Source organism: Crocodylus siamensis, chromosome 1 (genome assembly GCF_052110815.1).
Source record: "Crocodylus siamensis isolate JL-2025a chromosome 1, ASM5211081v1, whole genome shotgun sequence".
In the NCBI taxonomy this organism is placed as follows: domain Eukaryota; kingdom Metazoa; phylum Chordata; order Crocodylia; family Crocodylidae; genus Crocodylus; species Crocodylus siamensis.
The window spans coordinates 289,082,384-289,154,472 of record NC_143395.1 but is presented as its reverse complement, the minus strand read 5'-3'; the positions used below and the strand labels follow the sequence as shown (position 1 = coordinate 289,154,472).

The 72,089-nt window shown below is 44.1% G+C and overlaps 1 pseudogene across 1 annotated transcript; it reads right to left on the bottom strand.

Annotated features, from left to right (window-relative positions):
* Window positions 1–40,019: 40,019 nt before the first annotated feature.
* On the bottom strand, window positions 40,020–70,725 carry LOC149874582 (arylsulfatase D-like; annotated as a pseudogene). The gene is made up of 9 exons (XR_016444382.1): window positions 70,301–70,725; window positions 69,281–69,402; window positions 68,005–68,127; window positions 64,202–64,626; window positions 62,151–62,287; window positions 60,220–60,354; window positions 55,051–55,213; window positions 53,591–53,712; window positions 40,020–41,457 (listed from the first exon to the last, which is right to left on the bottom strand). The product of XR_016444382.1 is annotated as an arylsulfatase D-like (transcript).
* Window positions 70,726–72,089: the final 1,364 nt, after the last annotated feature.

Here is a 72,089-nt window from a genome sequence, read left to right as displayed (position 1 = left end):
TGCCTCTTGGCCTAGCATCTCATATTACCTCAGTGAAGTTATTTAATGTCCTGGAAAAAAATATTTGTTTTGACATGCTTTTCTCCTTCAGGTAATATGGTAAATTTAGATTTAAAATGATGGACAAATCATTTCCATAATTGCCTTATTTCACATCTTTTGCATACTTTTTTCTTTTCCTGACTTTGACCTTCCAGATATAGTGTCTTTATCTATAGAAACAAAGGAACATTTTTATGTATTGCATATATACTTATATAATTTACAGTTGTGTCAAATGTGATTAAAACAGGATTCACATTTTGCTATTATTGAGTGTGTAGATTCTAAACTATATTATGTGTATGATATTGAATAAAAGAATTTATTTCAAGTGAATATGAATTGTGTTTTCTCCCCTTCACAGAAGTATCCCCTTGCCATTGATTATTTACCACTGTTCTGCAGAAATGAGCATTTACTATTTCAGAATAGAAAATTAGAAGTAATTTTAGATATCCCCATCAGTAGATTCCATACTTGGGATCCAACTCATCTGGCTGTGGGAAATTAGCACTGACTTCAGTTGGACATGGGTTTTGCTCAACAGAACTACTTGCATAAGTTAATGTGAAAAACTGATCCTTAGCTTTCAGCTTTAAAAATAAACTGTTCTCCATAATTATAGTAACAACCTTGAAGATATTTCAAAGACATGTAAATTATAAGAACATAAATTTAAAAAAAAGCTTTTTCAGTGAAAAGAAATGGAGAATGTTTTATTACTGCTTCTAAAGAATCTCTTTCTTCTGTTTTTAAACCCCATATGGTCCCTTCATGGATTAATGATGCTTCTGTATGATTTTGGTGTAGCAGGCATATGCTTCTTTCTTTGAACCACTAATATTTTAAGAATTGTATGGTTTTATATGGTAGTTTGATTACTTCTGTAATTGTTTGCTACATTTAGATAGGCATAACATATGTATTCCAAAATTTAATTAGCACAAAAGAAAATGAGTGTCTTTTTACTAAGTGTTTAAAAAATAGTGACTTTCCTATTTATAAGGTAGTTGATTCCCTTGCAGTTATTACCACATCCTTGCTCTGGGATATAGAGGACATGAAAATATAATGTCCTAAAATATAGGACATTATAATTTGCCATCACAATTTGCTGAGCTACTTGATGAGCAGCCCATCTGTTTTTCAGATGTATTATTTATATGTAAATATTCTGTTCTGGCAGGCAATAAGAAAATTATGTGTTTAGCTTTAGTTATTATTTAAAATAGTATTGTAAGATGTAAACTCCCACTCATTTTATGGTTAGTTTCTATATTTAAAAAGCATGCTTCAATTTAGTCTTAATTCTTCTAGTGTTTGTTTTATTGTTTTTGGTCAGGGTGCTGTTGGCAAATATCTACCATAATATGAAGAAAAAAAATCCTCTCTTAAGTGTTTTCTTTTTGAAAACTTTGGCTATTTGTCTGAAATAGCCTTCCCAGCCATCGCTTTCTTCTTCTGTTAGCAAATGTCTGACCTATGTGCATTGCATCTTGATTTGCAAACATGTTTTGAAAATCACTGTAAGGCTAGTTTGGGCTACTCAGTAATGTATCTGAACAGTCTGAATCTGGTTTACATATAAGGTACACCTTTCCTGAAGTTCCAAATTGTCTTTGAATATTGGTTGAAAGAAAACATTTAATAATTTGATTGCTAATATACTGACTATTAATATTCTTAATAAGGATTTAGTTATCACCAGGGATCCTGATAAAAAAATCCCCAATTTTCGGGTAAAAAAAAGTAACTCCACATGCACATTTTTCCATGATTAAAATGAAATGTCACTCATGTGGATGTGGGGTTACTTTTTTAACCCCCAAACTGGGGATTTATTTTTACCAGGGAAAACCAGGATCCCTGGTTATCACCATTATTCAGACCCATTCTTTAGAGTACCAGTACTTTGTTTGGAAGATGGCAATGTAATGTTGGTAGGTCCATAGCCATCCATGCTTAAAGGTCCTTTGTTATTAATTTGTTTCCTCAGGGATTAGAAAGAGATGTCCTTGATCTATTAGCAATGTCCTTGATAGGCTGTGTTTCTCTAGGACATTAAAGATTCACTAACATTATGTCTTAAAGTTTGTTTCATCTTGTTTTACTAACAATCTGATGCTGCTAGATCAAGGCTCCTGTGCATAAGGCTTGTATGATTCTGATACTGCCTAGAGGGTATTGGGATATGGCTCCCCATTCTGATCCACAGCTTCATAGCAGACAGGGGGTGAGCAGAGTACCAGCCTCAGGCACAAGGGAGAGGCACAAAAATAGCAGCAGCTGCGCTGCTGTGGGGCTGGCAGTGCAGCCCCAACAATGCCGCCCCATGTGCTGCTGCTCCACAGCACTCAGGTATCCTATTTTTCCTCTGCTGACTCATATGAATCATGAGTCATATGAATCATATGACTCATATGAATCCTCTCGCTGCACTAGACAGAGCAAGTGATATGTCTGAGGAATTCTGACTAAATCCATCTGATTTACTTGCCTCTGGTTACTGTTAAAGTGAAAGAGAGAAGGAAGTACTCAGTAGGACTGGATCCCTAATGAAGTCATGGCTGACCTTCACAGAAAGTCACTAGCAGAGGTGTCCAACTTCTTTCTGAACTCATGAAGGGTGAACTCTGAATTGGACCGCCAGATCCATTAAAGGACTTGGACACTGGAGCAACTTTTTTTTAGGTGCCTGGCTCCTGTAGTAAAATCCAGAGTCCTGTGTTAGGTGCATATGTTCCTATATAGTGCATTAAACAGTTCTGTGCCTCCTCAGAATATGTTTCAAACAGTGAACCAGTTGAGTGGCTACCATTAGGAAATGTCGAGCATGGAAGTATTTCTGAAATCTTGCCCTGCTCTAAGGCTTTGGAATCTCATTCAGGATTCAAGGGAGACTCCTCCATTCATGTGGAATTCACATCCTAGAACCATTGCATGAGAGGAAGTACTTGCAACCTTTCTTTGAAAGAGGAAGTAGTGTTCATTATCTTTTCAAACAGAACTGGAATATGATGAGATGGAAGTGCATCTAGGTAATAGCCTAGTAAACAAAGCACTTGCCCAAGAAATGGGAGGACCTGGGTTAATTCCCTCCATGCTTGAGTAGGTTCAAATACACATTTTCCACTTCCTCAAGCATGCCTTGAAAGGCTTTCTAGGGAGGGGCATATTCCAACCCTTCTGTTTACCATGCAAAGAACTCAGCATGCACTATATCTGGGCACAAGAGGGAGTCTGACTTTGTAGTCTAGTACTTAGGGCACTGTCTTAAGAAAGGGGAGGGGGGATAGGAAGGGGAAGGGAAAAGTTTGGGATGTTGGTTCCTGTGCCAAAAAATGTTTTTGTACGCTATATCTTTACATAAATTGAATGTTCTAACCACTAGTACTGTCTCTCAGGTCCACACAGGCCTCAGACCCAATAAATATGTTATGAAAAGGATAAAGAAAAGAACAGTATATCTTGAGCTGGTTGTAAATTTCTAAAAGGTAGATGGATTTAGCAATTTCTTGCCCTTCTAGCTGAACAGTATGCAACAGCTGGGGCAGTGCTATTAATGTGATAAGAGAATTCCTAATCAGTTGGATTATATCATATACAAGATTCACTGAATGCAAAACTAAGCATTTATTTAAAGGTAAGCTAACACGATTTGGCAGTAGGTTCATGCAGTGGCACTTGTAAGTTGCTTTGTTTATGAATTAATTTAAGATTAGTCTGAAAACTGGGAGCAGATACACACCTATACAGAGGTAAAAATAAAGAAACCCACAAATGTGTTTGGCAAACATGTGCATTGAATTTTTATATTCAGTGTTGTCTTCTGGGAGCATTTGAGAAAAGGAAGAGCTTATCACAAGGACTGCAGACTCTTTAAACTAGAGTCTGTTGGTTAACTGGAGGAGGGAGAAGGTGGAAAACTGTCAAAAAAGCTCACATGACCTCAGTAAGATGGCCATCCTGAATAGCTGCTCACAGTAACACACCGGGTGTTTATGATGCTGGGTACTAATAATGTTTATTGCAAGGAGTGCTGCATGATCACTGAGGAACTATGTGACATCTCAAAAGTTGGCAATTCTAATTACACAACAGTTCTCCAGCATTATGTGGTAAGAATCTATAAATTCTCAAATAATTAATGTGGAAAATTAACCAGGAACTTTTGTTGCAATTTCTTTTCAGCAGAATTGCAAATAGTATTAGCAAATACAGTGTGTTCAACTTGGCTTTTTGTTACACAAAAAGAAATTAAAACTATGATTTTCAAAGTGATCAGTAGTTTTTGGGTGCCTCAGTTTTCTGATTTATCAAAAGGTCCAGTACACCGACCCTCCTGAAATGTGCACCTGTTTTCAGTGGTATAAATTGGACACTTAACATTTCTAATCAGTTGCATATATTGGCCTAAATCTTTCTGTATGGTAAAGCAGACAGCCATTCTTAAACATATTTTACCAGAGCCCTGATTTTATGGTCATATTATTTACAGAGCCCTTTCAATTTAAAATTAGTTTAAATGTGCCTGAAGAGCACTATAATGGGAAACCCAGTTATTGGTATGCACAGGTTTGTATAATCAGCAGGCTGGGATCTTCTCTCTCAATACTGAACCAATTAAGCTGTGGAGAGTGCCATCTGTTGAATGGGATGCAACACAGAACATTAATTCTGCAATGTTAGCAGCTCTGTGCAGAGTCTGTGCTGTTTGGGAACTATGCACATTCTTGTGTTTCCATCTGATGTGGAGGGGCTTGTAATGAAACTGGGCCAAGAAGCAATTTTTTTTCCTATTGTACTGCTGGTTAAATATAAGGGTAAATCAGTGCTTCCAAAATCAGCACAGATATATTACACCTGCAAGAAATTCTAAGAAACTGATCACATGAATTTTAGTGCTAGTGGAATTTTTTTCATTTAATAGAGGGGAGGGTGATTTTGGTTGACATTTGTAATGTTTTGTTTTCATTTACTGACCAGAGATAAGATTTTCAAAAGCACTTGATTTAGAATATTAAATTGCATTGCAAGTCTTAGGTGTTTCTAAAGACTTCTATTCCTCTCTTATTTTATTCCCTCAAGTAACAAAGCAAAATAAAACATGAAGTCATATTTTGTAACTTGATGACATATCATGAGAATCAGCTAGTCTTGAAATGTAAAGTCCTGGGGACTGCAGGCATTGAATCTTTCTCTGTTTGGGCAACACCTGGGACACCATAGGAATACTATGCTACAAATAAAGCAATACATCATCTTTAACATTTTTTTCTATGTTCCAGGCTTGAATATGTTCATGATAATCAGCAACATAAGTATTGTCTAGACCAGGGGTGCTCAATTCCCAGTCCATAGGCCAGATCTGGTCTGCAGCAGCATGTCAGCTTTTTCACAGGCCTCCCCATGCATCTGAAAATTTGGGAGCAGGGAAATAGTTGCATTGCTTTCCTGCTGCCAAATTTCCAGACTATGGAGAGCCCTGGGCCCTGTGTGTTGGATGGGGTACGTGATCCCAGCATGCAAGGCTGGTGTTAGTGGTGCTGGGTCCCCAGGACCCAATCATGGTATCTGGTGAATGGGGCCATTATGAGCTCCTGGCCCCAATCTCAGTGTTTGGGTATGAGAGGGGTCAGTGGCTCACAAGACCCAATCCCAGCACACCGGGGGCAGGAGAAGGCAATGCCATGTCCCAAGGACTGATGTAGCCTGCAGAGTTGCCCCATACTTATCTGGCCCACAGTGTCAAACAGTTGAGCACCACTGGTCTAGACAACTTCCAGGGCTTTCAGTACTACTAAAACTACTATTACTGCTTTTATTACTACTAAAATGTGTTTGCATGTACCTATCATAGCATTACAAAGTACTGCCTGTGAGGCTGGATTTATTCAGATAGCTACAAGGAGGTATAAATGGCTGTACCAGTGAGCTCTGGCCTTGGAAGGCATGCCATGCACTGGAGGTGTGGCCGAAGGTAACTTTAGTTTCTGTCTGGATCTCCATAGAAAAACAGATGGCAAAGGGGGGCACTGAAAATGCACATTTTCCCTGGCCTGCACAATCACTGCTTGAGATGCACTGCATCTTTTTGCAAGAAAGATAGTGCTTTCTGCTCTTGTATTGCACCCTGTGGCAGGCTTTCTACTTCATGTGCCCTGAACCTTGATTTTGCTCTAGCTTGTTATTGTTTATTTTCATTACTAGAAATGGGTCATTCTGGTTCAACTATTTTCATGCTAGAAATGTTGTACTGGGGTTGTGCTGGAGGAATATTTCTGAATTATTTCTGTGTATTGCTTGCTTTGTGAGGGCTGTCCTCTGTGGGGCTTTTGATGAAATAATTGACGTGGATTTAAGTGACAATGCTGAAATGGTGCATTTAGCTTTACTGAAGAGGCTGGAGCTGGATGTAACCATGAAAAAACTTCATTGTTAGATACTAAATCAGTACAGCAAATGTGTCTCTGGATGCTGATGTTCTGGTGAACAGAGAGCAATAGCCATATGACTATGATGCTAGCTGATATCAAAGATGGCTATCTATTAAGCAGGTCCAGGGAGGTGATCCTCCCCTCTATGCGACACTGGTCAGGCCACAGCTGGAGTACTGGATCCAGCTCTGGGAGCCGCACTTCAAGAGGGATGTGGCTAACCTTGAGAGGGTCCAGAAGAGGGCCACTCGCATGGTCAGAGGGCACCAGGGCAGGCCCTACAAAGATAGACTAAAGGGCCTGAATCTATTCAGCCTCCACAACAGAAGACAGAGAGGGGATTTGGTGGCTGTCTATAAACTCACCTGGGGGGACCAGTGGAAAATAGGTGAGGCTTTGTTTCCACAGGCATCACCTGGGATAACAAGGAATAATGGCCACAAAGTGACTGAGAGCAGGTTCAGGCTTGATATCAGGAAGCATTACTTTACAGTTAGGGCTGCCAGGCTCTGGAATGGGCTCCCAAGGGAGGTGGTACTCTCTCCTACCTTGGGGGTCTTCAAGAGGAGGTTGGATAGATATCTGGCTGGGGTATTATGATCCCAGCACTCATTCCTGCCCAGGGCAGGGGGTCTGACTTGATGATCTGTTCAGGTCCCTTCTGACCCTACTAACTATGAAACTATTTTGTATATGTGGAGGGTTGGGCCCCAAACCTAGGAACAGAAGTTACACATAAACTGGTTTAAATGATCAGAAACCAGTTTAAACCTGTAACAAAACAAACATTCAGTACATGTAAACCAGGTGTCAAAACGGTTGAACCCAGTTTAAGATAAACCTGGATGGAAGTTGTATTAGATTTAGGTTCAACCAGTGTATAGAACTTCTGCCCCAGATCCCTTTCTGACTCAAGTTACCTCACAGTCCCCCAGCATGCCAGGATGAGTTGCAGCCCTGGGCTGTGCTGTCTGCTCCAGAAGGGCCAGCTCCACCCCCAGCTATCACAGAGCTGAGGCATTAAGCCTCTCTTCCCTAGCCTGCTTCTCACCTGCACCTGCCATCCCAGCCCTTAGCCCGGGTCCGGAAAGTGCACCCTCCCACAGACTGGCATGGCTTTCCCAGCAGGGGTTGACATAGGATCCCGGGCGGGGGGGGCGCTTTTCCCTCACCCACAGCCCAGAGAGCCAGGGGGAGATGGGTGGGGCTGGTGCTGGGCTGCAGGTGCAGGGAAAAGTCCCCCTGAAGGGGCTGCCTGTGCAGACCCCTGCTAGGGGTGCTGTTGCCAACCCAGGGGTGCATTCCTCCCACCTGCCCCCTGCCTCTCAGAGAGGCCGCCGGCTGGTGATGGGGGAGGATGGGGAGTGATTGTCTGTTGGGTCTCTCCTCTCTGCGGCTGACAGTAGGGGGTGGAGGGGTGAGTCCAGCAGCCAGTCATCCATGGGCTGCCTATCACCAGGGTTTGGCAGCCTTCAGTGTGAATAACCCTGAGGCTTCTGGCTTGGGCCAGTAAAGGCTTCTTCCTGAAGAATGTCAGTTCAGTTAATTATCGGTCCAGTCTACACTGCCTAGAAGATCCTGCAAAGATTGAATTAATTCAACCTTGGGCTTTTTGAACCTCCTTACTTAGCCCAGTAGACAAATCCAGACAAGCTCCCTTCAGGATAAGCTGGTTTAGTGATCAGCAGGAATCCTGGTTTTCTCTGGTAAAAAAAAAATAATTCCCAATTTTTGGGTTAAAAAGAGTAACCCAAAACCCATATTTTTCAGTGATCAAAATGAAACACCACTATGCATGCATGTATTAGTAGTGTTTCATTTTAATTGCCAAAAAATGTGGACTTTGGAATACTTTTTTAAAACCAAAAATTGGGCATTTTTTTAAATCAGAGAAAACCAGAATCCCTGGTGATCAAACTAGATCATTCTGAAGAAAGTTACCTAATTGACTGGATCTCCAGGAAAAATCATGGTCAAATTTATGTAAAGAATGTACCCCATATGTGGGCAGGTCAGTTTGGAGGATCAGTTTGTTTGGGTCAGTTTGCATTTATTACAAATACAGCTAAAAATTTAATAGTTTTCTTTGGGTCACAAAAATGCTACTTATGAATTATGATTCCATGGTGCATGTTTTATTTAACAAGGATGAAAATATAGAAGGAAAGTGGTTATTTTCATACAAAGACTAGCACCTATGCTATCCAATAGGTTCTTTTTACAGCCATTTAACATCTGGGCATGATGACATTTCCCTATTGTCTTCAAAGGATCTAAGCACACTTTAACCGATGGAGGATCTGATGCTCTTTTTAGTACTAAAGATTGATTTCAGCCCTCTTTAAAGTTAAAACAATGAAATAAATAGTCAGCCAAGCAGTTCCTTTCATATCTGGTCAGATGCAGACTTCCAGAGTGTTTTTAACCCTTAATTCTGTTAATGCTTATTCATTCTGCTAACAGATGGTATGAGAATGTGTAACATTTAGATTGGTTAGGAAAATCTAAATGCCCAGGTGTGCAAGAGATCACAGAGCTTAAGTCAACCTAAAAAGGGTGCACCTGATCTAAAGTTAGTTTACCTCGGTGGTAAACTAACTTTAGATTGGCCTGGGGTTAATCTGATTTAGCAATGATGAATCCTGGCTAGTGAATGCCTGCATGCCTGCATGCATTCATAGCACAGCCCCGGAAAAGGGAAAGCCTTTTTTTTTTAAATATCACCAAAAAAATGTGGCCACCTAAATCTGAGCCAGGCCTTGCAAACACTTGTCAGGTGCTGCTTACATGACTTATTTACTTTGGGCTGCCCACACCTCCTCCACTCTTGCTTCAGAATGATCTATTTTGATCACCAGGGATCCTGGTTTTCTCTGATTTAAAAAAATCCCCAATTTTTGGGTTAAAAAAAGTATCCTAAAATCCACATTTTTTGGCGATATTAAAAAAAAAAAATGTGGCAAATAAAAGGCCACATTTTTTGGTGATATATATTGACCACAGCCCCAGGGCTGTGCTGCTTTAATTCCACCATCCCTGACCAGACTACTGTTCCCCACCGCCCAACTATTCCTCTCGCCCAGACCAGGCAGCACCCCCTCCACTACCCCTACAAATCTGTCATTCCCTGCTCACATGACTTATTTACTTTGGGGAGCTGTGACAGGAGTCCTACTTTCAGAGCCCCTCTGGACGTGTGTCTCCGCCCTCCTGCAATGGGCCAACCGCCTGCTTACTCTCCTGCCACGCCTTGACCTTACTTGTGAATAATAGATGATTGGAATCAGCAGGAGGCTGCCCATTTTTATGCACCCCGATGACAGGGGGCGCTGTCTGCGGCTCCTTTTCCTCCCCTACACCACAGCCCAAGCCTCGCAGATGGTGCTGGTATGATCTAACTTGGGCCGTTTAGGCTCTTCATTTGCTCTCGGGGCTCCTCGTCACCCCTCCTCACTCTCGGGGCTCCTCGTCGCCCCCTAGCTCAGAGGCTCCCTACTGCCCCTCCTCACTCTCAGGCTTCTCGCTGCCCCCTTTAGCTCTGGGGCTTCTCGCTGCCCCCTAGTCGGGGCTCTTCACTGCCCCCCTAGCTCTGGGCTGGGCCAATGCGCCCCCAAACAAAGCTGCACCCCCTCCGGTGCCAGGAGACCCCACGCTATCATGGAGCTCCTATGAGGCCTCCTTCAACCCCTTATAGCCTCACCCAGTCCTCCGGTAAAACAGAAAACAGAAAACGCGAAGCCCCCGGACTACAACATAAAAGCTAGATGTTCTGGTCAAACTACGAATCTCTTCCTACCAGAGAGAGAGAGAGAGAGCGAGAACATCAACCCCTAGCAGGAACCAGGGGATGTTCCAACCATCAGAGTTCTCCCCTTTGTTCTGGCTGAGTTCCTCCTCCCTCGGCTGCCAGAGGGGAACTGCCCTCCTGGCCTTCTGCCTGGGCTTAAGAAGGGCTAAGCTCTGCCCCTTCCCGGCTCTAGGTTTCCCTGGTTGCTGGGCCAACCAGCACCTGCGCAGTCCTGGTGACTGGCAGCTGCTCTTCCCCCTTCCCGCCACTAAGGGTCTCTCCCGAGCCGTTTCTGCTCTCAGTCACAGGGCACCTGAGAGCTCTGTGATAGGTGCCCACACCTCCTCCCAGAAAACAGCAAATGCTTGCATATACAGGACCCAGCTCACTTTTAGTCAGCTTACTCTAAGCCACCTAAATTTGAGCCAGGTTTTGCAAACACTTGTTTACACTCAAAAGTATGAAATTCCTCTGCTGATTTCTTCTGGGGTTATCACAAGGTTAGAGTAGTGGAATGTTCTATAAGCAAAACTAGTGTAGATAGTTAAATTCCCTCTTTTTTGGTAGGTTGGGGGAGGATGGTTAGAGGAGAGGGACAACATTGTTTTTAAAAGGATTCAATGAACGTTTGCTAGAAGTGGATTGGGAATTTAATGCTCTATGGGCTTGCTGTGCATCTTTAACTGCCATGTTAAACACTGGAACTACAGAAATATTTAGTTTTGCCTCTGTGAATGACTTCTACTAGTTTAGAACTAGAATGTCCAAGAGGAGCAGGGAATGACGGTGTCCAAAGGGGTTCTGTGTTCTTCTGCTTTACTCAGCATTGGTAAAACCGCAGCTGGTGTACTGTGTCCAGTTCTGGGCACCACACTTCAACAAGGACTTCCAGCCCTTCACAATCTATGAATCTATGAATCAATGAAGGAAATTGAAAGGCACCCCCCTTCTAAGTTCAACTACTTTCCCAAGGATTCTCCAAAACTGGCACTTAAAACCTTCACACACTACTACACTTTCCGTTGGGAATGAGCTGTAGAAAACAATTGTTAATGATGTCTTTTTTCCCTCCCAAACCAGAGCAAGTCAAAAGTGTCAGATAAAAATGTTAATGCAATACAGTTTTCAATTATGATATGTAGCCACTTCCTATCAGGTGGTATTTCATTGATTTGTTGCTAATCTATCATAGATTGTGGTGGTTGTGGGAAGTGTAAACACCGATACTAAGGAACATTATTTTCAACGTATTCATTTCTATAGGTAGAATTGTATTTCTCAACACCACAGATTTGGCAGAAATCAATAGTAATTAATTTTTTTAGGGTCAGCAATGCCCAGGCACTTCAAACACAATCCTCAGACAAGAACAATAATGCAGGATGATGCCACCTCAAGATCTCCTCATCAGCTGTCATTTCTTGTATGCTAGTAGAAGATATACAGAACCAGCAATATTGCCCTTGTTAATATAAACTCCAAGACATGGAAAATTCTGAAATCAAAGGAACTACAGGTAAGTGGTTTCTTGGAAAGAAGTCAGGGAATATGCTGAGACTGGAAAAAGAAAAGCCTGTAAATTAAAAATAATATGCTGGATTTTTTGTATTGGAGAGACCAATCACCTGGGAAAGCACAAGTGCTCTATATTGACAATGAAATTGCAGTGACTATTTTTAAATGCATAAGTTATGCAAAGATGGAGCTGATAATTATAGCAATTTAGGAAGTATTACAAGTTCTCCAAAGCTTTTTCTTCTGTAGCAAAGTTGAGAGAGGAATGAATGCTCATGAAATCTGAGATTTAAGAACAAACAAACAAACAAACTTGAAGTTCTCTATATACAGATCATCACTTGGTATAAATTAATGTAGTTCCACTGACTTTGACAAAGCTTAGGTGATTTATAGCACCTGGAAAACTTGCTCTTTGAATGTACTACATTTTACTATTTCAGAACTGTAACTTTTTTTATGTGGGTCATAGCAAATTGTTACGTACCAGTGATAGAAAGGGATTATAATTTATACTTAAGATATAGTTTATTTTAAATATCTTAAGTATCTATATCTATAAGAATTTCTTGGGTTCTCTAAAATAGCAATCTCCTTCTTATGACTTATCAAAGACTTTTAATTTTTAAAGTAGCTAGAGTTGTTGCTGATAATTAATCTTTTTTTCAAACCTTAAGCTAAAGTCATAACTAGAAGTAGGAGGAAGAAATACTTTGACTTTGAAAGAAATGCATTACTATTGGGATCTCCTTCAAACACATACATGGATTTTTATAGCAGTGTTTAGAATTAGATTATGGTGATTAGCATAAAAATTTCAGCAGGTTCATAAAATCAATTGGCTTGTTGTTATTGAGCTGGACAGGATGAGAATCAAGAGAAACACTACCAAGAAATAGAAGTAGAGAAGGATGGCTGGATCCTTATGGTTAGTTTTGGGTATTCACAGTATTTAAGTCCAGTATTTACCCCTAGATACTTGATACAATAAGTAAACATTAGAACTAAACTAGCATGGAAATTGAACAACATATTATTAGTTATATCACTTCTCCATTTAATTCTCATTGGGTGCATGTACATGTGCAAATGCTCTGAGGTGGGGTTACTCTAGAGTAATTTACTCTGGAGTAAACCTACCCTGGGCAGGCATCTACATGTGCAGGGATGCAGAAGCACCTTTGCTGCTCATGGTAGCATCCCTGCTCCCATCCCTGCTGGCCATGCACCAGCCCCCTGCAGCTGCCAGGGGCAGCTCTAAGCTCCCCTGCATGACAGCTCAGAACTCAGGTTGGGAGATAAGAATCTCCCAGTCTCTGCTCCCCAGTCATCATTGTGAAGCCGGGGCTGGGAGCAGGGAGACACTGGCCCTGCCCAGGCTCTGGTGGTGGAGTCAGCCCAAGCAGCAGGCAGCTCCTGGGGGCAGGGAGCAAGCTCTAGTCTCCTGCTGCCCAGCTGGCTGGGAGCACATGTGCTGTACTATGTAGTAAGTAATTGGGAGTATATTTGCCCCTTGTATTTACAAACTCTGCTTACTGCACAGTCATTTAGTACTGCATCAAGTACTAAATGATTGCACTGTAACAACTGCGCGGTCAGCATCTCATGTAGATGCTGCCAGTGAATGCTAAATAAAGTATCAAGGGAATTCCACACCAAGGAATCCTATTGAATATCAATATTATTATAATTGCATACATTTAAAACCAGAATCCTTTTTATCATTGCTCTTCATAAACATTAATGTGATTTCAGAAGACTGCTTTTTATTCTGAATTTCTCTGATGTAGAGACCATATTCCATAAGGCAGTTTGTGTTCTGCTTTCACAAAAAGGATCCTCCTGTCTCCTGCCTTAAGTTTATCCAACTGGAATTGCTTATTTTACACCAGAGTGAAAGCGGACTTAGTTGCAGTATAGTGGACATGTCTACATGAGACTGTTAACTGCACAGTAGCGTAGTTTATTACATAATAAGCATGTGCACCTATACGTGCACATGCTTACTATACAGTAAACATTACTAATCATGCCCCAGCAGAAGGGAGCTCTAAGCCTTCCCAATCCAAGTTTGAGACAGGTGTCTCCTAGCTTGAGCCCTGTGACTATGGAGCTTGTGATGGGAGATAACATCTCCCAGCACTGGCCCCATGGCGTGAAGCTGGTGCTGGGACCTCCTCTGCTGTTGGGGCTTGAGATCCTGTTCCCTGCCCAGCCTTGTGAGCACACAGCTGGGTGGGGGAATAGGCTGAGGAGCTTGTTCCCTACCCAGCTGCATGCATCCAGAGCTGAATGAGGAACAAGCTCCCCAGCTTGTTTCCCACCCAACCCTGCACTCACAGAGCTGAGCAGGGAACCGGCTCCCCAGCCTCCACCCCACAATCAATGAGTGGGGGCTGGGAACTGTTCTGGTCGGGGCAGATCCCAGCCCCGTGCCCTGACTGGTGATCAAGGCATGGCACTTGGAAAGCACTGCAGGGGGTGGGGTAGGTTCCTGCCCCACTGGCAGATCATGGCAGGAGGCTGGGACCTGCCTCTCCCCGGCAGTTCTTTCCAAGTCTTCTGCCCCAACTGGGGAGCCAGGGCCAGGAGCTCCCTGATTCTGGGGCAGGGAGACATTGTTCGGGACACAGCAGCAGGCCCCATGGCAAGGTGTAATGTCCCAGCTCTGGCCAGGAGACAGCTGTCTCCTGGCTCCCTGCTCCCTCCTCCCTGCCAGGCCCTGGTCTAGCACCCAGAGGGACCCTAGAGCTCCCCCTGGTGGCAGCATGGGCCCATTGCAGGGCCCCAGGAAGTGGGACAAGTTTGCTGCCATCAGCAGCATACTACACTAAATTTATCCAACTGGAATTGTTTATTTTAGACCAGAATGAAATTGGACTTAGTCACAGTATAGTGGGCATGTCTACATGAGACTCTTAACTGCACAGTAGCTTTACTGCATAGTACTCAGTACTAGAGCATAGTAGTAAAGCATAGTAGTACTAAGCAAGTACTAAACAACTGTGCATTACTGTGTGGTCCTGGTGGCGCACAAGTCATTTCTGTCCTTACTGCACAGTAGCAATGAGCTCATTGCTACTGCACAGTAGCATCAGTGTCATGGTTTATGCCCACCAATGCTATGTTGCTGCAGTGATGAGATGTTATCATAACTCATTGCTATGGCAACGTAGTGTCTCATGTAGATGTAACAACTTGCAAGAAGTTTACTCGCAAGTAAACTGATCCCACATCAAATGCATGTGCAGTCTGTACATGTTCTCACCTTTTAAATCGTATAGAGATAAAGGCATTTTTTTTTTTGTATATTATGCTACCATAAAATTTCAGAAGACAGAAAGTAAAACTAATTGTGGCAGGTGCAGTCATCTGCTGTTTGTTTTACTGATTACACTCTGGTAAAATGCCTGAGTGATTTTAACTGTAGCTAAACTTTTTTCTCATTTTTAAACAGTTACATCTATGTTAGCATGTTATCATTTAGTTATACCACTAAAACCCAATATTATGAATATTTCACTATTTTTTGAGTCAGTTATTTAGAACATTTTGGTATTTTAATATGAGAGAAGAGGAACTATCAAATGAATTATTTGATAAAAATAACTAAATTAATTTTAAGACAAAGGATTTTAAGGCCAGGTACAGACATTACATTTTTACCAGTAAAAGTGATTGGAATCTGATCCGTATCCATAACAGGACACAAGTTCAGCATACAAAACCAGTATATACCCATAACAAAATAACATAATCATAGAAAGTTAGGGTTCATAGTATCATAGTACCTAGGGTCGGAAGGGACCCAAGCAGATCACCAGGTCTGACCCCTTGCCCCAGGCAGGAATGGGTGCCAGGATCATATCACCCCAGCCAAATATCTGTCCAGCCTCCTCTTGAAGACCCCCAAAGTAGGAGAGAGTACCACCTCACTTGGGAGCCCTTTCCAGAGCCTGGCAGCCCTAACTGTAAGGTAATGTCTCCTGATATCCAGCCTGAACCTTCTCTCTAACAATTGGAAAGGACCTCAGGAGGTCATTTAGTCCAACACCCATCCCCAACTAGATCATCCCAGCCAAAGCTTTGTCTAGCTGGGTCTTAAAAATCTCCAAGGATGGAGATTTCACAAATTCCCTGGATAACCTCTTCCAGTGTTTTATTACCCTTCCAGTGAGAGTTTTTCCTAATAGCTAACCTAAACGTCCCTTGTTGCAACTTGAGAACATTGCTCCTTGTTCTGTCATTTGCCATCACTAGGTGTGTGTAGACAAAACAAGGGCCCTACATTGAAGTGGTAGGCTTTTAAAAATACCGCTTCAATTTAGGGCCAAGTAAACCCTTGTGTCATGCACACACACATGCACTTACTTGCCTCTCCAGCAGTGGGGAGGGGAGGGCAGCTGCAACTCCCCCCCACACAGGTGGCACCTGCCTGCTAGCACCTGGCTTGGGTGGTCCCAAGGGGGTGGCGAAGCCATGGCGGTAATATTGGGCCCCTGTACAGTGCAGGCAGGCTCTGGGGGGGGGGGGAAAGATCAGGCTCACCACTTTTTTTTTTCTTGGGCAGAGCCTGCCTTCTTGGGCTGCTGCCAGGCTGCCTGCATGGGCTTCATGCAGAGCCCCTGAGATCCATGGAGCCTGGTGCTTCACTCCGCCGCTGTAGGGCAGCAAACTAAAACTCCTCCGAGGAGTTTTAGTCTGCTGTGCCCCAAGTCATTTAAGGGACATTACACCACCAAATTTGCTACAGCAGCTGGAATTACTATCCAATACACTACTGACGTGTACAAACACCAACACCATTAAAGCAGTGCAAAAGCATTTAACTCATTTTAAAGTGTTGTGTACACATGTCCCTCATTTTGTCTACACGTGGCCATTGAGAACAGTATAGCTCCATCCTGTTTGGAGCCACCCTTCAGGTAGTTGAACGCTGCTAGTAAGCCCCTACCCCGCCTTAGTCTTTTCTTCTTCAGACTAAATAAGCCCAGTTCCCTCAGTCTCTCTTCAGAAGTCATGTGCCCCAGCCCCCCTAACCATTTTTGTTGCCTTCTGTTGGGTTATCTCAAATCTGTTCACATTCTTTCTGTAGCGGGGGACTCAAAACTGGACACAATACTCCAGATGTGGCCTCACCAGTGCTGAATAGAGGGGAAGAATTGCTTTCCTTGATCTGCTAGCAACACTCCTACCTCTGCAGCCCAGTATGCCATTAACCTTCTTGGCAACAAAGGCACACTGTTAGCTCATATTTAGCTTATTGTCCACTGTAACCCCCAGGCCCTTTTCTGCAGGGCTCCAGCCAGACATCCCCCAGCCTGTACTGGTGCATAGGATTGTTCCATCCTAAGTGCAGGACTTTACACTTGTCCTTGTTGAACCTCATAAGATTTGTTTTCATACCATTCTCCAATTTGTCTAGAACAGAAGTTTTCACACAGACTATTTTAAAAATGCTGGAACCCGGTCTAAGATTTTTCCTCCTCTTCTCCCCCAAACGTAATGTGTGTTCTGTTTGCTACTGATCTAAACTATGACAGTTAGAGAAAATTGTAACTTAGATCAATTCTGCCTCAGGCTTTTTGAATGTCTGTACCTAGTAAGTGTTGTAGGAATTTGATGATGGTGTTGGGTACTGTTAGGCCTATACATTCCCTGGATGCTACTGACTGGTAATTTGGAGCAAAATGTACAGATGCTTAATGACAAAGGTTGTGCTTTTTTAAAACTTTCTGTAGATCGCTAATTGGGTATAAAATGCTTAGTTAAATTTTTAATTAAAATGAAATATCAATGATTCATCAAAAGACCTTGTGAATTAGGACTAAGCTATAACTCCAATTGCCAAATAGTTGCAGAAGTCCTTGTGGAGATGCTTTTGTTTTACTTTGGTGGAAGTGAAAAGCTCAAAGTCTCTTCATTTGCCTCCTGGATAAACATACAAGTTGAAATAACATTTTAAACAACCTATGAAGGTTTGAATATAATTGCTGTACTTCCTCTTTAATCACGGAGCACCTTTCTGGAGTCTAACTCTGTACATAGAACTTTCTCATCTAGCTATTCAGCTAGGTGATCTTTTAGCCTTTTCTCAGAGATTGCAATTCTTCTGGAATATACAAATGCTTTTGGTGTGCAAATGGAAAGAACTACAAATTGTATGTGAAGTTGAATACCACAGTTCTGAAGCCACACAAAACATCTTAACAGCTCATCCCCACCCCTCTGTACCTTTTGAAATCAATACATGAAGCCTTTTGTCTGACAGCCTTGTTAACTTTGGGTTATATAACTCCTTTTTTCAGGCAAATTTTGGAGATAGATCAGCTAATTATGTACTTGTTAAAGTGTAGCAAGCACATCTTGGAAATTGCCCGTGCACCTGCTTGATTAGCTGTACAATTTCTTAAACATTTTCTACCCTTAAGAAGTCCTCATTTGAATACTTACACATTTTCTTAATATGTGCATCTTATTCTCCTACCAAAGTGGTAAATTTATGGAGTTTTTCTTAGCTATCTCATATATAGAAGAGGATCCATGTAGTGAATGAACCAAAGACTGTGGTGCTGGTGTCATAGGGAAGGCTTTTGTTTCCATGACCACAGCCCACTCTTTGGCGAGAGAGGCAGCAAGCTGCTGGGAAGAGATGGCCTCCTACTTATTGCCCAAGATCCTGACATTTGTGTACAGGCAGGCAAGTGTGCCCTTGGGAGCTCATGCCTTGCCCACAGATTGTACCAGGGCTGGGGGGGGGGGGGGGGCTCCCTTAAGTGTCTTGGCCTGCTGGCTTTGCAAGGGTTGCTCGGTGGACCAGCAGTGGTGGTAGTCCCCCCGTCCCCCGCAGTGGGCTTAGTTTAAAGCCTGGTGGAGCAGGTCAGCCAGTCTAGCTGAGAAAAGCCTCCTCCCCAAATGTCAAATGACAAGGCAAAATGTCAAATAACAAGGAAATATAGGGCCTTGGTACCTGGAGGGGGAGAAAGGCGGGGAGGGGAACACAATGGGCCCTTTCCACTGCAAGAAGATTTGCTTCTTGTTATCTCACCTCACCCTGAGTCACTTCAGCTGGGACTTGAACCCAGATCTCACCTGTGTAGGCAGGAACGCTGTCACACAGCCACCACTGGTGGCACTGCTTCAGCCTGCTAGGGGTTTGATCTTCCCGGAGCCCTGACCTCATGTCAAGCTGCCTGGTCTCTGATTGGAGGAGCTGGAAGCAGAGCTGGGAACCTCTCAGGTTGCTGGTCAGATCCTTGCTGGAGCTGGGGGAGCCTCTCCTGCTGGCTGCAGCCTCTCCCAGGGGATCCTGGAGCCCAGTGGGGCCTCTCCTTCTGGCCGCACACCGCGCTGCTGGGGGTCCCACTGCTGCCCACAGGTCCTGCTCTTTCAGGCTCTTCTGGGACACTGCTTCTGCCCTGCTGGCTCAGTTCTTGCCAGCTCTGTGAAGCTCCTTCCTTGTTGTCCCTTGCTGGTCTCTCCCCTGAGTCAGCCCACGCCACCCCTTTTATCCCCCTCCAGGTGACCCAAGGGGCCAGTCGGGACACAGGGGGAGGGGTGAGTCTCTTGGGCCTGATTGGTGAGGAACAGGAATCCCAAGTCCTCCAATCATCTTTTACCGCTTCAAAACCCCTGGGCCAGGTCACTGCCAGCCAGTCCATCACATCGGTGTTCTCTGTGGAGTCTTATTCTTTTACTTGAAAACTGCAAAACATTTGCAATCAAATTTTAATTGCAAAAGTATTTCTTTAAATACAGGATTTTTAGTTATCCTTTGACAGAATTATTTAACAGAATCAAAACTTCTCACCCCAAAAAAGGCTACATAAAGCTGTCCAAGTATAAACATAGGCTTAGGAATATAAATATATATTTTGTCAAAAGTATGACCTTGTGACTTTTATAGTCATAGAATAAGAAGGCCCTTGTACTTGGGAAGAAATTGCTTCTTTTAGTGGTTTAATTGCCCTTTTTAATGTTATGATTGCATAACAGAGTACACGTTCGGCAACATGTTATGATTAAATTCCATAACAGTGTGCATGTTTGGTGGCAGATTTCAATTTAAATGACTTTTTTACATAGCAAACTAGAACACATCATGTATTTTAGTTCGCTGCATAACAAATTAGTGATATTCCTCATGTGTACAAGGACCCTATCCACAGAAAGTAGCAGTGCACTGGAAGCCTGGGCATGCTTGGGGAAACTTGGGCCTGGCAGGCTTCCAGTCGCCCATGTACCATCCCTGCAATCTTTCCGGCTGTCACACACTCAGCCACCCTCTTGCCACCTTCCGAGAGCAGCCAGCTTGTTCCCTGGTGGTCCCAGGTGGCGGGAAGGCAGTGGGGATGGTGTACAGGATGCTGGAAGCCTGCCAAGCCTGAGCTTCCCTGAGCATGCCTGTGCTTCCAGAGCCCCATGCATTGTTGGATCCAGCGGGTGTTGCCTGTGAGCTGGGGCTGCACCCATGCAGCTAACACCCTGCTGGGAAGCCTCTGGGGGGAACTGCCACTGTGGAGGGAGGTATCAGCCCCTTCTGCAGCACAGGGCTGCACAACCCAGCAGCAGTTCATAGGCTTTGCCAAGGAAGAAAAAAAAAAAGCAGCAAGGGGCTTGATCTTTTTTTTTTTCTTCCCAGAGTCTGCCTCCATCTGCTACAAGCAGGGAGTGAGCTGCTGGTGAGTCATGCAGCCCCTGAGCTGCTGGGGACCTCAGTGCTTCCCTTCACAGTGGTGGCACCCCCAGGCACACCCACCTGCTGGTACCCTGCCCATGTGTTCCTGTGGGGCTCACTGGCAGCTTGCCCCCCAGCTGCAGGAGAGGCGGGCAGGCTCCAGGGGTGGGGGGAAGCTCATTCTGGCTGTCCGGAGCACTCTGATTGGTTGTATCTGTAAACCCTGTGATTGGCTGCTGAGACAACCAATCAGAGTTCTCTGGACAGACAGAGTAAGTCTCTTATTATTATAGATTGTTAGAGCTATGTACTGGGAGCTGACTAAAAAGACTTGCCTTTTGGAAGCAGCCTTATGATTTTCTTGCAAGTGCTTCAGAAAGTTTTATAGAGCTTTTGATTTATTTAACAATCTGTTCCTCTACTTATAACATCAGACAAGCTACTTCTCTGTGAGCCATTGTGAGTAGTGTAATAATCAGAGGACTACATTTAAAATCCTGTGTCCTTCCTTCTTTCCTTCCTTCCTTATGGACCTATCCCAGAATCTTCCTATTTGTAACAGGACTATCCCAGGGGTATCCAAACTTTTTGAATGTGGGGCCAGATCATGAACCAGTGGGCCGGTGAGCCATATTCAAAGACTTCACAGGAAGTGGCATCACATCACTGCACCCCAGAATGAAAGTATAGTGTTTACTTTTGTTTCCCATTGCAGCACCTTGGGCCTCAGAAAGCAGGTTGGTGGCCTGAGTGGCAGCCCGTGGGCCGTATGTTGGACAAGCCTGGACTATCCAATTTCCAGTACAAACCATTATAGTAAGGGCAATATTGCTAAGAGTTCCACATGGTTTGGAGAGGTATTGCATCCACATAACTTAACTTTTTCCTTCCGATTCCAGGATCTGGATCTTTTTCAAGCTATAAAATAGACTGAGATAGGAGACAATAGGCAGGAAGTGTTCTGAAGTGTAATGATCAACTCGTCCCCTCACCCCTTCTATTTTCAGTATTGTCTGTATTTTGACTTGTAGTCTCAGTTGTGGAAACCTGAACAATAGCATACTTAATAAATAAAATTCCTATTTTAACTATTCTGTGCATTCTCCATCATCTCTCTTTTTAGATTTTATTAACACCAGAATATATACCTCTTTAAATCCTCCCCTTTGCTAAATATTCATCTAGTTTTTGACTTTATTACTGACTTTTCTGTTATCAAATAACTCATAAATATTTTTTAAAAGAAGAAAAGTTATGTTACATCTGTGCGTGGGACTTTAAAATGACACTTGCCCTTTTACAGAAAGAAAAATCCTTACTTGGAGTAGTCAGAAAGGAATGAAATGATTGCTAGTGCTCATTCATTATTTTGCATTAATCTAATCTTGCTAACTGGGTCTGCAAACCACAACCAGTTAACTTGAAAAGACAAGGAGGAAGGAGCACTAAATGGTAGTAGGTTAATTAAAATCTGTAACAGAGTTTCAGGTTGATTAGCAGTGCTGTTATCTGGCAAATGCTGCTTATCGCCATAAAAATCAAATGACATGATGATTCAAGTCTTGTGTAGGGATTTTCTGGTACGCACATCTGTGTCCTGCTGGACTACTTTGGAAGGCAGAGCCCATGCAGATTCAGGGTTATAATCAGAGATCCTGGTTTTCTCTGATAAAAAAGATCCCCAATTTTTGGGTTAAAAAAAGTAACCCAAAATCAACAATCTTCTGTGATCAAAATGAAACACCACTATATATACATCTATGTATTAGAGGCATTTCATTTTAATCATGGAAAAATGTGGATTTGGGGTTACTTTTTTAACCCCCAAATTGGGGATTTTTTTATCAGAGAAAACCAGGATCCCTGGTTATCATTTTATAGGTTGAAGAGAACATAAGGTCCTATTAATACATATCCCCACAGAAACTATTCCTGAACACAGAAGTCAAACAAAAGCATATATTTAACACTGTGAAAGGTACGTTAAGTGATACAGCTCAGAAAATGGGACAAAATCATGCTGAATAATGTCCATAAACTGATAATTTATGTATGAATGCTAAAATTTGGAATTCCATTTTAACGTTTAACCTGCCCTTAACTAAAATGAGACTAGTGAAGTGATTGGCTTTACTGTCTTATTTCCTTCCATACTCTGAGATTACTCATTCTATTTTAGAGCTGTTTAGTCACTTCAAAATGGAGGAGTCAAATGGAGAATATGAGAGAAAGTCTGTATGGACTAAATGCTTTTGAATATATCAAAACGAAGTTAGACATATTTTTGCAGTAGACAAAATCTATCGTAATTTATTGACCTTCCGCTCTATATTTGTTGAATATATGATTTTTTTCTTTGGAGGTGAGTGGGTTATCTTCATGGTTAATTCTTTTATGCTAAAGTTATAATGATAAACACAAACCACCTTTTTAAAGAAAAATGTATAAATTTAGCACCATTCCTCTTAACTGTTGTGCTCATGCACCATTTATTACTGATCTAAAGTGTGCCTCATGTACTAGTGTAGAAATTATATTCTCTTCACCTGAAAAACTTGTATTGTAGGATTTTCCGTAGTATTCAGCAATAATGATCCCAAATGTTAAAACTAGTATTAAAGTCCTAGGGGAGATTAGACTGATTCACCATCTTCAGAATACAATACACGATCTTTTTATTTTATGAAAGGTGCCTAGATTGTAATAGGAAACAATGCAAAACTCTAAAAAAGGTTTTAAGCTGTTATAAGCTGTGCTACTCCAGTCTTTTGAAACATTGCTATAGAATATTCTAGGATTTGTACGTTACCTTCATGTTTATTTACAGAGTTCCTCATTTTTATTAATTTTTTTTTTTCGGTCAGGTAAATGGTTGAAAAAGGAACACTGTGTAGGTCCACTGGTGCTTTAAGCAAATTTGCTTGCCAGTTTTCCACTCAAGCATCAAAGCTGTCCATGCTGCAGGCAGTTCTATTGCAGGCAGTGCCTGGGACAGACAGGATAATTACATTTGATATTTATAGAACAAAATTAATATTTATTAAACAAAACCGTTATTTAATATTTATTAACTGAGGTTCTACTTCTTGAAACCAATAACACTGTGAATGTAATTCTTGTTAAGCCTGTTAAGAAAAGATCCATGCTACAATAACTGCTTGACAGCAAAATGGATTTCAAGTTTGGGTTTTTAAACTTAATATTATCTTTAATTTCAGACCCTTAGATTTAAATGTTTGCATGCATGTATTTAAAACAGATATTTCAGAAGCCAAATAAACTTGACAGACTTATTAATACTTCCAGCTCACCAAGAGCCCATGGTTGCCATTCTGGAGGGGTGCAAAAGAAGAGGTTTAAGGCCAACCTGAAGAAATGCAATATTAACACCAGTGCCTCAGAGACTCAAGCACTGGATCATCCCCAATGGCACGATGAAGTACCAAAAGGCATTGACTATTTTGAGGAAACTTTTCTCACTGTGGAGATAGATATGTGAGAAAGGGAAAGAGCTGTGACTGACCCAACAACATCAGGATCCACTTCTTTCTCCTTGCCATGTCTGCAGTCAAACATGAAGATCTTGGACTGGCCTCTTCAGTTATGTCTGGGCTCACTGATGACTTCCCTGTCTACTGGAAAGATGTTACCCTCATACCAAGTCCATTGGTATGAGGCTATTAATGTTCAGTATTAATCGTAAACAGAGAAATGAGGATTATAAACACTTAATGCAGGATTTAGGTGACTATTTCTCTGGAGTCACATTGAATACATACATGTGTTACATTTAGATTGCCCTAATCAAGGCTAAAGCAATCTAAATGCCCGGTCATACAAGTAAACAACTTTTAGATTGACCTGGGTTAATTCAATCTAGCAAGGGTTAACCCAGCTTAGAAAATGCTTCTATGTTTTCACAGCACAGTCCTGGGGCTGGAAAAGCCCAGCCACACACCACAGCCAAAGGCTTGTGCTATTTTGACTCACCCTGCCTCCTATCTTACCAGGGACTATTTTTAGCCCACCTCAAACTGAGCAGCACCCCTCTTTCCCCCCATGGACCCACCAACTCTCCTCTCCCTGGACACTCCTGTGCCTCCTGTACCTGCCAACCCTGCTCCAATCCCATCAACCCTTCTGTCCTTCCTGCTGCTTACTTCGGGCTGCTGGCGTTGCTCCCAGGAGTGGTGAACGCCTGCATATGCTGATCCCACTTTAAGTTTAGTCAACTTAAAATAAGCTGCCTAACCTAAACCAGGTCCTGCTAACACTTGTTTACATCCATTTTGTCACCAGTTTTAAGTCACTGAGGGCACGTCTACATGAGACACTACCATGCAGTAGCATTGCCGGGCACTAGCTATGTGGCAAGGATACTGTGCAGTAGTAACACACAGTGTCATTGTTTGTTGCTACTGTGCAGTAGCGTCAGAAAAAAATCATGTGGCAACAGTACTGTGTAGTAACTGCAGTCACTGCACATTTATTTAGTACTTGCTTATGCACTAAATGTACTAAAGTGTGTACATTGTTTATGTACTAAATGACTGTACAGTAACAACTGCACAGTCTGCTGCTCATGCAGATGCAGCCAGAATGACCTAAAGAATTAAGCTGAGAATTTGATTTGAAAGAAGCAATGGCATAATATGGTTGCTTTGCAAGAGGGATGTCCACAGAATGTTACTAAGTAAAAGGAAAGGTATCCTTTCCTTTCCACTCCAGGAAGTAAGATTGTTAAATGGGTTGGAAGAGATAGAACATTTGGAACATGTGATTTGTAATATTAATGTTATATGGAGTTATGTTCATTTTTCCAGTGCTACCTCCACTTTATCTGGCTCACCTCTTATTTGCTCACAGTACATTTAGTAAAATGGCCTTCCCATATTTGAGACAGTTCTCAATTTTGCAAGAGGAACTGCTCATAGCATTTAAATGACCTGAAGATGTCTTACATTTAAAAGGGCAAGTTTTCTCCCCCTAATATGAATCCATGCTTTCTGCAGCTCCTTTAGTTCAGTATCCACTAGATTGCACTGGGCATATTAGTTAGATTACAGGGAAAATTACTGGCTAAAAATGAAAAATTAGTAGTTTTGAATTTTTTTAAATAGTAACCTAATTACTGTAAATATAGAGTGGTCACTGATAAGTACAGCTATAGAGTACAGCTCTAAAGAAAGATATACTGTGTATATAGTGATAAGTACAGCTATAGAGTACATTTTGAAATGAGCTGGGATATAAAGTTGTACGCTGTGGGGGTTATGCTGTATTTTTTCCAAGAAAACTAGGTTAATAGGAACGGTTAATATAATACAATTACTTGTACTTAATAACAATGAGAAAGTCCTAGGCTTACTTTCTGGATGGATTAGATCTGGTTATTGATACCTTTCTATCTGGAGCCTTGAATTGTAATGGAATTAATTTAAATGATACGGTGAAAATAGAACAAATTTGAGCCACCGCTGCTTTGCCTGCCACCTATGATTATTTTTATAATTTGTAAAAATGCAGGACATGAATTTTCAGAAACATTTCTACATGTTTATATGTAATAGAAGTAGTTGAAGAAGTTGGTTTTGAAAATGATGCCCATTTTTCTGATTGAGCCCTACAACAGTGGGTTAATAGTGAAAGTGTCATCCAAGCAGTAGAAAATGGATGAGGTGATATAGATTTACAAAGCAAATTATCCATGATATGCTGCTATTCTTATTCATTTGAGAGAAGCTGTATCCACAGCATTGAAGCTAAAAATGAGCAAATACTTTTAGAGCAAAATTTATTTTAATACTTCTCTGAATGGCTACCAAGTCTTGTACTTGAATTAGATTTGACTCAGTCAGTGGTTGCATCTACACATGCAATTTATACACACAAAGTTTTTTGCTCCCAAGCACGCCATTTGAATGTGAGCCCAGGAGCACATTCAGGAGTCCCCAACAGTGGTATATTATGAAGAAGTTAGTACATTTACTGTGTTCTAATACTAAAGCACGTGTAGACTGTGATGCTTTACTGTGGAGCTAATTAGTCAACTCTGCATTAAAGGATATGTGTAGATGCACCCAGTGTGTTGCTTGGGTTGGACTCTACTGCTCCAAATGTCTGTTTAGGCATTTTTAGGTAAGATTTACTACCAGGTAAACAAAACAAAGAGAACTTTTCCAGTTCACTTGAACATGTGTTGGCAGCCTATTATGTCTTTTCCCATGGTGATATGACTAAGTATATTCTTTAAGTCTAAGAACATACATGTTGGTTACCTGAAAATTGTCACTTCTTATTCTGTTTCAAGAAAAACCTCAGAGTAGTTATGCTTTGGAAAATTATATGATTAAATTTTTTAAAAAGTGTAATGAAATAGTTGCCAGTGTCTGGCTACTGCAAATGTCATCTTAGTGGAAACCAATCAATTGTGCCCAGGAATGAAGAGTCTTCATAGGAGAAAAAGGATACAACAGGAGGGATTTCAGAGCTGCAAAGAGTCCCTGAGGGGTGAACCCAAGGCCACCATGGACAGAGGATTCATTACCAGCCCATCTCACCCACCCCACTCTGGAGGAGGTGTGTGTGTGGGGCGGAGGGCCTTGGCCTTCAACCTCCAGGCTGCTGACTGTTGACATTCAAGCAAGAACCACAAGTTGAAGCTCACATACTGTCCAGTTGTACCTTCCCTTTGTGACATCCCTAGGACTGGTTAATATAGAATTGGGGGCGAGGGGGATATTTTGTTTGCCTTGCCTGCATTATTCTTATCTGCTATCACTGTGTATCAATAAAATTTGCCTATTATTGAATGGAGAAATCGTGTTTGGTCTGAGGATTTGAGTCCATCTGGAACAAGGTATCTGGATCATAAATCCAGTGCCAGAAAATGGGACAGAAGGACACATCCAGTTCACTGCCATAGACTTCCCAGCCCAAATGCCAAAACACCCATTTATGGGTTGGTTGACTGATACTGGCCATCTGCACAGATCTGAAACAAGACTCAGATTTGGACCTTTGGATCACTAGTGAGACACCTTATCATGTCTCCATATAATTGGTCAGTAGGAAGATAGTTTCCTTTACACCATGGCATCACTATATGTAATTGAATTCTACATGTATTTTATTTTGTAAGGCTGGAATAGAAATAAATAACTAAGCCTTCAGTTCTACAAATAGTCTGTCTGTGAACAGGAGCTTATATTATTAGGATTTGGCATTGTGTACTTACAAGCCTTTTTAAAGAGGCATTTGATCGGTAGGAAAATATTTAAACATGCCTGTTTAATTTTAACTAATCTGATTATTTTGTGAATTACTTTACTGGTCATAAAGATATTTTGAACTATACAAAATTCTTATGACTTTGTAAACATGGTCATATGAAGGCCTAGATGTCTTGCTTTTCTAATTTATTTTTTTCTTGAATGTGTGTGAACATATTGAAAATATCTAGCTTATTTTATTAAATGTGTTTTTTTAAATATTATTGATGCCAATTTTTCTTTTGTATCTTTATGGGAATTGTACATGACAGTTTTTAATATCCCTCAAAAGCCCAAGTCATTTTCATCTGTGGCTTCTGCACTTTCAGTGGATTGCAAATTGACAGATTATTTTCTGTGAAGTTTTCCCCTCCTGACCTGGTTGATTAATAATGGATAATTCTTTTTATGCTGGTAACTGAAAATGGTGACACACAAGCATTTCATCACATCATCTTTGAGCCACACTCCCATAAACATTTGACACATAGTAGTATCACCATACAGTTAGAAAGGCTACCTTTGGAAGAACTATAATGACTTATACCTCACTTTATAAAAAATATAAAAATAATTGCCAAATACTGAAACTAGAAATGGCAGTCCAGGAATACAGGAAAGACATAATGGTTTGAATTATCCTTTATGCTTCTCTGATACACCAATGTTCCATCATTTTCAGGACCTTTCTGCTGTCTGAGTGGTGCAAAGGGAGGCTCCATGTTACCGGGTTTTAGATCCAGTGTGCTTTAGATGTTGTTAAAATATTACAAAGAGGGAAATGGTATGCTTCCTGTCTCAAGCTCACCTCAGTGACAGCAGCCTACCCACATTTTTTGTGAAAAATTAGTTTTCTATAAATTTGGTTTGTAACGTATTAAGTAAAATTACTATCAAACTACTTAAGCTGAAACTTTCAATGCTGATATTTTCTCCAATCAATCCACAAAATAACTTTTAGCAGGTATTTTTGGTGTTTACTTCTTTAGAATACATAATAACAGTTGTTAGCATGTTAGTATCTCAACTGCATTGTGAGATTTATTAAGGATTAAAGCTAATATAAAGGGAACTGTTTAGTTAGTATCAAGGCCTGTTTTGATAACCTGTGGAAATACTTCTCAAGTCTGAAGAGTCTATAATAAATTTAGGTAAGATAAGCTTTAAAAAAAGTTTAAATTACTTCTTCTCTTCAGTCCATTAAATATTTGTTGCTAAAGCCCCAGCTTTATTCAATAAAAACAAATTCCACTTGTTACATCACTTCCTTTTGTAAGGTATCTATATTTAATTAAGCATGGGCAGTTTCTCCCATGTTTAGTGTGGCGGGCCAGTAGGGGGTGCTTCTGTGTTGAGTCACCCACCTCATGGCGCCCAACCACCTTCCAGGCTCCGAGTGCTTCTTTGGGGGCACCTTACATCTGGCCGACCCCCTTCCTGGAGCACATTGCTAGCTTGGGGGCATCACTGCCATCACCCAGGGATGGGCTTGATTCTGGGTCTGTGCACCCTGGGAAACACAGGCCTAGGAGCCCTCAAGAGTACTTGATTCACTTAAAAAACTTGGGATGCTTCCCTCAGTCAGAAGCACAAGTAGTGGTCTCCCTTAGTCAGCCAAACCAAGGGGACACCAAGGCATAATCTAGACCCACACCCAATAAGTCTCTCACACTAGGTACCAAGGAGAACTTTATTGGGTACAAGGGGTAGGGTTGGAATAGGGTACAGGGTAGAACAATATCAGAGAAATCCTATAGAGCAAACTGGCATGGCTGGGTAGCCTTTGATCACACATCTGAGTTACTGCAAGCTATATATCTAGTTAGATCTCAGGTAGCTTACTCACAAGTATCATCCAGAGGCAGGTGGAGATTCCCTCTGGAGGAAGGCAGTTCCTTGATCATGAGTTTTGAGAGAGAGAGAACAAGTTTCAGAGGGTCCAGCTCTTCTCTCTCTGAGTCTTTTGTGACCTCATTTACCTGGTCCAATGGAGGCTAGCACCTGTTGGCTGTCAGCCAACCAATTTGAAAGGCATCACTAGTTGCTGGGCAGACTGGCAGTTCCTAGCTCCCCAGGGAGTAAGCCCCTCACCCAGGTATGTGATGCCAGTCTCATAGGCAGAGGGAGCAGGTTTCCCCCCTCCCTCAGGAATGTATCTAGCTCAGGTTACCTAAAGAGATAGGGTAAGCTGTGTATCCTCTGCTGGCCCCATCCTAACCAAACTGTCACAGAACAGAATTTTTGGGGAGAAACAGAGGTGGCCTTCTGCCACAGTTAGATCACTGGCCAATTCAAATAGTTATATTGGACTTTTGTCATCTGGAAGCCATTTTTCAAGGATGTATATTTCACGGTGTATAAGTTGAGGTTTGAAGCCCAGATATTGACTCTTAAAAATATCCCCCCATAGCGCATAGCAGCCAGCAAGCAGCAGGCACCCGTGGCCCATGCAGGCACTGCCGCCCTTTGGCACACAGTTCTGCTGCACTTGTGCATTACCAGGGGAATCCATGTGTGCTGCTGGCTGCCTTCCCCGCCCCTTGCTTGTGCATGATGGCAAGGAGCACAGCCTGCCTGGCCTGCCTCTATCATGCTGCCCACAGGGGCTGTGGCTGGAGTTAGGGCCAGGGCAAGGGCTGGTCTTGGCCGGCATGTCTCAGGCAGTGCTGGTCCTGGCCCCTGCAAGCAGCACTGCCTGGGCTATGCCAGGCAAGCACTGAGCCAAGTCCCAGCCCCTGTGAGCACTGAGCCCAGTCTCAGTCCCAGTGAGTGGCGCAATCTGGGCCATGTCAGCTGAGCACCAAGCCTGGTCCCAGCCCCTACAAGTGCCAAGCCTGGCTCTGGCCCCTGTGAGTGGTGCAGCCTGGGCCGCACCAGCTGAGTGTTGAGCCCAGCCCTGGCCCCTGTGAGCACTGAGCCTGACTCCTGTGAGTGGCACAGCCTGGGCTGTGCCAGCTGAGCGCTGAGCCTGGCCCCAGCCCCTCCTGCAGCTCTGGCCTCGCACATGCTCTCTGGCTGGGCAGGGCTCTCTGCTCAACAGCAGGGCTGGCCCCTCCCCTCTGCTCCCTAGCTACAGCTACAGCAGTCTTTGCAGGCATCTGCCTGGCTTCTGCTCCACCCCTCCCCACTCTGTGCTAAGCAGGCATTCCCCTGTCTCTCACAGATACTCAGCATTAGCTAGCAGACCACATGCTGACTACAGTTGGTGCTGTGTAAGAGGACAGTGGCAGACTTTTTGAAGCTAATTAACAGGTAGCTTAATGTCCTTCCTTGGAAATGCTGTTTAAGAGAAGTTTCCTCCATCCTCCCCCTCACAAATCCCTGCTAAGCAGGAATTTCCCTCTCCCCTCTGCCTTGCTGAGGACGTGTCTGTGTATTAGCTAACAGACCACATGCTGGGTCTGTGCTGAATCAACAGACAGAATCAACGGTCTTCATGGGGCGATAAACACTGAGATAAGGGAGATAAACATGGTTATCAGCTCCCACAACCCTGGGTTGTTTGCCTGTCAATTTGCTGTAGACAGTATACAGAAGCAGGGAGGGAGAGTGAAAAACTCCATATGATCAACAGATGCAGGCATTGCACAGCCTTCCCTCCCCTCCCTGCCCTGCTCTGCTCCACTTTCCTCAGAGTACTAGCCCAGGGCTGCATATTAGTGATACTTCTGCCCCTTGAGCAGTGAGTTGGGGAAAGCCTGGGGATTGACACTTCTCCCTAATCAGAGTCCTGCTGGGGCCTGAGTGCCCCCTCAGCTCAGCTTTGTAAGGGCAGGGAGTGTTTCTCCAGTGCCCTCTGATTTCCAGCCTGAGCCACTCCAGGCCTGTGCCTGAATTTCCTCAGTCCAGAAGGATTGTCTGTATGGTTGGAAACCAGTTCAGCCTAGCCAGGTTAGACCAACCTGCAAAGGTTGAATCAATTCAGGCTCAGGTTTTTTGAATATAGATTTCATAGACATCAGGGCTGGAAGGGACCTCGGGAGATCATCGAGTCCAGCCCCCTGCCCAAAGGGCAGGAAGTCAGCTGGGGTCATAGGATCCCAGCAAGATAAGCATCCAATTCACTCTTGAAGGTGTTCAATGTAGGTGCTTGAACCACCTCCGCTGGAAGACTGTTCCAGACCTTGGGGGCTCGGACAGTAAAGAAATTCTTCTTTATGTCCAGCCTGAAATGGTCTTGCAGGAGTTTGTGACCGTTCGACCTCGTCATCCCTCGGGGCGCTCTGGTGAACAAACATTCCCCCAGATCCTGGTGGTCACCCCTGATAAACTTATAGGTGGCCATCAGATCACCCCTGAGCCTACGTTTTTCCAGGCTAAAGAGTCCCATGGCTCTTAGCCAGTCATCGTAAGATCTGTTTTCCTGACCTCTGATCATGTGTGTGGCTCTCCTCTGGACTCTCTCAAGCTTCTCCACATCCTTTTTGAATTGTGGAGCCCAAAACTGGACGCAGTACTCCAGCTGCGGCCTCACCAAGGCTGAGTACAAGGGGAGAATGACGTCCCAGGATTTGCTCTAGAACCATCTATGGATGCAAGCCAGCGTTTTGGTCACTTTGCTAGCCGCAGCATCACATTGCAGGCTCATGTTCATCTTGAAGATCGGCACCACATTGGCCTTCTTCCAGTCTTCAGGCCTACATCAGAGCACCAGGAGTTTTCAAAGATCCGTGCCAGGGGCTGGGCTATGATGCTCGCCAGCTCCTTGAGTACCCTGGGGTGCAGATTGTCAGGGCCGGCTGACTTGAAGGTATCCAGCTTCTCAAGGTGTTCCTTCACGAGGTCAGCATTTATGGAGGGTAGGGGACCCCATCACCCGGATCTCCCTGTCCCATAGCAGGCATGGGTGTCCCATGGGACTGATGAAAGACTGATGCAAAGTACCTATTTAATAGGTTGGCTTTTTCCTTGGCGTCAGTTGTCAGTTGCCCCATCTGGTTTAGCAGGGGTCCAACATTGCCCTTGCTTTTCCTCCGGCTCCCCACATATCTGAAAAAGGACTTTTTGTTGTCCTTGATGCTTGAAGCTAGTTGGAGTTCAGTTGCAGCCATGGCTTTCCTGGTTTGCTCCCTGCAGGACCGGACCAGTGCAGAATAATCCTCCTTGGAGGTGAATCCCATCCTCCATCCTTTGTAGGCTTTCCTTTTTAGCCGCAGGAGGTCTGCTAGGTCCCTGGAGAGCCAGGAGGGCTGCTGTGCCTTCTTGCTGCCTTTCCTCCGTGTTGGAATAGATTTAGCTTGTGCATTGAGGATCGCTTCCTTAAGAAGCAACCACTCTTCTTGAACTCCCATCTCCCTGGGGTCATGGTCCCTGAGGGCCTGACCGACAAGCCTCTTGAGCTTGTCAAAGTCGGCTTTTCTGAAGTCAAGGACTTCTGCGTTGCTGACTGACTTGCCAGCTTTATGGCAGATGGTGAAGGTGATCAGCTCATGGTCGCTGTCACCCAGCTTCCCATCGATCACTAGGTCACCGATTAGGTCGTCCCCCGTAGCCAGTACCAGGTTGAGCAGCGCTTTGCCTCTCGTTGGCCCATAGACTTCTTGAGTCAGGTAGAGGTCATCCACACACGAGAGAAAGCTTTGTGACCGCTCGGATTTTGCTGAATGATCTTCCCATGAGATGTCCGGGTAATTGAAGTCACCCATGACAACCAAGGTCCTGGAGCAAGCGGCCTCAGTCAGTTCCCGGGCGAACTCCTCGTCAAGCTCAGGACTTTGAGTGGGAGGTCTGCAGTAGACTCCCACCATTGTGTCCCCTGTGCCGTATTCCCCACGAATTTTTACCCAGAGGGTCTCTAGCTGTCCATGCCGGTTGTGAACATCAGCTTGCAGGGACATGTAGCTTTCCTTCACATAGAGAGCTACACCCCCGTCCCTTTTGTCAACATGATCCCTCCTGTACAGGGTATAGCCCTCTATACCCATGGTCCAGTCATGGGTGGAGTCCCAGACAATATCTGTCCCTAGCCCTGATGAACAATAGGAATTCTCCTATTGTGCATAATTTAAAAACAAAAACAAACCCAAAGTTTTTGTCCTTAGCTTTTACTGGAAAAGAGCTATCTCATTCATCATGCCAACTTGAAGTGTAATGCACAGTTAGACTGGAGCTAAGACCTTAATGAATTCAATTTAATGAGACATACGGTGGCATATGTACTGTCAAGGATGATGTAAACTTTGTGTGCAAAATCAACCTGCATTGAGTGCATATAGAAAAGGGAACAATCAGCAGCCTCTTCATAGGTGTGACCTGCAGGGACTTAGGTAAACAGGCTTGCCTCTCTTCTACTCTCTCTCCTCTCACAACTGGGATTATATGGAATTGTAAGTAGCACCATGTAGTGGGACACTGGGCTGTGTCTGCTTCTTCAAGTGAGCAAGCAGCCTGAGAAGTGGCTTGTAGGTGGTGAAAGGGGGCTAATGAAAGACTCACCTGACCAGAAGAAGGCTCAGTCTGGATCTATATAAGCCCAGAGCCTGAACTGGTCAGACAGTTTCTCCCTGGAAAACATGAAGTAAGGAGCTTTTGGCAGCAGGAGCTAATAGGACTTGGATTTATGTAAACGACTCTGCAGGCCTGGGCACAGAAGCAGGTCACCTGGGCAGAGAAAAACTAGGTTTTACAGGTTAATAGCCTTTGTTTTATGGTGTCTGCCAGAGGGTTGAGCTGCTTCTTTTTTATTTAAGTGGCATCAGTGGTTTAGCCTTGGGCTTGCTGTGGCGGGCTCAAAGCCTCCTTACAGAAGTGGTAATCCAGGAGCCCACAGACTGAGAGCAGGGACCATTAAGAGGTCCAGAAGCCTGGGGAAAGGCTGAGGCACAGACTAGAGGGTCCACATGCCCAGACTCTGCGCACACAATGTCCTGTGCGGGCGGCGGGAGTCAAGAGGCCTATGAGGAGGAAGCGTCGCGTCATCGTGATTGGTGACTCCATCCTGAGAGGTACGGAGGGCCCCATCTGTCGCCAGGATCCCTCAGCACGTGAGGTCTACTGCCTGCCCGGAGCGAAGATTCAGGATGTGAAGGGGATGCTCCAGTCCATCATCCAGCCCACCGATTATTACCCCATGGTCCTCGTCCATGTGGGTACTAACGATGCGGCCAGGAGAGCCCCTGATCGCCTGATGGAGGACTACCATGCTCTGGGAGGCGTGCTGAGGGAGATGGGCGCACAGGCGGTCTTCTCTTCCATCCTGCCAGTGAGCGGTCGAGGCAGACGTCACGAGATGTGCATAGCGGAGACCAACTTGAGGCTACAGGAATGGTGCTTCGAGGCGGGCTTTGGCTTCCTCAGCCATGACCGGCACATCGTGATGAGAGACATGCTGGGATGGGATGGGCTCCACCTTTCCCCTAAACGTAAGCGTGTGTTCTCTTCCAGGTTGGTGAACCTCCTTCGGCGGGCTTTAAACTAGGCTCGTCGGGGGAGGGGGAAGATGAGGGCGAAGGAGATGATGAACTACCAGGCCCAGCAACAGCCAGCGAGCCCAGACCAATGGTCAAAAGGGAGAAACAGGTAAGTGATGGGGGACGGGGCATTGCTGAGACTAGGGGGTCAGTGGGCACAACCGTTGGAGGCCTCAAATGCCTCTACACGAATGCTCGAAGTATGGGGAAGAAGCAGGAGGAACTCGCCCTCCTCCTAGCTGTCACCAGCCCTGACATAGTAGGGATCACAGAAACGTGGTGGGACTCATCGCATGACTGGGCGGTGAGTGTCAAGGGCTATAGGCTGTACAGGAGGGACAGGATAGGAAGGAAAGGTGGAGGAGTAGCACTCTACATCAAGGAGGAATATACTTCCTCGTTAATTAGCAAGGAGGTAGAGGGGGGGCACTCTGAGGTGCTCTGGGTTAGAGTAAAAGGCAGTCCAGGGGAGAGAGACTTAACGGTGGGAGTCTACTATAGACCTCCCAACCAGGGAGAAGAGCTCGACCAGGAATTCTTAGGTCAGCTCACAGAGGCAGTGAGGGCTAAGGATGTGGTCATCATGGGGGACCTGAACTTCCCAGACATCTGCTGGGAGGAGCAGTCAGCCAAGTCTGATCGCTCACGTCGGTTCTTAGCCAGAGTGCAGGACCTCCATCTAACCCAGGAGGTGCACAGTCCCACCAGGGGAGACGCCTTGTTGGACCTGGTGCTGGCCATGGGTGATGACCTGGTGAGGGGGCTGCGGGTGATGGGCCACCTGGGAGACAGCGATCATCGCTTGCTGGAATTCACCATCCAGCGTAAGGTGGCAAAGGGCTGCAGCAAGGCAACAGCCCTAGACTTTAGGAGGGCTGACTTCAACAAGCTAAGGAGGATCGTTGGGGAAGCGCTGAGGACCCAGAGGGGAAGGGAATCAGATGTCGAAGGTGAGTGGTTGCTCCTTAAGGAGACGATCCTCCATGCCCAAAGGGAGGTAATCCCAACAAGGGTCAAAGGGAGCAGGAGGGCACATAAACCCCCATGGCTCACTAAGAGCATCCGGGAATGTCTCCTTGCTAAAAGGGAGGCATATACCCAATGGAGAGATGGGGTCATCACCAAGAAGGACTATGTTACAGTCGCCCAAGGATGTAGGGGGGCAGTCAGGAGGGCCAAGGCAGAGATGGAGATAGGACTAGCTTCCCGGATTAAGGACAATAAGAAGTCCTTCTTCAAATACATAGGGGGTAAAAAGAGGGTCCCGGGTAATGTGGGGCCCCTGCAGGACACGATGGGCAACTTAGTCATCACGCCAGATGATAAAGCTAACATATTTAACGATTTCTTTGCCTCTGTCTTCCTAAGTAGGGACCAGTTCAGCCACCTCCCTGCTGGGCTCCCCTCGGGCCCCGGGAGAAACACGCCTGGGCCAGGGGTTAGCGAGGAGTTACTTAGGGTACTTCTGGAGAGGCTGGACGTGTTCAAGTCCGCTGGTCCGGACGATCTTCACCCTAGGGTTCTACAGGAACTGGCCGAGGTCATTGCGGGACCCCTGGCGCGGCTCTATGAGCACTCGTGGTGCTCTGGCGAGGTGCCGGAGGACTGGAAGAGGGCCAATGTGGTCCCTATCTTCAAAAAGGGAAAAAAAGAGGACCCGGGAAATTACAGGCCAGTTAGTCTTACCTCAATCCCGGGTAAGCTCTTTGAAAAAATTATCCTGGCACACATCCAGGAGGGCCTTGCGGGGGAATGTATGCTCAGGGGCAACCAACATGGGTTCATCAGTGGCAGGTCTTGTCAGACCAACCTGGTGGCCTTTTACGATCAGGTCACCAAATCATTAGACGCAGGGGTTGCTGTGGATGTAGTCTTTCTGGACTTCCGGAAGGCTTTCGACACTGTCTCTCACCCTGTCCTCATCAAAAAGCTGGGAGACTGTGGTGTCGATGCCCACACGGTGAAATGGGTGGCCAACTGGTTGGAGGGCCGCACCCAGAGGGTGGTAGTGGATGGGTTCTTCTCGACCTGGAAGGACGTGGGCAGTGGGGTTCCGCAGGGCTCGGTCCTCGGGCCTGCACTGTTCAACATCTTCATCAGTGACTTGGATGAGGGGGTAGAAAGCACCCTGTTCAAGTTTGCTGATGACACTAAGATGTGGGGGGATGTGGGTGCACTAGAAGGGTGCAATAGGCTACAAGCTGACCTTGACAGGTTGCAACGGTGGGCGGATGAGAATAGGATGGGGTTTAACACTGATAAGTGCAAGGTGTTGCACATGGGGAGGAAGAACCGGCACCACACTTACAGGTTGGGGAACTCCCCTCTTGCCAGCACGGAGACGGAAAAGGATCTTGGAGTCGTCATTGACTCCACGATGAACATGGGCCGGCAGTGTGGGGAGGCAGTCAAGAAGGCCAACCGTACCCTGTCATGCATCCACAGATGCATCTCGAGCAGGTCCAGGGAGGTGATCCTCCCCCTCTATGCGGCACTGGTCAGGCCGCAGCTGGAGTACTGCGTCCAGTTCTGGGCGCCACACTTCAAGAGGGACGTGGACGATATGGAAAGAGTTCAGAGGAGGGCCACTTGTATGATCAAGGGTCAGCAGGGCAAGCCTTATGAGGAGAGGCTACGGGACCTGAACCTGTTTAGCCTCCACAAGAGAAGGTTAAGGGGGGACCTTGTGGCCTGCTACAAACTGGTCGGGGGGATCAGCAGGTATTGGGGGAGTCCCTGTTCCCCCGTGCGCTGCCAGGAGTGACCAGGAATAACTGTCACAAGCTGGTGGAGGGTAAGTTTAGATTAGATATTAGGAGGCGCTACTTCACAGTCAGGGCGGCTAGGGCCTGGAACCAGCTTCCAGGGGAAGTGGTGCAGGCTCCTAGCCTGGGGATTTTTAAAAGGAAGTTAGATGAGCACCTTGCTGGGGTCATCTGACCCCGGTGCTCTTTCCTGCCAAGGCAGGGGGTCGGACTAGATGATCTTCCTAGGTCCCTTCCGACTCTGGCTACTATGAAACTATAGGGAAGGGCTAAGCCAGGTCAGCAGTTCCACAAGCTCAGAGGGGCTAAACTAGACTAAAGGGTCCCCAAGCCCAGATAAGGTCTAAGAGCCAGATTAGGGAGTCTGAGAGGGGCTGCATGCAGGACTGAGGCTCCAGAAGGCCAGAAGAAGGGGCTGCATGTGGGACCAGGGGTCTGGGAGCCCAGGAGAAGGGTGAGTATATAAAAAGGCAACATCAATGACAGAGAACACTCATGAGGCTTGGTACAGGAGAGGAATGAAGCCATGCAATCTGCCATTAAGGCTACTGGTGCCTGGCAGAGGTATGGACAGATCAAAAGGGCCTACAACGTTGGGGGCAGGACTGAGACTAAGGAGACCCAGGAGGGATCCAGTGGTAACTGGGGAGAGCTCACGGGAAGCCTCCCTTACACAATCTTCAACAAGAATAATGTGTGGCGGGCAAGTGACCAAGGAAGGGCTACAGTCAAGTCTGAGCTAAGCAGGAGCTGTGCAGCCACTGGGTGGTGTCAGAGCTGCTCCTGTGGCTCTGAGTTTGCTACACTTCAATGGTAATTGCATATTTTTGAATCCATCTGTTGCCTTGTTCCCTGTGAAATCTCTCTCAAGAACTAAAGATATAAAAGTTTGGTGAACTTGGCTGTTTTTCTTGAACCCAGTTCATATATATTATGTATTGTACCTACTGTAGAGGGAATTGGCACAATTCCCAGTAAAGGTTACAATGTAAAACCAACCTACAAGCAAACAAACTTTTCACTTAATTTCAGAATTGGGTAAACTGACTTTGAAATAAATGTTTGTCTTGTACTGATGATACTCCTTTCCTGCATAAATACTACTAAATACAACTGTTCAAGTTTTAATCCCTGGCAGGCACAGAAAAAATGTCAGCCTTCAGATAAATTCATAGTGATTTTGCTTGTAGATGTAAAAGCTGTCAACCAATAAGAATTAATTTATTTTTAGAGATTTATTAGTAATCTGTCCCATCCATTTGTTGTCAGATTATCCTTTGGACTCATGCAGAATAATATCGCAATTTGCATTGTGACCTTTATTAAGGGGAAGGGTGACATGAGGGAAAAATCTCAAAGAAATTTCTATTTAACTTATTTTGGGACTTTCATTTAGCATTGTATTTGATTAGATAAACAATGTGTCGGAGATTATGCCTACTTAATAAAGCGGCAAGTCAGGACCGGACTCCATGAAAACACAGCAAAAAGAAAGCTGTATAAGAAGCTTTGGGAGCCTAGGCAGAAGAGAGAGCAAACAAGGGCTTGTAGTAGAGCATGGCTCTCTGTCATGCTTTTTTTTTTCCTGATTTTTATGCAGACAAGGATGGGTTTATTATAAATGTAAAGGTCTTAGGCCCTAAGAAAGGGCTGACACAGTCTTCCTACCCTACGGAGCTCAAGACCGCATTAAGGCTGAACATCCCTTTCAGATAATGCATCTCATAGGGGCCCTGCCATCAGTAGCTGTTTCTGCATGCTGTCTCTCCCTCTTTTCTCTGAGAGAAGGCAGGACACAGGAAGTTTACTTAAGTCACAGCTCCATTAGCAGCTGATGAATTGCTGTTAATTTGCAATCTACCTGAAACAGCTGCTTCCTGAATCAGACTCTAACACTTTTTCACATGCTTGTAGAGCTATGCATGGGAGCTTAAATGCTCTGCCAGGAGAAGGTTTAGAACTAGCACAAGAGGTGCTGGCACTTCCCTTTTTTGAAACCAGAAAACAACAGAAAACACCCTTAAAATAGATACAGGAAAAGTACAAGAACATTGTTAGAATTCGATAGTCAGGTATGAATATAGTGAACCCTCAATAATCAGAACTCTTGGGGAGGTGATATCTTTTATTAGACCAACTAGATAGTTACAGCAAAATTTCTTTATTTGCAGTCTTTTGGGTACACATGCCCTTCCTCAGACATAGGAAGATTCAGAGAGTGTAAACTTTCTCCCAGGTGTAAATGAAAATTCATATTTCACAGGAGAGCTGAAAGCTTGTATAATCTCCTAGTTGGAAAAGTTCATTCTATGTAGAATAGGCTCAGATAAAATTTGGAGCAGTCTATTTACTTCAGGGTTGTTTGATGGCAAATAGGACATTGAATTATGCTTCTTCCTTGTTATGATGTTTCATATTTCACAGGAGGGTGGTGATGGAAGGCTGTCCTGGGCAAGGAACTTCGGTTGTGTTGAGACTGCTCTGTGACCATGGAGCAAGGGTGTCAGCATTCAGGTCTCAATGTATTAAATTGTGTTTCCTTCTTGTAAAATTACAAAGTTTTCTTTTCAAAATCCTCCTCCCCCTCACCCAGTCCCCAGCTAGCTGTGGCTACACTGCCTTGGCTCTGCACCCAGGAGCAATAAAGTCTGGCACAAACTGTATTGCAGTTTATTGTATCACATTAATATTACATGTAGATGTGCCCAGTGAAGCTAAGATGTTTTAATACCTTTCCAAACTGATTGCACTATTATGTTTGTAAATACAGGAGAGATTCTATAAGTGAAAGGTTAAATCCTGAGCTCCATCTTCAGACACCATCCTATCGGTCTCTCTGAATATTTTACCCACATAAGAGTAAGGTGAACAGGAAGTGGTTTCAGAAACTGATCCCTTATATTTAATTATTTACTTGAGTAAGTTCACTTTGGTTATCTGAAGGTAATTATGAGCCTATGGGCCAAGTTACATTGGTGGTTTTGAGGCAAGATTTATTCAGTCCTTCTTCAAGCAAACTCCAGCTCTGTGGAACAGAACTCAATGACTGTTTGAGGAACAAATCTGAGGAATATCTGTTGCAATTAGTCAGTGTAATTTGGCTCTGATTAGAGTAGTGTTTGGCCCAAGTCATTTAAGTGTGAAAACATTTTTTAGGCTATTGAGTCTCTGGTTACTTTCCCATTAAGGAATGTGCTATGTTCTGTCACCTTCTTCATCACACCAGCAAAATGGGAATGTTCCACAGCACGGCTGCAGCCAGGGCTTCCACACAATGTTGTAGGCAGAGAGCTGCTGTGGGACTGGACTCAGAGTGCCATGGTGATCCCACACAGCTCTTTCTATTCTGCTTATTACTGCGTCAAACAGGAGTTCAGTGTCAGATGAGAGAGGATTGGCCTCAGAAGGGTCTCGTGAGAGATCAAAAAGCAAAGGAGGATCATGGTGGGTTACATCTTCTCCAAAGCAGTGGCAAATTCCACTTTTATAGCAGGCTCCAGCACCCTCTGGCTGGAATACTGGAGTAGTATAATGAGCCTTCCACAGTGCACCACCTGGAGAGAAACAAGCTTAAATAATATAGTGGCAGCAGGAGACAGTGGGTGCTTCTACATGTGCAGTAATGTGCTGTAATTACTGTGCATTAAGTTAGTACCTGTAATAACAGGTACTAACTTAATGCGCAGTAATAGGCACTACTGCACAGTAGTGCCAGTGCACAACTTTTAGGTGAAATTAATGTGCAGTAGACTAAATCTACTGTGCATTAGTGCATTAGCACGGTTTTTGGCATCATGAGCTAATGCTCAGTGGAATTAATCTACTGCACTGTGTTGTATGTAAATGTGTCCAGTGAAGTTTCTTGCAAGATTGGTGTGGATCAACCTATGTAAGGTTGCTTCTGACCTGTAGCTTCCAAAGAACTTTCCAAACGCTGCGGGCACACTTAGTAAGAGGTAAAACGGAGCTGCTATCTCCTGATCATGGCTAGGTGGGAGTGTAGTAGCACATTTCCTCAAAACTCAGAGTATTTTCCAGTGCTTGCAGGCCCACATATGGTAAACGCTTTCTTATTTTCCTTTTTCTGGGGTGTTTGTAGCAGGATACCTTCCACATGGACAGCTAGCTGAATTGACTGGTGCCTTATGAAAGGGAGAGCTGTGTGCCCCTGAAAAGTAGGATGGACATAGCTCTTTCTCTAAGAGCTCTAGGCCTCACATGGTTTGCCCAGAGAAGGTTGTTTAAGGCCTCCCCCCTACAGTGTGTAATCAGAGAAGATCTAGACTGACCCTTGTCATAATTTATTTCCAGCTGCATGCTACCCAGTGTAGAAGGCAGGGGCTTTTACCAGATATCAGCTGTAGGTAATTAAAATAACAGAGTCCAGAGACCCATTTTAAACTTCGTATGATGAACACAACAAGACTGCAGCTCCGCAGCAGCATGTTTTATCGAACTGTTACATTGGCCACTGGCTTTCCAGGTGCAAATCTATAATCTGAACAGAACACTGTAAAAACAGGAGGCTAGCAGGAGGCTAGGCCAGCAGGCTGTATAATAATGAAAAATGACAACGTGCTAAGATTGAAACTGAATGTAGTTCAACAGGAGATTTTCTTCCCCCTGCATCCTGTGGTCAGAAGGCACCACACTGATATACGTTAAATCATTCCTAAAGAGGTGGAGGATGTGACCAGAAAAAGGGAGAAAAATTAGAAGTGATGCCTAACTCAAGAGGCGAAAGGGATAGTTAGTGTTTGGAGCCTTGTAGTGCACAGAGCACAAAAGCCTACATTTGCATTCTGCATACACGACATTTTCTTTCTGCTTCAATGGAAACTGCTGAACTCTTCTCCTTTGTATTGTGCCCTGAGCTGTTCTCCATAACTCTGTGTCTACAGCTTCATTCTTTTGCCTGAGACATGTATTGCTGAAGCCAGTATATCTTTTGCTAATCAAAAACTATTAGGAGCAAGGAAGGGAAAATAATAATTCATCTGAAAGGAAAGTTTAGCAAATGCTTTTGTTAAAAAAAAAATCTTTGGTTTTAATCCATTCTGTAATTAGTTTTCAAATCACTTCCCATTATCAAATTCAAACCTTTAGGCTCTATTTCAGGACTTCAGAGTAATAACTTGGGGTTAAATTCCCAAAGTATTTTTTTCTTTGAAGCTAAGCTGTTTGAATGCCTTTTCAAATTGAATGCACTGTTATATTTGTAAATATAGAAATTATTCTATACACAAAGGGTTAAGTATTTCCAAAATATTTTTTGGATTAAAATAAAACATTGGTATAGGCAACCTCCTCTCTCATTTGTTAGCAAAATATGATGTAAAATATGATGGAAAATATGGCTTTTATTGAGGGACATCTCCATTAAATTAGACAAAATGTATTTTAAAGCCATTTATTTCCCAATATGCTGTGCTTAAGTTTGCCTTTGTGTAGGTATGCAGGCACATACCTGTTACTATAAATGTATTTGGAACTATCCTTTTGCTAAAGAGATACCTAGCAGACAGATACATGTGTTTATTTATATATAATACTTTGGCTCTTTTGCATTCAAAAAACCAATCTGGGTATGTATTTGGATTTTTTACTAATGTTTGAACCTGATTATCCACAGCGTTGGATGCTGTGTAGAAACTTGCAGAAGTGCAAAATGGGTAAAGAGTGGCAGCAAGGTGCCATGACACAAGTTGCAGGGCAGTGGAAGGTTCATCTGTGTTAGCATTGCAGGGTGCATTGTGCAGTTAACCAGAATTAACCAATGTTAGCTTGTTAGTCGACTGAAATACCAACTGAAATACAGCTACTTGCTTAACGTCATAGTTACGTTCTTGAAAAATGCAACTTTAAGTGAAATGATGTTAAGCAAATCCAATTACATCACAGTAGTTACCTACTAGCAGGGGGCAGCCAAACAATATTATAACTGAACATCGCGCGACTTTAAACACGTATGTTCTCTAATAGATCAGTGACATAATAACAAAAAAATGTTAACCAGGACAATGCTGAGTAAGGAGTACCTGTAAAAGAAAAGAATGGAGGAGAACATTGAATATGAAGTAGACAGGCAATGCAGAAGTCAGTCGCAGTTACAGCCAGCATGGCAGAGAAGAAGAATGCATGGTGGGATCTGATGGAACCTTGACAGAACTTGAAGGATGTGTGTGAATTTTAGGGCAATATGTTAACGAAATGTGTTCAGGAAAAAACTGCTTCTTGAATCTGTGTAACTCACCAACCCATCTGGTGACAATCAATCAAGTTAACAAGCAGAAAGAAGCAGACTGTCAGTAATAAGACTTATTGTGCCAGGGTAGGGAAACGGACTCTTTAACATACAGACAAAAGACTCTTCTAGCCTAGATGAAAGGCCTAGTTGACGTGTACTGAATAGAAGACATCAGGAGACAATGGTTTCAGATTCAGGCAGTCTGACACACATGCATGAAAGGACAATAAAAGTGAAACATGAATGTGATATAGTATAAAATGAGTATAGATACAAAGAGAAATCAATCAGACTCCAAAGAGTCTGCCTGCATGAAGGGAAATGAAAGCACTGGAGCAAGAGAAGAGAAATTTGTTCCGGATAAAATTTAGCAATATGTAATAATTCTTGGTTTACTAGTTTTTCACTTAACCAGTTTCATGCAACTAGATTTCAGCTCTAGCCACATGCTAAAAATATATCTGATTTTTTTTCATGTTAATGGACAAGTAGAGATGCAAATTATGAAGGTATTGAGCAAGTGATAATTTTTCCTGCTTGTGAAGAAAAAATTGATGTAGTAGTTATGAAATTATTTCTATAAAGCTGGGGCATTTTCATTCTTTATACAGCTGTCTGCATGTTTTTCAGTGAGATAAATGTAGAAAGATATATAGACAAGTGTGCAGTTAAGCAGAACACGTCGGGGATTTTACATGCTAGGAGTAATGCAGAAATATTAACAATCTTTTCTGGCTTTTGAAGGTAAAACTGTTGTGTTATAAGCTGATGTAAGTTCTATTTAGTTATTTGGGGCCAGATTCCCAAAAATACTTAGATCTTGCAGTGTCGATCATTGTAAATATATAACTCCAAGACAAAGAGCTGGTGGATTCCTCAATTCCAAGTTGGGTGTCCAGCTTTCCTATACAGTGCAGTAGAACAGCCAGGTAAGGATCATTGTTTCAGCTAATGAGGAACAAAGTACTAAGGAATGGAATTGAAACACCAAATTAGCTGTGTGGCCAGAAACCGGAAACTCTCTTTAGCCAGGTAGGACCTTCTTTTCACTTGGGATCCTAAGTCACGAACCTACTCCTGGGGCTAGATTCCTAGTGCCATCTACAAGGAAATGAGGGACCAAGACAGTATAACAGAATACTGTTTTAGAATACTCAAGAACTGCATAACTTCCCAGAATACCCAGGAACATAATGGATCAATGCATTCATCTTAGGCATGGGAGGCATGAACTGAAATCCCTGCTGCCGGGTGTTACATATCAGCTCTGTGATCTTGGGGAACACTGGCATAGGACGCAGCCTGTCTGACTCACAAAGGACTTACCCCTGCCCCAAACAAGAACTGATTAGAGGAAGAATTACAAAGGACGATGAAGATACAGTGGGAGGCACATCTGAATCCCTCCAGATAACGGTGATAGGAGTGAGGCAACTCCCCTGACACTGGAGATGGAAACCAGATGACAACTCATTTACACAGGAGAGGCACCTTCATTAGCATTCAGGATGGAGAACAGAGATTCCAAGGCAAGGACCACACTGAATTCTGGGGCCAGAGAAGCAGGGGAGCACTGCATGATGGGGGATCTCTGCTCCAAATGCTAATCAACCCATGTCTGCACACACCCAGCTCAGCATTTATCAGACCAATTCTAGTAATGACTCCTTTATTGGTACCCAAAACACTGAATCTGCCTGTCTGTTTTGTGAGCTCCCTCAGAGTAATGTCACCCATCGCCAGCAGTGATCAGTTCCTGTTATCCAGCATACGAGCCATTCAAGCTTTGCTGAGTGGTGAGATCCCAACTCTCTCTCTATTTCTCTCTCTCTCTCTCTCTCTCTCTCTCTGACTCCAGGGTTACTCTCTTACTCCAGGCACAGCTTTCTACACTTGACTTTTGCTAATCAATCTTGAGCTAGACTTCCCCAAATACCTAATTGAAACTATGTAATATTGTAACTATTTTATTTGTCTCTCTTGTATCGCTATTACTACTGATATCATCATGAGTTCATATACCCGGCAATAAATAACTTTTATGGTCAAGCTGGTTGCTATGCTGTCTCTCTGAATCTCATTTACTCTTCCTTCCCCTTGACCTCCCCATTTGCTCTGCAGCAACACTTTTCTTACCTAAGCCAAAGATCCCTGTAATGTCCAAAACTATGGTGGGGTCTGCTCATTAAGGGAGTTACTAATAGGACCATTGTGACAAGAGATTGGGACGTGCTGAGTTTTGAGGTGCATGAGGGTATAGCTGAAAGGGCTGATCAGACCCGGACTGCTCAGATGTACTCTATTAGTGTGTGTGTATGTAACTGCATTTATTATTGTTCTGATGAAATAAGGGATGAACTGAGTTCAACGCACATGAGGGTGTGAGCCTGTCAATGCTGAATAATCCGGCCTGACTGAGATGCGCTCTGTTAACCTGTGTGCTTGTGTCTGACTGCATCTTATTGTTCCCCTGATGAACTGAGTTCAAGGCATGTGAGGGTGTTAGCCTGTCAATGCTAAATAAGCTGACCTGGCTCAGGCATGTCCTGTTAATCTCTGTGTGTGTGCGTATATGTGTTTGACTGATTTGCTGGTTGGTGGAACCCAGCCCCATTGAAACGGAGTCCTGCAAGATGGCTCTGTTGGTGGTGAGGACTTGCAGAAGGGAGAGATGCAGCTCTGTATAGAAACAAGGAACACAAGCAGCACATTGATAGAATTCCAGAGACCCCAGAAACATAGCCCTCAATAATGAGCACACCTCAAAGTGACGGGCAAATCTGGTAACAAGGGGTAGCCAACCACAAGTGGCACAGGCAGTCTTTGTGTGTGGCACATGGCAGATCAGGGAGGGGGCAGACAGCACAGTGGCAGATAGGGTAGGGAGCAGAAAGCAGAGTAGCAGATTGAGCTGGGAGCACAGGACAGGGAGCAGAAAGCAAAACAGCAGATCACTAAGAGGATTAGAGTGGTAGTGCATGAGGCTTCATTTGTGGCATGCCTTCCAAAAAGTTTTGCCCCCATTGCTCTAGTGGGTCTGATTCAGTGCAGGGTCTTGAATTTACATCTCCTGACCACCAAGTGATTGTAGCATGGGTCACTCAATCTCTTCTGCTAGAACTGTTCCATGTTGTATAGATCAGTGGTGCTGGATGGGTGGTGTCGAGTCTGATTGCAGGCTGGATCTAGCTCAGGGGTCAGCGATCCCCAGCATATGTGCTGAGCATGGTACACAAGGCCATTTTGTTTGGCATGCCACCACCAGCCTGTGCTCTAGAAGCCTGGGCTGCTCTCAGCAGATGGCTGGGCTGCTGCAAGCCCTGCTGCAAGCAGACCAGGCTCTGTGGTTGGCAGCTGCTACCCAGAGCCTGGGCAGGTTGCAGCCAGAAGCCTGCAAATATCTGCTTCGGGCTCCAGTGTTAGCTCCATACCGGCAGGTGCATGTGTGCCTCGGAGTGGATGGTTTGGGGGAGGTGGGGAACCTGAGGCAATGCAACCCCGGCCTCTCCCTCGCTGCTGGCACAGAGCTGATGACTGGGCTCTGGAGCCTGGTACAGCTGTTTATAGCCAGCCTGGGCTCTGGGCAGCTGCAGCAGGCTGCAAACAGCTGTAGTAGGCTTTACAGCCCCGGCATCAGCTCCATGCTGGCAGCAACTGCATGTGGACCTCAGAGTGAATAGTGGGAGGGCTGTGCTGCCTCATGCCCTATCCCCACTGTCTGCTCTGAGGCACACATACACCCACCAGTATGGAGCTCATGCTGGAGCCCCGAGCAGATGTTTGCAGTCTTCTGGCTGCAACTGGCCCAGGCTCTGGGTAGCAGCTGCCAACCACAGAGCCTGGTCTGCTTGCAGCAGGGCTTGCAGCTACCCAGCTGCTTGCTGGGAGCAGCCTAGGATTCGTGGCTGGCAGCAGCTGAACCCGCCTGATTCCCACCCACTCTCAGCCCAGCATCTGGTTCTGTGTGTTTGTCTGACTGTCTGGTTCTGTGTGTCTGCGTGCGCACACGTGTCTGGATGCGGATGTTTGTGTGCATGTGTCTGTTCTTGGTGCATTCTGGTTCTTTTTGTTTGTGCACATGGTTCTCTGTGTGCATGTGTCTGGTTCTCTCTCTGCTCTCCTTTTTCTTTCTTTTTTTCTCTCTCTCTCTCCTCTTTCTCTTATTTGTCTCTTTTGTTGAGCATGTTGCAATGAGAGAGAGAAAAAAAAGGAATACAGAACAACAGAGGCAACATTTATGATTATTAAATATACTAATATGCAGTGCATCCTGCCATGTACTCCCCCCCTCCCCCCCAATCCTTATTTTGTTTTTCTGGCATGCTGGCACTCTGGCATCTTCCAAGATAGACATTGTGGTTTTTTTAGCACTCCGGCTAAAAAACGTTGCCTACCCCTGATCTAGCTGGTGGGCTGGAGCCAGCATGTGGGGATGCCAGACCCAGGCTCAATAAGCTGTTTCTGGGAGGGTGCTAGAGTGGTCTGGCCCCAATTCACCAGGTGGGCTGGGAGGAGGACAGTCTGGCCTTGATTTGATGGTGTGCTAATGGCCTGGGTCAGCTGCAATCCAGCTGTTGTGGTGGGCCAGTTGTCATGGGCCCAATCTAATTGTGAAAGGGCAGGGGGTGGGGAGCACCTCAGGGTAGGTCTATCCATGTAAGGACAGGAGAGGAGGGGTCTGGGCCAGGTCTTATCCAGCCAGGCGGGGCTTGGTAATTTGGTAGCAAGGGAGAGATGGCATTATTACTTGTTACCACTCTCCTGCCACTGAATTTACTGATGTGTGAGAAGCCCTGTATGTTAGATGCCATAGCTCCACAGGCTAGATTTGGCCCATGTACCAAGGATTACACACCTGTGGTATAGATCATTAACCATTTATTGGAGCAGGGGGGACTTCAGCCTCCCGCATCCAAAACAAGGGCTCCAAATAACTGAGCTACAGAATAGCTGGTCTGAGCAGAGAATGAAACCTGGTATTCCCACATCTCTGGAGAATGTTCTAATTCCTAAACTATTCTGGGGTACTCCAAGCCTGTTACCATACTCCCATACCTTCACAATGCTCAGAGCACACCTTGGGAAATCAGGTCCCGCTTGCAAGACAGATGAAGGAATATCTATTCTGGGAATCTCACCTCTGGGGCTCATACAGAGCAAGACAGTAGCTGAGCAGCAATTTTGAGAATGCCAACAGTGCCTGAAAGGCAGACATACGAACCCAAATAGGCAGATATGCTACTGAGTACTTAGGTACCTAACTTGGGGTGGGCAACTGGGGCATGAGCCATAGGCACTCAGTGAAGAATGGCATCAGAATGAAAGTGGGGGGCTTGAGGCTCCAGCTATGTGGAACAGAGCAGGGTTAGGAGTTCCCTTGTCTGCTGTCATTCCTTCTCCCTGTGGGAAGCATCGCTGCTGTGAGGGCAGCAGTCTGTTCGCTCCCAGTATCCAAATGAACCCTTCCCTGGCCCTGCAGCCACCACTGAATTAAGGGTTTTGGGTTTTCACTTGCTGTATAAAACTAAGGCAGTTGTGGGGCCAGGGGAAAGTTAACCTGGCTGTTAGAGGTGATGCTTCTTCTTACGGCAATGTGTCCTATCCCCTCTCTGCTCTGAATATCTGAATTCCTTCTTGCTGGTAGAGCTTTAGCACTTCAGTTACAAATCTAGACATTGCATAATGCCTGGCTGACCAAGACTGGTCTGCAGCTGATGGCATTAGCTGCTGTCATATTTAGAAATCTCTGCAATTATTTTTAATCTCTTTCTTTATTCAAAATACTTTGATGCTTGACTCATCCTCTGAGCATTATAATGTGGCACAGCAAAGTAAAGTGACACTCATATGCTCAGGTCGTATGTTTTGGATTATTTGTGTGCTACTGCCCTCTAGTGGAATGTTTCATAATGACCTGCCTGACTTGATTTCCATTTTTAGCTGAGCTAGGGAAGTTACTCTTTTGAATATATTGGGCACGTCTACATGTGCACATTTAGGCTAGAGACAGACATTCAAATAGCCAGCGCCTGAATTGATTCAATCTTTGCAGGTTAGTTTAACTTGCAAAGATTGAACTGATTTGCAAGTGTACAGACATACATGTTTAATTCTGGAAATGCAGGCACGTGCCTGCAGTGGCTCAGGCTAGAAGTCAGGGTGTTAGAGCAGCCCTCCCTTTCCTTTGCAGCACCTGCAAAGCCAGAGGGAACCTGACCTGGGGATTATGGCCATGCCCCCACAGGGGATGATATGATTGTGGAGGGGTTTAAACCCCCACCCTGGCCTGTAAGGGTCCCAGCCAGTCTGTGCCTGGAGGGGTAGGGGGGAAGCAGCCCTTGCCATACTTGTTTCTGAGGCCAGACACCAGCCTGAGTAGTGCCTCAGGCAAAGATGGGCAGGAGGTGGGGATTAAACTCTCCTGTCTCTGGGCAGGCATGGGACCCCAGTCAGGGCCTGCCCAGCTTTCCCTCCTGCTCTTGTTCAGGTAGTGGAGGGCCTGGCCAGAGCCAACCAACATGGCTCTGCTATCCATCCAGAGCTACCCCTGATCTAGCTGGTGGGCTGGAGCCAGCATGTGAGGATACAGCTGCAGCTGTGGGGCTGTGGGGCTGAGCCCAGCCAGCCTGCAGGTGTTGCTGAGGGCTGAGGCAGAGGGGAAGCCTGGGCTGGGGCTGCAGGGGCTGCATGGCCAGATTGCTACTGGCTGCCTACACCCAAGCTGGGGAAGCTGTCATGGAGCCACAGCCATCTGGGAAGAGCCCTGCAGGGCCAGCCTGTGGAGGCAGGGTCCTTCCCAGCCTGCTGAAGCTGTGTGACAACCCAGCCTGGAAGCACAGGAAGGGCCTGGCTTGGGAGTGGGGTTCCTGGGATGGCTCGGAGGCACTGGTGGCCCCTGAGCCTAGTAGCTGCCATCATACACCCTGTCCTGTGCAGCACCCGGGGCTGCAGGTGCACAACCAGCTGCGGGCTGGCTGGGGCTGAGTGGGGTCTGTTCTACTCCCCTCACCTCCAGCTGCTGCTGCCATGGCCATGCTGCACCACTCTGGGTGTGTGAGGGGGTGGAGGGGTGGGGAGGCTGGAAACTTCATCCATGAGGCTTCTGTCCAGCACATGGAGCTGAGGCTCCATCTCCTGGATGCCTTGGAAGGTGGAAGACATTTGGGTGGAAGGCGTCCGGGGGCTGCAACTGGAGCTCCATGCGCAGGGCAGAAGCCACCAGGTTTGGCAGGGCTGTTTTTCTCCCCTCACCTCCAGCTGTGGCTCTTGCTTCTGTTGCACTGTGCAGCCACTGCTCAAGGTGGGTGGAGTTTCCTTCAGCCTGGCAGCTTCAACCTGAGCTGGGCTACGGTGGATGGCAGGGGCCATGCCAGCCAGCTCTGACCATGAGCCCTATCCTGCTGCTGTAGTGGGGATGGGGGGGAATGGTTGACGGGGGCCACAGTCCCCTGGTAGAGGGGAGGGGAGGGAATAAATCTCCTCCCTGCTCCCTTTGTCTCAGGGGACCATGCATCTGGCCACATGCCCACCCCTGCTTGGGCTAGAGAGCAGAGGGGCAGAGCCATTTCTGTTCCCTGGAGCAGACAGCATAGCTGCAAAGTGTCTGGGATGCTGCGGGACTGTGATTTAACTTAAGCCAGGATGGGATCTGGGACAGAAGTTGCATAAACTGGTTTGACCCAAATCAGTTGTCTGATAATACAGTCAACTAGGTATATCTTAAATCAGTTTCAGCCATTTTGAAACCGGTTTATGTGCACTGAACCTATGTTTCTGATCACTTATGCTGGTTTATGTGTAACTTCTGTGCTTAGCCCTAATGCACATTAGCCCAATTTAAGGTGCATTAAGGGCATGTGTCTACATGTGTACACTTTTAACGTGCCTTAAAACTGCCGATTTTAGGTTATTCAAACCTAAATTTCATACCTGCATAAAGCAGGTATCAAATGTATGCATGAATAGCTAAATCACATTAGTGAACACATAGACGCACTAATGCACATTAACGCAGTACGTGTCCACTGACTTTGGACTAACTTTAGTCCCAAGTTGGTCCTCACACCTGCATTAATGTACCTTAGTGCATGCATGTGTGGATGTCTGCCTAAATTGCCTTGATATGCATTAGGTTAATGTGCATTAAGTTTAGGCACATGTAAAAGTATGTGTAGACACCCACTGAACAGCTAAGATATATAGACCCAGCACTTGATCTTCAAAGGGGCTTAGGCACCCTGCTGCCCTTTAGGTGCCAGACTCCAAAATTTAGATCTTCAAAACCCCCATTCAATTAACATCCAATCTAAAGTCTCAACAACCTGACAACACAGAACAGCCTAGCCCCTGAACCCCAGTGAGATTCCCATTCTAGGCCCTACTATTGCTCCTTAAGTTAGAGCAAAAGCATGAGCTATAGAACAGCCTGGTAGTGTCTGGGAGATGGTAGTAGACCTGGGTTCTGGTCCCGGTGTCTAGATTTTATCCAAAGACCTATTTAATGTAACATTTAGAACAGGGGTGGGTGAAATGTGGCCTGGGGGCTGGATACGGCCCACCAGGCCATTCTATCCAGCCCACGGGGCTCCTAAAAATTTAGAAAATTAATATTTATCTATCCTGGGCTGCCTGTCATGTGGCCCTTGATGGCTTGGCAAAACTCAGTAAGTGGCCTTCTGCCCAGAATAATTGCTTGCCCTTGTTTTAGAAACTGTCATGTCAGTAGGGAGTAGAACCTAGGACTGTCTGTGTACCAAGGTGAGTCCTACCTGCTTCGCTATAGACTAACGTTTCTGTTTGTGCTCTTTGCCCAATGAATCATTAGCCCAATTAATCTTAAAATCTTTTTCTGCTCAGTGCTGAAGCTTCCAAAGGAGACATGAACAATGATGGTCTCCCCATGCCCCATTGCTTCATTTTTAGTACACTCCTCTGGGAGGTGGAAGAATTCTCTCAGCAGAGAAAGCGATGGATCCCAGGTTGTATGACAGCTAGACTAATTAGCCTGGGTGCAGTACCCTGTTCAGAGTTAAGCTATGATTACAAAATGTATGACAGCTGATGCCAATTAGCTTAGGTCCACAGCAGAGCGTTATAAGTGGAAAAAAACTCGATTCAGCAGACAAAATGGACTTAAAACAAATTAATAACTTCTTTGGCTTAAGAATATGGGACTGCATCTATTGCATAGCAATCCTCTTAATTGTTTTCACATCTAGCTGCAATGATGCAGCACCTCCTAGGATTGTGGTTTAGTACTAGTCATAAACCATACTGCTTAGGAAACCACGTGAGAGCTCCCCATTTAGCCATAGTGTACCCTTCACAACTGAGTGCTCAAGGAAATAAATCACCCTGAATATTTCCTTGTTGTTTAGCTTGCCAAAGAAGACTATTAAATGGCCTAGCCGACCTGCTGTAAGAAGAATGTCTATACTCACTGTCCTTCTGGTGCCACCGCACTGCATGTAAGTACACACCACAGTAGTGAAACATGAACTCATGCTCTGAGTGCTGAACTGTTCCCCGCAGTAACGGCATCAAGTTGTGTCCATCGATTACCCTAATGTGACAGACAGAATGGAAGTCACCAAGCTGGAGCAGGTACCTGTCCTCAGGTTTCTGATGGAAAATGACAATTCTTAAACAAACTGAGATTCGATAGAGGGAATGCTAACATTTTTAGCCTTGTAGACACATTGGAGTCAACCATACAATAATTAACAATAGCTTCTAGTTTTATTGTACCTTTCATGCAAAGCTATTAGAAAAGCAGCATGCTACCAATAAGCCATTCTATTGATGCATATTAGCACTACCATAATTTTACAGAAGAGTAAATAAACTATAGTCATTGAGAGGTGAAGATCAACTCTTTTGAAGTTTGGCACCAAGGTTGAAGTCAGTCGCAGCTTTAGGTGCCCAGAAGAAATGAAAAATCAGGCTATTTATTTAGATGATTAAATATGGATTTGTGCGTCTAACGTTAAGAATCAAATTTTAGTAAATTTTGTCTCAAGGGTTGGACCACCTCTGGTCACACAGAGTGACCTAATGACAAAATATGAATCAACAATGTAGTACAGTTGCAAGAAAAAGCAAACAAAAGGATGTAAAGAAGTTACACATGATACAAGGGCAAATGACAAAGATGATAAAGATACTGGAATGCGAGCCATGTGAAAAAAGGTTGGGCATATTTAATTTGGAGAAAAGGAGGTAAACTGTGTGTGGAGGTGTGGCGAGGAAGGAGACAGTTTTCTAATATTTGTAAAGATACAGAAAATGGAGGAACATTGTTTGTTTCACTGCCATGGAGGTTTTAAACTGCAGCAAAGCAAACTTGGATGAATTTTCAGGAAAAACGTCCTAACTGTTATACTAGCAGGACAATAGAATAAGCTGCCCAGGGACATTGTGCAACTTCCCTTACTGCAGATTTTCCACAAAAGGCCAGAAAAGCATTTGTTCGGGATGGCTGAGGGTCTAAAGTTCCTTTCAACCTTATGATTCCAAGAAACAGGGCCCACATATTCCAGCTCCCAGCTTTTTGCTCAAATTTCTATTGTTTCATTATAAAAGAAAACCGTTTTTCACTTTTGTTAATATTCTAATATGGACAAACAAATTAAAGTGTGTTTATTAAACATCTATGAGACCCCCAATGAAACAAACAAGTTAAAGCATGTTAAAAATGTAGGGTCTTTCTGAATGCAGTAACTGTTCCTGTGCCTACAATTTACTCATGGTAAGTGGAAACAAAACTGAAGCGGTTTACTTCTGAGTGAAATAAGATTACATTCCGCCTCCCCCTTGAATTAGCTTTCACTTAATTCAAGAACATAGACTTTTCCCATCACCTATAAGATAGATAAAATATGATTCATAAAACAGTCTCTACCTGTCTTGTGGCACTGTGCCTCCAGCCAAATGAACAACTGTAGGGTAAATATCCATTAGACTTGTAGGTTCATCAATGACTGTGTCTGCAGGTAACACTCCTGGCCACCTAACTATCCCTGGCACACGGATCCCTCCTTCCCAGCCTCCCATAGCTTTGCCACCTATTGTAAAAGAAACAGTTGTTGGAGAAATAAGAAATACCAGTAAGACATAAGTCAGGAAGTAAAGATAATAGAATTTATATGCTCAATACACATACATGCACAAATATACATAACCAAAATAAGTGCCTTAATGAAAATAGACCTGACTTAGTTTGGGAGAGTTAAGGGCAGGGTAGACTTTGTTCTCCCCAAAGTTAATACTATCTCTATACTTTTATATTAAGACATATTCTCGGCATTTATGAACTCATCATCTCTCGCTTACCAAAAAAGCAGTTTGTTAGAAATTCATATCTGTTACTTTATGTTAATATGGAATTTTATGATTGGAAAATCCCACTCTCACCAGAGGCCTGCTTCATTGTCAAGACCCGACAGGCTGAACAGTATGTTAGGAAGAGAGGCAGCAATCCCATGTGATGCTTGGGAAAGTGGACTGGGGCAACACAGGTCTCATCAGGCCATCCAAAACCAGATGCAGAAGGAGCACAGTGGAGTGCTTCATAGTCCTAGAGGTAGGCTCAGAAAGATGGTTGACAGTCTGCAGGGACTATGAGTTAATCTACAATTTTAGAGATCCTCTGAGGCAATTCCAGAAGGCAGCACACACAAGCAGGAATCTGAAGTACTCTACAGCCCTAAAGGGAACTCTATAAAGAGACTCTGTGAAGCTGTCTGCATCCTGATGGGATGCTCTTGCAGCAGTCTAAGGGGTCTCTCTCTTTCTGAGTTCCTTTTATATTCATTTGATCTTCCTACAACTCCTCCCCCAGTCCGGTGTACACAGTGTATTGGCTTTCTTAACTCAAAATATTCCATGCTTTGAATACCATTTTAAAGTGTAAACCAAAGGGAATATTAATATTTCCCAGACAAAAATGTATTGTGGAGCTAAAGAGAAGATTATAAATATGCATTAATAGCTTCAGGAGGGAGAAAAACTCTCAGTAAAACAATGCAGTTTAAACCCATGACTCTGAAAACCAGGAAATGCAAATGTACAGTTACAAGACAAATATTAGAAAATATGGAACTACAGATATATTATCTAATATAGGTACCTAAATAGCCTTATTGCTGCTCTTTTCTTTCTGCCATCATAAGTAAACACAGGAGAACACCTTGGAAACCAACCTGTTTCAGAAAACCAACATATAAAATCAAGAAAAACCTGCTCGGTTGCCTGTAGATCAGTGATTCTTAACTGGAGTGCCACACCATGCCGGGATGCCCTGAAATCCTTTCAAGGGTGCTATGGGGTGCCACACAATATTTACAAACACAATTCACAAAATAAACCCAGAAATTTCAAGTCAATCCATAGTTGTGGTCTTTCTGGGTTTTTGCAACAGAAAAACTACTCAATTTCTTTTCTGTAAACATAAAAAGAGTGAAAACTAAGGGTGCTTATACATGAGCACAGAGGCTGGTTCGATGGGCTGTTATTACTTGGTTAATTGAGTCTGCTGGAGCTTGGTACTTACCGCAATCCAGCCAGCCACCTCATTTCATATATCAGCATCTCTGCACTTAAATGGTGGCAGGGGTGCTTTATCTAAAGCTCATCAACTGAATGGTGCCCCCATTACCATTTTGAAGCTTGGGGATGCTGATACATGAGATACTTCAGGAACTTTAATTAGAGCATCTCTTGGAGCCACTCTAATTAAAGTGCCTCCTCCCAACCTTATCAATGTCCTAGGAACTGACATTTTCCAAGGGGTGCCTTGATTCTGTCCAGGGGTGCCTAAAAAGGTTGAGAAGCACTGGTGTAGATAATTGGTAAAACCTGATGTTAAGGGAGAGGTATAGTAGAACCCAGTTACAACCTGCTTAATCTGTAGTGGGTTGATGAATGAAGAATGAACTGTACAGCTGCTTGCTCTGACTTTTTTTATTTAAAAGAATGCTGCTTCTCCACTCAGCTAGAGTTCAGCCACAGTCCAGCATAGCTGATCAGCAAGGATCCTGGTTTTCTCTGATAAAAAACATCCCAAATTTTCTGATAAACACCCCCCTCCCCCATCCACATTTTCCCATGATTAAAATGAAATACCACTAATACATATACATATACTAATGCTTAATAGATATAGATATAGTGGTGTTTCATTTTAATAATTGAAAAATGTCGATTTTGGGTTATTTTTTTAAATCAGAAAATTTGGGATTTTTTTTTTATCAGACAAAACCAGGATCCCTGCTGATCAGAGCATGATGTCCTCTGAAATAAAGGCTACAGTGAACATCTGGACCACATTAATGGTCCTGTTCAGCTGTTCACTGTGACTGACTCTATACCCATGGTTATTTCATAAACCTGTATCTCTGCGGGGAGGTAAGGAACCTAATCCTGTGAAGTATCTTGATTTTATTGTATAAACAAAGCTAGAGGACAATTATAGACTAACTTCCCTACAAGGGAAGTTCCTTTTACTGTGTCCTGAAATGTAAGGGTGAAATTACATGTTATACTTAGGCCCTACTAAATCTGTGGAATATTAAGTGGTGTTAGAATATGCTGCAAGCCCCATCATGTGCCCCCCTACTGCCTCCCCCACTGCCTGTTCCATTACGTCCCTTCTCATGACCTCTCCTCTTACTACCTGCAGTAGTGGTGCAGGACAAATTTTAGATAATCCTTCAATAATTAGTTACCAAGCATGGAAAATTATAATACATTTGTAGATTTTCTGTGTATAGATCTAATTATTGGGGCTACATCTTAAGTTGAGATTTGTTTTGTATTTGCATACATGTGGTAATATTGTTTCTTGCTTGCCACTAGAGGGTTGGTAAACAGGTGCATGGCTAGAGACCAGGACACCTGGACTCTATCTTTCCCCAAAAGTGGGAGGCAGAGCTGGGAGCAGAGCATCTTGGGATGTTGGAGGACTGCAAATTGCTCATTTTCTCTCTGTGGACCAGACTGAAGTTACCCGAACGTGAGCACAATCCAGAGATAATCTTCACTTAATGTGCTGTAACTTTGAGAGGACACTTAGTGTGAATTAATGAGCTTGAACCTGTGGGCACTCATGTTTTAAGTGTCCTTAGTAGGTTCTATGTAACATGTAACTTAATATTATTCATATTATTGTTATTATTCATGTTATTATTATAATTTTTGTCATATCATACAAAGCTGTAAGATGTAATGATATCTTGTAGCAATGGATGCCACAGCTTACTTATTTGTTGTGCTTTATTGCTGTACAATGTATTGTTGTTCAGTTTCATTTGGTATCTCCTTGTTCATTTAATAGAGCAGAGCATAAACTGGAATACCCAATTCATAGTCTTTCGAACATTATTTTTATACAACTATCATGTTCCATTTTACTCACCTTCTCTTAGCTCATTTTTTTCATTTCTCCTCTACTGGGATCTCAACCTTCATCTAGTCATTCCACTGTTTATCTTCTCTGCTACCGTTGTGTTTTTCTTGTGATAAGGCAAGGGGTTGAAATGGTAAAAGCTAGCTTAGTGAGATGCTTACATACATTACTGGTATAGGAGCTTCATGATAACTACAGAACCACACTTCCTCTGTTAGGGGACTTCCCTGCAAGGTAAGAGGCACAGGTAGAATTCCCTGTTCTGCTGCTGTATTGTGTATTATCTTAGTCAGGTAACTTAGGGAGAGTTTCATAAAGGGACTAGGATGTTGAGATGTTTGGTATCCTCAGAATAGATTTGCTATATCACACCCTTCTGTGTGATAAAACAAGGGAATGGCAAGTTTCCTGCAAAGTAGAAGGTATGGATTCAAGTGCCTGTGAGTGAGAGGAGCCTAGAACTCAGGTCTCCCATTTCTTGGGTAGGCTATTGTTAAAAAAAGATGGCAGTGGTTCTTCTTCATCCTCCTTCTATTGAATTTAATGCTTCTATAGCTGCTGCCCAACATTTAGATGCAAGTAACAGCATAGGTCACATAGCCTGTGAACAGATGTTCAGTCTCTGCTCACTTGGGAGAAACAACAAGTACACGAATGCTCATAATTTTTCTGCAAGAGCAAAACTAGCAGCTATGGGAGAACTATAACTCAGGAACAACCTGAATGAAGTGGCTTCTAGGAGAATCTCTCTCAAGAGACTGAATGTCTGTATAGGTAGGGGTCCAAAAGGAGCTGTAGAGCTGCTCTCTGGAATCCCCGTGAGCTTTGCTCCCTTTCCCTCCCCCTCCCACAGGGCCAGGGGAGAGCATATGTGAGTCCCAGCCAGGCAGGGAGAAGAACCCACACCCTGATTGCATTGGATTTTGAAAAGTCTAATCCTGAAGGCTTTAGGGAACATGTTCTGCTTCTGCATTTTTCAGTGGGCCTACTTAGGCTACTCAGGCCAGACCAGAACCAGCTGACTTGTTCCCCCCTGCCTGGGTAGCCCCAGCCCCCCTAGCACAAAGTGCAACACTTAGGTCCCTGCTGGGCTGCAGCTGGGCTGGACCATGGTGCAGAGAGTTCAGGGTGGAGACCTCTGTGTATGGGACAGCCACAGATCCACACCACTTGCCTTATGTGGCATCCCCTTGGCCCCCTTCCCTTGTGTGGCAGACCCCTGCCTCTGCCCAGACTATACCACTTTGTATAACTCCTTGATAAGAGAGGAGAGAAGCTCAGGATCTCTTCTGTCAAAGCCTCACTAAAAGGAGAGGGGGATTTTGAGCTGGAGTTCTTCAGGGGCATGGTCTCCTGAGGCAGCAAGCTGATCAGTGCTGACTTGTGCCCTTGCTTTGTCAACTGTCTCTGGGTAGAAAAAGGAGCCTGCAAAGCTCATTGGGATGCCTGCTTTAGGGATCCCTGGCAACCCTACATCAGCACTGCAGGTCTTTGCTTCTCTCCTTGAACTTCTGTACAGAGTACTCCAGGTAATGTTTTCTCTGAGGGAAACAAACCTGGGAGAGTTCTCCTGGATGATTTGAACATATGTATGCAGCTTTAGACCACTTAGAGGTGGAGTAGGAACTACAGAAAACACAGGAAAATATTCCACATCATTCTCACCTTTATATATTCCATTCCAGCCCCCTCGTTGGACATTTCCTTCTTGAGCCTCCAAGAAACCACCATGGTCAGATGCAAAATACACGAATGTGCTATTCTTTAGTCCTTTCTTGTCAATTGCTTCCAAAAGTTTGCCTATAAATAAAGAAAAGAGTGTTGTTCTATAGTAAAACAGAAACAGACTCTAAGGACCTGATTGATTGCCCACTGAAGTCAAAGGAAACCTTTCCAGTGAGTTCAATAAGCACTGTATTAGGCCCTACACAAAGTCTTGGATGAAGTTCTTGTATGAATCAGATATTGACTATTATCACACCTTTGTATAGCCCCACAATAATAAAAATATAAAGAAGAATCACGATTGGAAAATCATGGATCTAGATGAAAGTATTTTTATACATGTTTCTAGGTATAATTGCCATAAAAAAAGAAAAAAAAAAACCATCAGGAAGTAAATTGAACTAGTAATCCTTCACCCAGGCTTCTCAGTGCCTTTTGGTTGGGGCTTTAGTGTTATCTGTATTCCTCCAACTGACTTTTGTGTGTCCTTGAACAGTTTGCTGAGTCTTTCTTTACCTCAGTTACCCATCTGTAAAATCTTAACAGCAACTCTGAGGATAATACCATTAAGGATTTTGAGGTGATACTAGAGGGGTGGGAACCATACAGACACACACAACAGACAGAAGCTCAGAGAAATAAAATGCAGTAAAGTGCACATTCAAGTTTTTACTAACAATTACCATATTTGAACCACTCTGGATTAAATACATGAGAAAGGCATTCTTTGAGACCAGATGCCAGCAACTCTTTACTAAATATGAACTAGGAAAAAGACCCCACATTTTCTTTTTTTGAACATTAAAAAAAATGTGTTCTACACATTGATTATCTTCAGCATGGCACTGTAACTATCAAAGAATTCACCAGAAGATGTTCTTGAGAGATGGATAGTCTTAAACCAACTGTTTTCTAAAGATAATGGTGCACATTGAAAGTAAAGTGCAGTGTAACAATGTTTTCATAGATTTCATTGACATTAGGGCTGGAAGGATCACGGAAGATCATCAAGTCCAGCCCCCTGCTCGAAGGACAGGAAGTCAGCTGGGGTCATAGGATCCCAGCAAGATAAGCATCCAATTTTTTCTTGAAGGTGTTCAATGTAGGTGCTTGAACCACCTTCAATGGCAGGCTGTTCCAGACCTTGGGGGCTCAGACAGTAAAGAAATTCTGCCTTATGTCCAGCCTGAAACGGTCTTGTAGTAGTCTATGACCATTCAACCCCGTCATCCCTTGGGGCGCTCTGGTGAACAAACGTTCCCCCAGATCCTGGTGGTCACCCCTGATAACCTTATGGGTGGCCATCAGATCACCCCTGAGCCTACACTTTTCCAGGCTAAGGAGCCCCATGGCTCTCAGCTTGTCGTCGTAAGGCCTGGTTTCCTGACCTTTGATCATGTGCGTGGCTCTTCGCTGGACTCTCTCAAGCTTCTCCACTTCCTTTTTAAATTGTGGGGCCCAAAACTGGATGCAGTACTCCAGCTGTGACCTCAGCAAGGCCGAGTACAAGGGGAGAATGATGTTTTGGATGCACGCATATAATTGAGAGCTCAGTTTTAGACAGTTTAATGTTATGTGTTTCTGCGATTTGTGGTAACGGCACTTAGTGCCTCAATCATGGGCAACTGGTGCCTCCTGAGTCTGCGGGGGAGCACCAGATCAGTGATGGGGAGAGGTGTCCCCCACTACTGATTGCTAAGCTAGCGGTGAAACCAGAAGTGCACTTCCGGTAATACTTCCGGTATCATGGCTGAAGCTTCCAGGGGGTGCACGGCTAATCTTAAGGAGTGCATGTACACCCCCTATATGTTGCAGTGGCCTCAATTTTATTTTAATTTAATTACTTACAAATCCAAATAAAGTCTACTCACCCACCAGCCAGTCCATCTCCTCTACGTTATCACCATATAAACCATGACTGCTTCTCCCACGAAACTTCTCTGTTGTGATGAGGGGCGTGTGGACATGTAAGAAGGAAACAAGCAGGAGGAATGGCTCGTGCTTGCTTCTAGAAGCCAGCAAAAATAATTAATGCCACATTTTTGCAAGAAGAGTGTTTTAGTGGAAAAACAGAATCAATCAATCAAGCAAACAAAAACACTTTGAAATGTATTACTAAAATTTGTATTCAATATCCTGCTAATAATAAGTTAGAAATACTACAGGAGGCCACAACAAATTTCAGATTCAACTTCCTTGATTCTGGGGGTTCCTTAGGATAACAGAGTTCAATAATTTTGCTTCTGAATTGTTTCCAAACTAAAACTAGGCCTTTTTTTTTTGGTCCCAGGTTAGCTGATATTGTACAATCATATTACTGAGTTTTTAGCTGATGCAAAATTAAAGAAAAATCATATTTTTGCTTTCTTTTTCACTTTGAAAATTTAATTTAAAAACAAAAATCTTCTTTAGGGAAAGAAATGAGAGCCAAAAGTTTTCTTTCTGTGTATGGGACACATTAAAATGTTACACAGAGAATAGAATTGTCCCATTTACTGCAAACAGTCATGTTAGTAGTAAAAGTAAAATCTCAGCTAGGCTCAGATTTTACCCATGGATACATGCAAATGAAAATAAAGAGCTTAAGCTCTTTTCCTGTGTCCCTGTGACAAGGTATTTAACAGAATTTGGTGGATTATGACAAGCACTTTTGCTATGATTGAACTTTCAATCTCTAGACTATCAACTGTGTACTTTAGCACCAATACCACCCCAGCTCCTAATCTATAGTCTAGTGGAATTTACTAACATTACTCTGAACTGGGGGGGGGAGGCAATCCTTTTGGCAGGTGGGTCAGGGTGGCTCTGCAGATGGACTGCCTTTTTAGGTAGCAGTGGCTCCTTCTGGATGCCACTGCTGCTGGTCCTAGCCCCATGATACTGGCAGGACCCATGCTCACAGCCTTGACCCAGGCTCAACCTATCCCTGCTCCAGACTTGGCCTGGTGGAGCAGACAAGCCCCGGACCAGGCAGAACCTGTGCATGTGGCCTTACCCCGGCCCACCTCACACCTGTTCCAGACTACCCACCCATGCTGAGAAGAAGCAGCAGTGGCAGCAGCTGCTGCTTAGCTTGGGAAAAGTGACCTGTCTTCCGCTGCCAGGCCCTTCTTGCTGCAGCATCCTGAAGCCTGCACCTGGGCTGCCCTGTAGTTCCTCTGCACTGCCACTGCTGGATGGCCTGGAGGTGGTAGTGACAGCAGTAGAGAGGAGTTGCACACTAGCTTGGGCATGGGCTCCAGGCAGCTGCATCAAGAAGGGCCTGGCAACAGTGAGGGAGAGGGGCTGCTCTTCCCTCATGCCAAGCAGCAGCTTTTGCCTGGCCACTGCCACTGTTCAGTGTGGGCAGGCAGTTTACAGCAGGCATGGGGAAGGCTCAAGTTGGGGCTGTGTGCTCTTAGCAGTGGCAGGGAGGAAGAGCTGGGCATGCAAGCTCTGAGCTACTGTGGTGGGGAGGGAGGAGGTTGCTGACCGGCCTACAGCAGCTCCCCAGAACTGCCTGTGTTTCCTGTGGGACCAAATAATTGACCACCCATGTTCTAAACAATGCAGTCCAAAAAGGCAGTATTACTTTTGAAAAACTCTTTAGCCTAAAAATATTTTCTTCAGTTATCTTGACATGCAGACTGTCCGTCAAACTAATATTTTTGTATTGTGTGCCTAATGTTTTAGAGACCCATTCATGGACCAAGATGGAGTGTATACCAACAGAACAAAATTATATTCCCTTCCCTACAGAGCTTATGAACTAAGCATAAGACAAGAAACAACTGAGGGATACTGACAGACAAGGAATCCCAGAAAACCATTAAACAATACAGGCCAGAATAATAGGCAATTATCACAGCATGCCAGCTGCCTGGTCAAATGGTAACAAAATAGGTAAAATACATTGGAAGGTAATGTGTTTTTTGTTGTTTACCGTTCAATAAATGAAACTGTCTCTTTAAGTAGGTTGAAAGTGGTTTTCTCCAGCTTCATTGGTTGTTCAGTAATGTCATGGTTTCTCATCAGGATACAATTCCAGTACTTTGTAAATCCATAGCTGGAGAACCAGGAGATGAAAAACAGGAAACCACACGTGGCAAAACATGCAATAGTCTTCCATTTCACTGAGAATAGGTTGGTAAGTTTTCCAATCAAAAGTGTAAGCACAGCAAGGGCAATTATCTGAGTGTGAAGCCAATAGGTATCTTGCAAAGGACTGGCTTAGCTCAGGATTTTCTCTTCCTTGACATTCGTTCACAAGGCTAAAAGGCATTCCATAAAAATAACTGAAGCCATGGTTTAGAGGATGGTGGCAGTGATCATTGCGGGATTCACAGTTCACACCCAAATGCCACTTGCCTGAAAATACAAATCAAAGACTTTAAAAACTGTTTCATTAGCTGTAGGTACTTTTGCTCCTATGGTTAACAATTTGTCCACTGCACTAAAGTATAATGTAGTGGCTCAACCAAGAAGACTTTCTTGTATATAGTTGGCATAGACTCTCAGGTAAAAGTCATAGGGGAGGAACAGAGATGATCTGAACAGGGTATGGGGCCCGGGGGAAATCAGCCTTTGTGGGGCCCTGCCCCTGGATGCAAGGAAGCCAGTGGTGGATTTGGTAGTGAAGGGGGTGAAGGTGCTGAGTGGCTGGACACACCAGATTTGGTGGTGGATTTGGTGTGGGGGGGAAGGGGGACGTGCTGAGTGGCTGGACATGAAGCCAGCGGCAGCATGGAGTCACTGTGGCCACTCCACCCAGCTCCGCGGGGGCCCCCCAAAATGCAAGGCCCAGGGCCATTACCCCGATTCGCGCCCCCTCCCCTCCCACCAGGGAGGAATACAATAAACAGAACATTCATTCTTCTCTTTCTCAACTCTATTAACAGAATTTCACTGGGGGAAAAGTCCAAAATTAGGAGAGAAACTGTGACTGAGTTCAAATACCAATGTAATTATTCACTTTAAGAAGGAACTTTGTGATATAAGAAGTACCTAAGTGGCACTTAAACACAGTTTGGATTTTATTTCCCCCAAGGCAGAAAAGGACATGCTCCTGCAGCTGGAGACACTGGTCAGCTTATCAAGGCTCCCAGCCACAGAAGTGCATGGAGTTTGTAGCTCTGATGTGCTCCCGCAATGGGGAGTCCTGTTCAGCTGACTGCTACTTCAGTCAGGGATCACAGATCAGATTCCACTGTGGTTTAAACTTAGGTTACTGCACAGTAAGTGAAAATTCTGTGCCATATGGGCACATGTCTACATGTGTGCACCTGGATTGTGCAGTAACTATGGTAACTTACGCAGACTTGGGTGTAAATTTGCTCCCTGCATGATGCAGGTAGTTACTGCACAGTAAAGCACGTAGAGATGCCTTACTGCAAGGTGGCACTGTATGTGTGGACAGGTTTGGGACTAACTTTCATCTCAAGTCAGTCCACATAGCCTTACTGTGTGTTAATGCACTGTAATTCTTGCACGTGTAGATGCTGGTATAAAAACTGCTTACTGCACAGTAAATGCTTATGTAGACACACCCACTGAATGTCTGTCAATAGCCTGAATCTCAGATTGTAAGTGCCAAAAGCTTCAGTTACAAGGGTGTATCAGTGCTTCTTAGGCATGTGAAATAGGATTTAGACCTCTAAGTATGACAATCACACATGGGAGAAACCCCTTGATAGTAGAAACACACATACAAGCCACACATAGGTCATCATAATCAGCAAGGCATAAGCACGGCTCATGAATGCTGCGATGCCAGGGCGGATGGAGTATCCCACAGGAGTGTGTGTGTGAGGCAGGGAGGGGCCCACCTGCTTGGTGGCAAAACTGGAAGTGGACTGGAAGTACTTCTGGGTCTACTGCTGATTGCACCCCCCCCATTCCCCCCAGCACAGTAATCACCCAACGAGGGACTCCGGATGCCCCCCCAGACCCAGGAGGTACCAGTCACTGAGCTGGGAGGGTGGAGGGGGGGCCCTGTGTGCTTCCCAGTGGACCCAGAAATGGACTGGAAGTGGTTCTGGTCCACTTCTGGGTCTGCTGCCAAGCACACTGGGGAGCCCTCTGTGGTCCTGTGGGATGCTCCATCCACCCCAGCATTTCAGCATTCATGAGCTGGCTGGTACCTTGAGGTATGTAGAAAAAACATTTAAAACTGTGTCTATCTCCAAACCATTGAATCTTTCTGAATCTCTCCAAATCGATTGGAGGGTTCCGGTTCAATTCAGAGAGATTAAAGGGTCTTTTGACTCGATTCAGATTCAGAGATTCATCAACTGAATCAGGCCAAATCTCCACTGAATCAAATCAGGGACCGAAGTTTCACAAAGCCCTAGTGGGCATCCTGGGCACTGCCTGCTCAGCCAGCTCTCACATTTATGAAGATGCCACGGTGGTCAGCGATGGCCTGGAGCATGACAGAGTGGAAGCCCTGCTGGCTGTAGTGGGGCAGTCACCATGGCATGGGCAGGTGACAGGTATGTAGGTCCCATCAAGGGCCCCAATGCAGTGGGGGAAGCCCAGAGCCTGGAACTCCACCACTATTGCCAGGTGGTTGTGCATGTAGAGCACCATGTGCCCCAGCACATCCTGTAGGGTGGCTCACACCTCCAGGACCACCTCTCCAGTGGTGCCCTTGTCCAATCCAAAATGGTAGCTGACATACTGGAGGGTGGTGGGCATGGCCAGCTTGAGTGGGGGGATGGCCAGCAGAGTGTCTCCATGGGGACGGGCTGCCTCATGGTGGTGTCCTGCCACTCCATGTGCAGGTGGAATAGCTCCAGGAGGTCCTGGAAGGTGGGTTGGGTCATGCAGAATGCCTCCATCTACTGTTTGTCATTCAAGGTGGCTGGGTGGGTAGGTGGCTAGCAGGTAGTTGCTGAATATGGGGGAGTCGGCAGGGCCCAGACTGCTGTGGGCCAGACAGCAGTAATCATGGTGGGTCAGCAGGGCCAGCATGGTGGCCATCAGGAGCCTGGGGCACTGGGTGTTGCTGCCAGGGTCAGGGGTTGGAGCAGCCATGGCATGGGGAGGCAGAGGCTGTGGTGAGAGAGCTGCTGCATGCTGTTTCTATGCTGTTCATGCTGCTCCCAGCTAGAAAAGTGGTTGGCTAGGAAACAGGGAGTGGGGCTGCCTTTTAAAGATGGTCTGTGGCCTCCAGCTTCCCCTAGTGGTGGCTAGGGCCCATTGCAGGGCCTCATGATGCAGGAGCAGTTTGCTGTTAGGAGCAGCAAATCTGCACCTGCCTCCCCGCACGTGTAGATGTCTGCCATGGAGCATTTATTCTTGGGTAGTTTACTCACGAATAAACTGTTCCTGGATCAAATGCATGTGTAGACAAGCCCAGTAATAAGGAGGCTGCAGAAGCAGCCACCAGCCACTCAGTGACTCAACTAAGGCCATCAATAAAGTCTGGCTACCAGCTGGCATGCATAAATACATTCCAGTTTCTGTTTTTATATGCTGAGAATATACTTGATTGATTTCTTTGGAGTGATTTCTATTTTGTGGCTACTAAATAGTGTGTATATCCACACACGTTCCCCTTGGGTTTATCAAACATGGACTAACACTTTTTTCTATAATGGACTGTATTTTTAAATGTTAGATTGCTTAAAGTGTTGTAGAGATTGCAATTCTAACTGATTCTAACCATGAAAAAAATCCCAGTTACCAGGGTGTTGCCATGCCAATGGACAGGGATGGAAAGAGAGTAGATTTGATGTATCATACCTATAAGTGCTGTGGTATAACCTTGCTGCTGCAGTATTCTGGCAAAAGTTGTTTCATTGGGAGGAAGGCCTCCTGAGGCACCATTCCAAAAAACAATGCGTTGCTTGATGCTGGAACCCATGCCTGAAGTTTAATACAATAATAATGCATGACTATTTCATTTTCTCATATTCCTTTCAGATCAACACAAGGTCACATTCCCCTTAAAACCAAATTTCAATAACATACTGTCAAAGACCATAAATTTCAAAATGTAACAGACCTGCAAAGCCATCTATGAACCCTACATGACCTGAACTGACTCCTGTCAGTTGGTGTAAACCAGTATATTTCTATTCATTTTAGCGATGCTAGACTGATTAATATCAGATCAGGATGTGACCCAGAATCTTTGTTTAGTTATAAGCAACTGCGGTATTGGTGGTAGAGTTTTGCACTACTATTATTGAAAGTCTATTCAACGTCTAACTGACTTCACTGTGAAAAATCTTGTCTTTATATAAAGTTTACACTTGTATTCGCTTACCTTATTGCTTATAACCCTGGGGTAAGGAGAAACATACACTCAAAGTGGCTTCAAAAGGGAAGGGGAAGCTGCTGCTATTATGATGTACAAGTTAGGAGTTTCTGAGCCTGTAGGGAAGCAAAATCCCTCCAGTTTTAACCTTGCCAAAATTATAGCAATGCACTTCACTTGAACTGTTATAAGCTTGTGCATGTGACAGTTACAGTATAACAGCTGCTGCTTGCTTCTAACATCAGCTCCCCTCTCCCCTTTGGAAATTGCTTCAAGTGTACATTGGTCCAAGCTCCTAGATGTATCCTACTGAACAATTCCTTCCTTTATGTGCCCATCTTCACCTATTTATGGTTAACACGTAGATCTGAATTAATCCTATTTAATGCTGATTTTTTTTTCCACGTAGCTCAATCTGTCAATACAGCAGCAGTTATTTTGTTCCTGCTTGCTTAGCCCCAGATCTTAAGAACTTTATGACAATTTTTGAGCTTTTGGCACAGCTAAGTTGACTAGGGGCTTCCAAGCAACATTTTCTTTCCTTTATTCTGTGACTAACAGGACACAAAACCATTTCTAAACACAAACTAATACAGTGTGAGGCATGCTTTTCAAAGACATCTGAAGTAGCTACATGGTACTAGAAATGGAGGCCACTGTTTTTAGTAATGTTGAATTTTTATAATTACAGTTTTTCTTACTTAAGGGAATTTTAATGGCAAATTGTGATATTAGTGAACCATTGGAGAGAGGCCCAACCTGATCTGATGGGGTATCTGCCAGTCAAGAAAGCTGCTCTGCTTGGGGTGCAAACTGGAGCTGCAGCAATGTGCTGAGTCAGTCTTACTCCTTCCTTTGCCAGATGATCAATATTAGGGGTCCTAAAGAGAAAAGAGACCCTCTATGTATTCCATGTAATCTAACATGTCCTCGCTGCCAGATTCCAAAGTTGGGAAGCAGAAGGTTTAAATGCATGTAATAGTGAATATAATGAGGAAAAAAATCTCTTTCCCATCCTAGCAATTTAAACTATTTATGATCTTCATTATAAAATTTAACCTTCCAGATTACTAAAATATGTCTATGCAAAGACAACAAAGGACATCTTGGGATAAATATGTCATGGACATAGAATAATCATGCCACTCACATATAATAACATATAAACAGGTGTTTCTTGGAACTGTCATTTGGGAGCAAATCCCAGTTTTTGATACAATCTTGGAATGACAGACCACAAACTATAAATATACTGATATAGATAAATTATCCATTCACCTTCTTATTATAGAGCCCTCAAAAGTTCCTCACAAAGCGCGACATTATAATATTACTTCATTCATATAATGTCAAATCTATTGTGAAGTATTTTATATGTCAACTGAACAGAAGACTATGTAGATAAAGTAATCAGCTAAACGGACGAACAGTTACATAAATAACCGCAGCATTTCCCTGACAATAATTAACAGCACATGTTTTACTGCTGAATAATACTGGAACAGATTTCCTGTCTATTTTAGGTTGAAAAACATTGTGCTATCATCAGAACAGTTACAAGAAAAACATTGCTGGTTATTTTTCATATGTGGATAGGGTGGCGGTTCAAGAAGGCCTACTCTTTTTTCCTACTTTGACATTTTCACAGAGTGAGGTGAAATAAATATACACAACACATACAGGTGAAATTCTAGGGTCATTTTAGGGGAATCTTCTGCTCTTTTACTCCATGTCCCCCCAAAAAGGACATCCTCTGAACCTGCCTTGTAGAATCCTTACCTTATTGTATCATTGCCATAGCAGCCTACATCTCCAATACCAAGATCATCTGCCATTATAAGTAAAATATTTGGTTTGGAAGCATTTGGTACACATGTCTTCAAAAACAGGCACAAAATTAGCAAAATGGCTAGACTTCTCCTGAAATTCAAGATTAAAAATAATATTCAATACAATTATATGCTTTTGATTTCAACTATTGAGGTGGCTCCTCAATAATTTCAGTTAACAGTAAACCTTTTCCATACTCTTAAGTATATACTTGTGAGTGATATCTGTACGTATGTAAATCTCTACAAGGTAAGTGCCACCAGGTGGTGCTCAAGAATATACAGAAAAGTTCTCGAGTTTCATAGGATCCATTAACTGAGTGAAAATGACCTTTATGTGAAGTTCTTTATGCCAAAATCTTGGAACAGGCTGCCCCAAATTAGCATACACCCTGCAGATTTACAAGAATTCATTCAATGACCTCTGAAATGGACTTCTGCATCTCCTGGTACACATTTCTGGGGTCCATAACCCACAACACAGATTTGGAGGCAAAAATATTCTGGGATGGAGAACTTGCTGGCTGAATCCATTATCACCCAAATCAACAGCCCTTCCCTGTACACAGAAGAGGAAACCGGTCATTACCAGCAACTGCAAACCTGAGGCTGTAGCAATGACAAAATTATCTACTGTTGTTCCTTGACCCAGGGGAGCTCTTCCCCATCTTTAGCCTTAAGAATTTTTTAATGCATATCTTGCTACTCAGGCCATCTGGAGAGGAAAGAATTTCACTTTGGTGTTGAAAGAGCAAAAAAACAATATTTTCTTAACACAGGTATTTGCCACAACATAACTTACATTTGTTCATAGCCCCCATGCACTGCAATCATGATGTAGTCTTAAACTAAATCACATATTAAATACTGTTAAAATCCTGATGGATTAATACAAGACCATTTTATATTGGCTTATGTACAAAACTTTGAAAGGAACATTGATAAATTTCTTCCCTTACCATTGCTGCTTCAGATGTTTCATGATTTCTTCTGCAAAGTAGCAATCAATATAGCTGGCTACATCAATATTTCAAAACAGCAAGCAGATAGGATCATCTCTGTTCTGGCTATTCACTCTTCCTTCAGCAGGAAGATTACCACAATTTGCAACTAAAATGTATGTACTGCAAGCTAGTAGTCATTGAACTCTGACTGCTAGTGTGAACAACTGCTCATGCTAATAAATAAAGATAACAAAGTACAGAGCTCCATCCTGCAGGAAGCTGATTACCTTTAACCTCCAATGACTTCAGTAGTGTTGTAGATACCAGCACCTGGCAGCAGTGAGCCTTACATCCCCAAACATTCAAATTACAGTAATTAAAAATGTCAAGAACAGAACTTATATAAGAAACTGATATAAGGGAGGGAGGAGGGGGAAAAGCCAGAGATGAGTAAGGGAGATACTATAGTGGTAGTAATTCAAGGTAGAAATTTGTATTCAAGGTGAAAAAATTGTAATTCAAGGTAGAAAAAGTGGTAGTAATTCTACCTTGCTTTTCTCCCCCTCCCTTCCCTGCTTCACCTTTTGTTTTTCTCATTTGTACCTATTTACATTTTCACTGACATCCTGCCACACTTTTAGCTCCTCTCAATCCTTGGAGTCTCCGAACAGCAGAGACTCCCCATGCCTGAAGAAGTGTGACTGCACCTGAAAGCTTGCTAAGAACTTTTTTCCAACTACTTAGTTGGTCTAATAAAAGCTATCATGTCTAACCAAAGAACCTTGCCTGCCTGTG